At 46.7% G+C, this 63575-nt stretch overlaps 5 protein-coding genes and 1 long non-coding RNA gene across 13 annotated transcripts in view; 4 read left to right on the forward strand and 2 right to left on the reverse strand.

Annotated features, from left to right (window-relative positions):
* The window catches only part of Spata24 (spermatogenesis associated 24), a 6956-nt gene extending 597 nt beyond the window's left edge, over nt 1–6359 (forward strand). The window contains exons 2-6 of the mRNA XM_034518222.2: nt 743–808; nt 1032–1162; nt 1251–1321; nt 6004–6106; nt 6211–6359. Coding sequence (XP_034374113.1) covers nt 743–808; nt 1032–1162; nt 1251–1321; nt 6004–6106; nt 6211–6340 — 501 coding nt within the window. The 3' untranslated portion in view covers nt 6341–6359. The remainder of the gene's footprint in view (nt 1–742; nt 809–1031; nt 1163–1250; nt 1322–6003; nt 6107–6210) is intronic.
* Nucleotides 6360–6518: 159 nt separating this feature from the next.
* Nucleotides 6519–12925, forward strand: Prob1 (proline rich basic protein 1). The gene has a single exon (XM_034518689.2). It carries the CDS (start codon nt 8081–8083, stop codon nt 11135–11137), a length of 3057 nt encoding a protein of 1018 aa, XP_034374580.1. The 5' UTR covers nt 6519–8080; the 3' UTR covers nt 11138–12925.
* Nucleotides 12926–13256: 331 nt separating this feature from the next.
* Nucleotides 13257–16020, forward strand: Mzb1 (marginal zone B and B1 cell specific protein). The gene is made up of 4 exons (XM_034518490.2): nt 13257–14120; nt 14910–15034; nt 15352–15462; nt 15560–16020. The coding sequence occupies exons 1-4, from the start codon at nt 13947–13949 to the stop codon at nt 15714–15716; spliced, it is 567 nt and encodes a 188-aa protein (XP_034374381.1). The 5' UTR covers nt 13257–13946; the 3' UTR covers nt 15717–16020.
* An 11515-nt stretch (nt 16021–27535) lies between these two features.
* LOC143434348 (uncharacterized) lies at nt 27536–29279 on the reverse strand. The gene is made up of 2 exons (XR_013103790.1): nt 28732–29279; nt 27536–28258 (listed from the first exon to the last, which is right to left on the reverse strand). It is a non-coding gene; the product is annotated as an uncharacterized LOC143434348 (long non-coding RNA).
* Nucleotides 29280–29301: 22 nt separating this feature from the next.
* On the forward strand, nt 29302–44125 carry Slc23a1 (solute carrier family 23 member 1). Of its 3 annotated transcripts, none has more exons than XR_013103789.1 (17): nt 29302–29631; nt 31067–31126; nt 31542–31603; nt 32165–32299; nt 32703–32860; nt 33400–33488; nt 33606–33673; nt 33818–33999; nt 34128–34248; nt 34420–34576; nt 35318–35465; nt 35944–36049; nt 36252–36381; nt 36463–36606; nt 37196–37291; nt 39420–39554; nt 43595–44125. XR_013103789.1 is itself a non-coding variant. In XM_076912815.1 (17 exons), the coding sequence occupies exons 1-16, from the start codon at nt 29532–29534 to the stop codon at nt 39535–39537; spliced, it is 2004 nt and encodes a 667-aa protein (XP_076768930.1). In that variant the 5' UTR covers nt 29311–29531; the 3' UTR covers nt 39538–39554; nt 43595–44125. The 3 variants fall into 3 exon arrangements, 2 of the variants coding, with proteins under 2 accessions (XP_076768930.1, XP_076768931.1); XM_076912815.1 differs by having other exon boundaries at nt 29311–29631; nt 39290–39554; XM_076912816.1 differs by having other exon boundaries at nt 29311–29631; nt 31070–31126; nt 39290–39554.
* Paip2 (poly(A) binding protein interacting protein 2) lies at nt 41829–59072 on the reverse strand. 6 transcript variants are annotated; one of them, XM_076912817.1, is made up of 6 exons: nt 58921–59039; nt 57544–57616; nt 53309–53434; nt 47417–47580; nt 45751–45930; nt 41829–42851 (listed from the first exon to the last, which is right to left on the reverse strand). In XM_076912817.1, the coding sequence occupies exons 4-6, from the start codon at nt 47552–47554 to the stop codon at nt 42795–42797; spliced, it is 375 nt and encodes a 124-aa protein (XP_076768932.1). In that variant the 5' UTR covers nt 47555–47580; nt 53309–53434; nt 57544–57616; nt 58921–59039; the 3' UTR covers nt 41829–42794. The 6 variants fall into 6 exon arrangements, with proteins under 6 accessions (XP_076768932.1, XP_076768934.1, XP_076768935.1 ...); XM_076912819.1 differs by lacking the exon at nt 58921–59039 and adding an exon at nt 58381–58441; XM_076912820.1 differs by lacking the exon at nt 53309–53434 and having other exon boundaries at nt 58921–59052.
* Nucleotides 59073–63575: the final 4503 nt, after the last annotated feature.

The following is a 63575-nucleotide window of genomic DNA, read 5'->3' on the forward strand; positions in this document are numbered from 1 at the left end:
GCTTCCAACCTCAGTTAGTGGGTGCCACGCACTGGCGTCATAGGTTACCTCAGGTGCTGGTCAGCTTGGAGCTCATAGGGTTTTGTTTGTTTGTTTGTTTGTTTGCTGTTGTTTCTCTTTTGGTAAATGTTGAGAGGTGTATCTGTCTCAAAACAAACAAACAAACAAAACCCAAAAAACAGGCTTCACATCTGTTTTTCACTCTAATGATTTTTAGACAGTCTTCCCTTCTGAGAAGTTAGATTCAAGGGGGATTATGAGGGGCATACTCTTATTTCAACGAAGTGTATGCCAACATGGGCACTGAATTACCTTCAATCCCAGAGGGTCCCTAGATCTTTCTCTTGGCAGCTCACTCCTCCGTCTGAAACATTTTTTTTTCTCTACTCATCCTATTTAGCAGTCAGATCTCAGGATTAATGTCATTTTTTTCTGAGATCAGTCCTGATCCTTACTAAAGCTGGGCCCAGGGGTCCCTCTGTGTATCAGAGCCCCTTGTACGTTTGCCTAGGACATACAGTGCAGAGTGCTGGCTTTGAGCGATCTCCATGAGGCTAGATGCTCTTTGTAGCCAGCACTTAGGGCCAGGCCTCAGTAAATCTGTGGGACTAAATTCTCCTGTCCTGAGGCCTGTCAAGACCTGTGTGCCTTGGACATAGTTCCATTATCCATCCTTTGGTCCTTAGAGGCCACCCTCTCCCACCTCAGCCCCAGTCCCTTCCTGAGCCAGGCTCTGTTACAGATGGTTCTCCAGGATGAAAATTTTGTCAGTAAAGAAGAGTTCCAGGAAGTAGAGAAGAAACTGGTGGTGAGTAGATGCCTCTGCAGACCCCTTCCTCCCACTTCCTGAGATCCCTATGGCTGGGTAGAGTCCTTGAGTCTTGGCCTTTCAGAACTTGTAGCCCTCCCAGTGAGGCTGAATCTTCCTGCACCCTGACTTCAGCATGTTCCTCTGAAAAGGGGGTTAGTTAAAAGGATCCTAAGAGACCCAAGGTGGCATAGGAAAGAGAGAGTGGTCATCTCCCTTTCAGGATGAGAAAGCTGCTCATGCCAAAACCAAAGCCCTCCTGGCCAAGGAAGAAGAGAAGTTGCAGTTTGCCCTAGGGGAGGTGGAGGTGCTGTCTAAGCAGCTGGAGAAAGAGAAAATGGCCTTTGAAAAAGCGTGAGTGAGTGGGCCTCAGGAAGGGCTCAGAGCTTGGGGGTTCATTTGCCTTCTGCCCGCCCACCCTTTCATCTTAATGTTCCCCCAGGCTCTCCAGTGTCAAGAGCAGAGTCCTGCAGGAGTCTAGCAAGAAGGACCAGCTCATCACCAAGTGCAATGGTAGGCGGGAGGCCCGTGCTGCCCCCCAAGTTAACATACACGGGCTCTTTTCCACCAGCCCAGTGACGCTGCCAAAAGCAGGGCTCTACCCCAGCTTCTGCCCCCGGCTGAGGATACAGGCAAGTCCAGGCGGGTCACACCTTCGAAAGTGCCTTCAGGGACCAGGCAGGCCCCGGAAATGATGGACGCGGTCAGTGTGCGGTATTCTTCACAGCCATAAAGGAACGGGCTCGCTCCCATTTTTCTCGAAACATGCAACCTTCTTAGTCCACCTTTTGTTTTGCCCTTTTTGATAAGTGTTAGAAGTAGTATACTCTATGTATAACCTTGCTTCAAGGGGAGTTGTAGAGCAAGCACAATCCTACTTGCGATCTTAAAACTCAGGATCAAGGGACTCCATAGGACTGGAGACTGGGGTGACCAGAGCCATGCCCTTCTCCTGGGAATAGAGCCTAGGATTACCTTTTCTTGAAAAGAAAAAAAAGGTGGCGCAGCGGCTTAGGTGGCTGCTTGCAGAGGGCGAGCCTGTGCCCTCTGCTCTCTCTCTCTCCCGGTTCGAATCCCGCTTTCCCCGTGTGACTCTGCCCGAGTCTCATGGGGAAAAAAAAAAAAAAAAAAAAAAAAAGAAAGAAAAGAAAAAAAAAAAAAGAATCTAGAAGGCAGATGTTGTGGCACATGCTTCTAATTCCAGCATTCAGGAGGTGGAGGCAGGAGGATTGGGAGCTGTGTAAGACCTTGTCTCAAAAACAAAACAAAACAAAAACCGTCATGCAGTGGGCTCACTCCTTCCTGGTCCCCAGCCTTCACCAATGTCTCCTTCTTCTTCTCTACATTATGCCAGATTTCACCTGAACTGCTAAATGCACCAACATGCCTGTGTGGCTGGGGCTTGTGTTGTAGCTACCTCTTCTCCACCTCTCTCCTCCCCTGTGTGTGCCCAGTCTGTCTGTGCAGGCAAGGTCCACAGGTCAGAGTTAGGGGCTATCCTCAACCACAGTCTGTTCATGGAAGGTCCACAGGTCAGAGTTAGGGGCTGTCCTCAACCACCATCTGTGCAGGCAAGGTCCACAAGTCAGAGATAGGGGTCCTCACCCACTTCTACGTTATTTTATGTGTGTGCATGATTGATGCCGACAGGTCCCAGAAGAAGCATCTGACAGCCTGGTACTGGATTTGTGAGCTGCCCTGTGGGTGATGGGCCTTGACCCAGAGTCCTCTGCAAAAGCTACAAGTGCTTCTAAACATTAAGCCAAATCTTCAACTACCTGGCATTTTTTGTTGTTGTTGCTTTGGTTTTTCGAGACAGGGTTTCTCTGTGTAGCCCTGGCTATCCTGAAACTCATTCTGTAGACCAGGCTGGCCTCGAACTCAGAAATCCACCTGCCTCTGCCTCCCAAGTGCTGGGATTAAAGGCATGCGCCACCACTGTCCTGGCTGGCTTTTTTTTTTTTTTTAAAGCAGTGGTTTTGTATTATAGTTGTGTGTGTGTGTGTGTGTGTGTGTGTGTGTGTGTGTGTGTGTGTATGCATCCCACAGTATATGTGTGAAGGTGAAAGGAAAATTTAGCCTTTACTTTCTCCATCCATTGTGCGGGTCCTGGAGATCATACTCAGGTCCTCTGACTCAGCCATAAGTACTATGCTGAACCATCTCACCGGCCCGCTGCCTTATTTCTTGTGACAAAGTCTCACACCAAACCTGGACCTTACCAGTTTTGACTAGGCTGACTGGCCAGCAAGCCCCAAGGGTCCACTGTCTTGACTTTCTCAACATTAAGATTACAGGGGCTTTCTTTTTTCTTTTTTTCTTTTTCAAGACAGGATTTCTCTGTATAGCCCTGGCTGTCCTAGAACTCACTCTGTAGACCAGGCTGGCCTCGAACTCAGAAATCCTCCTGCCTCTGCCTCTCAAGTGCTGGGATTAAAATCGTGCACCACCACTGCCCGGCTACACGGGCATTTTATGTGGGTGCTGGGTATCCAAATTGTGGCCTTCATGTCTGTTGCTCAAGCATTTTACCAACCAAACCACCTCCGTAGCCCCATCCCATTTAAATTGTACGTATTTGTGTGTGTGTGTGTGTGTGTGTGTGTGTGTGTGTGTGTGTCTAGTGTTCACTTACAAGGCACGTGTTTCACAGAACAAGCCCTTCCCCATTCTCCCCCCCCCTTTTTTTTATATCTCTCTAACTTTAATCATTTTGAATTTTTTTAGGTTTGTTTATCTTATTATATGTATGGGTGTATTGTCTACAAGTTCACAGGGAGTTACAGGAGGTTGTTAACTATTGTGGGTCCTGGAGATGGAACCAGGTGTTCTTGAAGAGCAGCCAGTGCTCTTAACCACTGAGCTCACTCCCCAACCCCCACCCCTTTTTCAAGATGGGTTCCCATGAATCCCAGGCTGGCCTCAAGCTTGCTAAGAAATGACTCTGAACCACTGGGATTACGCCATGTGCCACCACACCTAACATTCTTCTTTTTCTCTCTAATGGTGCTAGGAATTGAACCCAGGGCTTTGCCAGCTAAACATTGGTGTGCACACGACCAGTGAACTGCCTTCCCAGTCCTGTGCAGCCATCCTTTTAATCAGAGGGACTTTTTTTTTTCTCCCTGTGTGATGAAAATTTTCCAGGGCTCCATAAAGGACAGTTATGTAAGTGCTCCCGGATCTTTACAGCCACCTTGGATTTAGACCTAAGACACAAAAATCCTTGTCTCTAATGTGTGCTTGGTTAGGAGGGAGGCTTTTCCATCACTGTCCTACTAGGTCCTCTCCATGCTACTGTGGAATAGAGGCTATTTATGTCTGAGGAGCCTGGTCTGAAGAAGCAGCTAGCCCAGCTCTCGCTAATACTACCTCATCAACATGAGCTTTCCCCCAGTGCAGCCGCCGTCCTCTGATCATTTCCTCTTCTGTCTTTTGTTTTTATTCTCCTCTCTCCTTGCTTCAGAGCAGGAAATCAAACCCAAGAGCATCACACATGCTAGGCAAGTGTTCTAGTAATGAGTCACAGCACAGCCTTCAACGCCTCATCATTTATTTATTTATTCATTCATTCATTCATTCTGTTGAGATGGGCATCTCAGGAAGCCCAGACTGTCCTTAAACTTAGTAAGATGACCTTGGACTTCCCACAGTCTTACCTCTGCCTTCCCAGTGCTGGGATTAGTAGCATGTGCCTCCACTCTTAGTTTTCAGGTTTATGTGTGTGACTGTTTTGCCTACATACATGTATATGTACCAAGTGTGTGCCTAGAGCCCATGGAGACCAGAAGGGGGCACCAGATCCCCAGGAAGTAGAGTTAATGTTTAGGAACTATCATAGGGTGCTAGAAACCAATCCAGGGTCGGGTGGAAGAGCAGTCAGTGCTCTTAACTGCCGAGCATCTGTCCAGCATCTAGTTCCTGAGTCCTGACTCCTTCTTTTGAGAAGTTAAGCACATGTCTGGAGTCGTCAAAGACTTCATCTCCTACCAGAGGCCCTGTATAGCACAAGGCTTGACTTCAGTCTGCCCTTGATAGGTCTGCTTTAACTGAGATGGCCAAACTTAGTATTTCAAAGCCCAAAGCCTTTAGGGACATCTTGTTCATTCCACAGTACACAGATCTACGAGCCAGGCTCTGTTTTAGGTCTTAAGGTTAACAGTGGCAAAGGCAATAGTCCCTGTCCCTGTGGACCTGATGTCCTAGTTGTAGAAAAGGCCAACAGTTGATGGATGAGACACTTTAGACATGGATACAAGAGGAAGAAAAAAGGGAAGGGATGGGAATAGGAAGTACTGGGAGGGGCTGCAATTTATAGAGCAAGGGTCTAATCATGGAAGTATAAAGACCTAAGGGCCAGCCAGGGCTGTGGCAGGACCCTCTGCTTCTCTCCAAGGATTTTTGCCCATCCTCACCTAGGTGAGATTCATAATACAGTGGTAAAGTTACTGACAGAATCATTGTCCCTACTCAGGAGACCCCAAAAATTTGCTGATGTGGCAGAGTCTTGTGGTGAACACCCATAAGCCTAGCTATTCAGGAAACTGAGGTATCAGGACCCAAAGCTTAAGGCCTGCCAGGATTACAGGGTGAGTTTAAGGCTAGCCTGGTCAGCTTAATGAGCCTCTGCTTCAAAACCACGTAGATAGTGGAGATGGGTGTGGCGGTGCAGTTGGGAGGAGGCTGAGGCAGGGGGATCTCTTAAAGTTGAGGCCAGCCTGGTCTACATGGCAAGTTCCAGAACAGCCAGAGAAATTATAATAGACCCTGTCTCAAAATAAATAAATTAAATTAAAAAATAAGAAAGAAAAAGAGGCTGGGTATGTGGTTGGGGGAGTGTGACATGGTAACATGCCTTTAATCCTAGCACTTGGGAGGCAAAGACGAGTTATTTCTGAGCTCAAGGCCAGCGTGGTCTGCATAGTAAGTTCGAGAACAGCCAGGGCTATGTAGAAAAATTCTGCCCCTCCCCCCAAAAAATTGAGACTAGAGCTCAGTGAGACCTGTCACGTGTGAGGCCTTGGGTTCAGTCTCCAATACAGAAAAGCAAACGCATCCATACGAAGGTACAGGCAGCTGTTCAAGAAGATCTCCTGGGCAGGGAGAGCCAAGTTTGAAGAGCCACACAAAGGAAGACCTCAACTCAGAAGCCTGAGAGTGGGAACCACCCCTCCCCCTGCCTCTCTCCCCCACAGAAATTGAATCCCACATTATAAAGCAAGAAGATATACTTAATGGCAAAGAGAATGAGATTAAAGAGTTGCAGCAAGTTATCAGCCAGCAGAAACAGATTTTCAGGTGAGGGGCTGGGCCAGGCTGGGGGTTGTTGATGGAAGTGGGGAGCTTGACTTCTGGCCCCTACCCAGGGCTATCCAGCCTACGACCAGCTGGCTCCATTGCAGGAATCACATGTCTGACTTCCGGATCCAGAAGCAGCAGGAGACCTACATGGCCCAGGTGCTGGACCAGAAGCATAAGAAAGCCTCAGGAACACGTCGGGCCCGTAGCCGTCAGTGTTCCAGGGAAAAATAAACTGCTGGTTACCTTCCTATTCTCTAGCTGTAATGCCCAACCTCTCCTCTATCTTCTCCATCCTGGGGAGACCAGCTCTTCCCTTATATCCCTGGGTTCCCTCGCTCCTCCAAGAGCAATTGCTCTGCTTGTCTCCTATAGAAAATCAGGGGTCCAAGGGCTTCATGGGAGTCAGGTCTAGGGACCACCACCATTGCAGCCGCCTCTTCTGAGCTTAGGAGGACACTGCTCACATGCTCAAGCCCTGCTACTGCCCTTGTTTGGGATGGGGTAGAGCCAATGGGAGTGAGTGGGAACAGGGTCTTTGTGGGTCTTGCTGGAACTGTGGGCCAGTAGGCACTGCTGCTTGCTTTTGGTGATTAGTTTTTTTCCTGCATACACAGCCCCAGTTAGCCCAATTACACCCTACCTGGACTCTAACAAAATGTGATTCTTTGGGTTAGCTATAGCGTTAGGGCAGAATGAAACGTGGGAGTGTGTATCTGTACTTGTGCTTATGGATATATGTGTGCTTGTATGTGTATGTGTGTGTGCGTGTGTGTACTTGTGTTAGACCTGACCAGAGAATTCAAAGACTGGATTCCAGGACCACAATGAAGCTGAGAAACCAGAAGGTATCAGGTAATGAGAATATGGGTATCCATACAGATCACATCTGCACCTTCTTACACTGCTGAACAAAAACCTTCAAAAGAAAGCCTTCAAAGGAAGTGAGAAAACTTTTTAAAGCAGGGAAACAGGGAAAAGGCAGCCTGCTCAAGCTGCTCAGGCAGATCTGAGAGGATGAAAGGTCAGCTCCGTTCAGAAGCCATCACTGAGTGTGTCCCTAGGTAATCGTGGGGAGCACAAGAGCCACAAGACTAAGGTTGGTTAAGTCTATCCTTGCTGTGTCACTGTGAGGCTGGGTGCAAAGGAGGGGCAGTGTGCATCAGGGCCAGCTGGGCCTGAGTCACAGCAGGATGGTCAAGCCAGAAGTTAAGGACAGTCCTGTCCTATTGTCTGTCATAAGACAAAGACAGCTGGTGACTGCTTCCCTATGAGGGAAGGAATGAATGTTTTGGGGAACTGGAATAAGGGCTTTGTGGGCCTAGGACTTTAGAGGGAACCCTACAAAGACTGGTTTGTCTCCCAGGTTTGTTCTGGGTGCTAAGCTGCTTGTGAAAGCTATCTAGGGTTCATCCTCCAGCCCTCTCTTCCCTATAGGCTTAAGAGCCATGAGTCTAGTCAGCACCTACCTGAGTTAGAGGAGAGCCCTCTGATAATCCTTAACCCTATCAAAGGTGGTGTGGGGGTGTGAGAGAAGTCAAAGAAGCACAAGGAAGGCATGGAGGAGAGTTTCTTTGGAATGTAAAAGTTGGGGGGTGAGGATATGGAATTTCAAGATCTCACACCCCAACCTCATCTCGGGGAAGCCCCTTGCAAGGCCAGAATTTTCTAGAATTGGGCCTAGCTGCTGCCTCCTAACTAAAGCTGGGCCTGCCTTCCTCTCACATGCCTGTCAGCCGGAGTTTGGATCCCCACCCCCATGCTGCACCTGTGTTGGAGAAAGTTCGGCATGGGGGGCTTCACCCCGAAGGGCCCACAGCTTAGGTCTCTCGGCTGCCAACGCCGCTAGCTCAGGCATTGACGCTGGCGCTTTAAGACGCTTTGACCCTGCGGCCTCCAGGCGGGGGCGGGGACAGTGCAAGAGCCACCAGCGGAGGCACTGCGCGGGAGGTAGTGCTAGGTGTCCTGCCCACCATGCTGACTGCGCTGGCCCCGCTAGCCCTTCCTGGGCTCTCAAGGCGGTTGCCTGCCCCTGCGGGGCGTCAGGACTCGTCCGGTTCGTCCGGCTCCTACCACACAGCTCCGGGTTCTCCGGAGCCCCCGGACATTGGGCCGGACACAGAAGGCCGGGGGACTTGGCTCTGGGTGGCTCCTGGGCGGGGGGCGGGCGCGCAGCCTGTCCTGTCCGTCAGCGCCCAGAATAGCCGCCAGCAGCACTGCTCCGGCTCGGGTTTCCCGCGAGGCCCGGGCTCCGGCCCGTCGCCGCCCCGGCCCCAGCTGCGCATGCTGCCGTCGGGGGAGATGGAAGTCATCTTCGGCGCGGGGCCTCTGTTCAGCCGCTCGGACGCGGAGAATCTGGAGGAGCAACAGCTCATGGCGCCTACCTTCAGCAGTCCCCTGCTGCCCGGTCCAGCGTCTCCTGCCTCTGTCTCGTCTCAGCCGCAGGTCCCCGACGGGGGTTCTCGCTGGGCCACCTACCTGGAGCTGCCGCCCCGCGAGCCGAGTCCTGCAGTCTCAGGCCAGTACGAGTGTGTGGAGGTGGCCCTGGAGGAGCGCACCGCGCCCGTTAGAGCCCGCACGGTGCCGAAACGTCAGATCGAGCTGCGTCCGCGGCCTCGGAGTCCCTCGCAGGACAGTCACGCGCCGCGTCCCCGACTGCTCCTGCGCACCGGCTCCCTGGACGAGTCTCTGAGCCGGTTGCAGGCCGCCGCGGGCATCGTGCAGACGGCGCTGGCCAGAAAGCTGGGCTCTGCGGTCCCAGCCGCCAGCAACGTCACTTTTAAGTCTACCGGCAAGTCAGAATCCACGACGAACTCTCAGGAGACGACAGCCAGCACTCGTGCGGTCCCGGAAGAGGCTAAGTCTCGGCCACCCCGCGCGCACAATAATTCTGTCTCCGCCAGAGCCCCGCGCCCTTGGCCTAGCCTCCGAGAGCGAGCGATTCGGCGGGACAAGCCGGCTCCCGGCACCGAGCCTCTGGGTCCAGTTAGTTCCAGCATCTTTCTGCAGTCAGAGGAGAAAATTCATCAGGCTCACAAACAGGAATCCAAGACCCAGTTCCCCCGCGAGAATCCCGATCGAACCGTGCCCAGGGCACGGAGTTCTCCTTTCCATTCTAGAGATTCCCGAGTGGTTCCCAGTAGAGTCGTGAGGCCAAGGAGCCCATCTCCTCCGCAGCAGGCTCCAAACGGGGCCGTCCGGGGTCTTCGCTGCCCGTCTCCCCAGAACCTCCCACAACCTCATAAGATTGTTTGGAGAACGAGTAGCCCGGCCTTCCCTGGCGCATCCTCTGCGTGGGAAAATCGGAATGCCTCCGTCGAGGAAGTCGGCAGCAGAAGGACCCCTTCCCCTCCTCCACTTTCCCAATGGACTCAGGGTGTCGCTAGAGCTGGGAACTCATGTCCCGAAGCTCCTCTTGTGTGGAAGGTTCCGAACTCGAGAGGCGGAGATGTAGTGGGGCTGAGTAGGGACTCGTCCCTGCCGGCCCTGCTCCCACGGGACTCACCTCATCCTATTGAAACGCGTAGCCCATCGCCCGGAGAGATGAGTCCTGTTGTGCAGGGTTCATCGACGGCATTGGGTCAGGAAGCTATGAATGGCCTAACTCAGGAGCTGGAGCCACCTACACCGTCAGCACCCGGGACTCCAGAGCTCACAGAGGCGCAGTGTCTGCTCTCACTGGAAAATGCGGATATTGCCTTCAGAGTTGGTCAGCGGTCTCCAGATGTAGACACACCGGAACAGCCCCGAAGTCATCTCACAAGCACTCTAGATGACGATGTAGGCCCAGAAGCCCTGGGCTCCGGAGAAGCAGCATCTGGGCGTCCGCGCGTGACCATTCCGCGGCCGAGAGACGTGCGCAAGATGGTTAAGACTACTTACGCGCCAAGCTTCGCTGCAGGGACCCCAGGCTCCGGGCTTCCCGCGCCTCCTGCAGACACCTGCGGGGAGGACAGTGATGCATCCAAAACGCACAAGCTTCCGGCACTCGAGTCGCCCGCCCCGGCGCATTACACTTCCATTTTTCTCAAGGACTTTCTGCCTGTGGTACCTCATCCGTACGAGTCACCAGAGCCTTCACTCCATGCAACCCCTAAGGATGCCTCCCAGTCCAGCGGAGTCCCGAGGCGGAGAGCAGAGAACAGTACCGCGAAGCCTTTCGCTCGCAGTGAGATCCGCTTGCCTGGCTCTCTAGCCTTCGGCCAACGGCGGGAGAAAACCGCGTGTGTCCAAAGACGCGGTCCTGGAGGAGAAAACCCAGATGCTGAGACCCAGCGCCTGGTCCCGGACCGCGAGGGTCGGACCAGCCCTTTAGGGGGCGCTCGCACTTCAACACAGTGTTCCCCTTTAGAGTCCACAGGGACCCGACCACCTCGCCCCAGCTCCCCGCCGGCGTGTCCAAACTCGAGCCATAGGGCAGCACCCGAATTGGAGACGACACCGCTTGTGGCTCCTGCAACTGCGGTCCAGGCGCCCCTCCTTCCAGACCCTCTGGCGACGGCGACCCGGGCCGCCGCACCCTTCCCGCGAGCTGCCTCCGCTCCTCCCACCGACCGGCTCCCTCCTGCATCCTCCCTGGGGACGCGGAGGCCTCCGGGAGCCGCGCCCGCGGGGAAGATCCTCGTAGACCCGGAGAGCGGCCGGTACTACTTTGTGGAGGCGCCCAGGCAGCCGAGGCTGCGGCTACTTTTCGATCCCGAAAGCGGGCAGTACGTGGAAGTACTGCTGCCACCCTCGCCCTCTCCCTCCCGGCAGCCACGCCAGCCCTGTGGCCCGCTGGCCCTAGGGCCCGGCCTCTACCCGCCCGCCTATGGGCCTATCTCTGGCCCATCACTGTCGCCTCTGCCCCCCAACCTGCCGGCCCTTGGTAGTCTCCAGCTACCCTGGGCTCCTGAGGCTGGACCCCTGGAGGGGATGTACTACATGCCCTTGAGCGGGACCCCTAGTCCTGTACCACCGATGCTTCTCTGTGCCCCACCCTCCAGTTCTGGTCCCATCCAGCCCAGAAAGGGCTCTGTGTTTCCTTTGTGAAGCCTCGGCCCTTTCCCCATGGAGTTGGGTTCCCTAGAAGGCTTTGGAAGTTCCAGATCTCAGTCTCTTTAACTTTTGTCTCCCATCAATTCTTTGGCCAGTTCCAGCCGGTCACCAGACCAGAAGTGACCTTAAGAGAATATATCTGCTACCTGGGCTGATAGTGCGGGAGCATCGTTAGCAAATGGCCGGCTGCCTACCCCCCACTCCCAGCAAAAATATGTATCCCTTTCCCAAACCTTCCCAGGGTGTGGTGTATTTGTGTATGTGTTTATGTAGGCAAGCAAATCTGTCAAAGTGAGAAGCCAGTCTAAGAGGTGTTGTGCTTTCCCAGAATAGCAGGTGTGGAGCAGCAGGACCCGGGCTGCCTTGGTGAACTGTTTGTATCTCTCTAACACCGACCCAGTTGAGTGGAGCAGGACAGTGCTGCTGAGATGAAAGGGATGGGTGACAGCCATCAAATCTGGATGTGTGCTTTGTCCTGAGTGGCTATGGGAGAACCCAATATGGCCCCAGGGCAGCTTGGGGCAGCGAATGAGAGCGATGAGGATAGCAGCTGGAGATGAAATATGGATGTTGTATAAGGAGATGTGGAGGGTCAGCCCGGATTGGAAGAGAGAGAGCCGGTGAAATGGCCCAGGATTGCTATAGTCCCTGTAAAGACAGCCAATGGGACAAGCAGCTCCTCAACAGACAGGCCTGCAGGAGGGACTAGGAGATGAGGAAGGGAAGAGTACCCTTCTGTGGCGAGGGGTGACTAGGGACAAGTAGTGAATTAAAGGATCTTAAGTGGTCAGCAAACGTTTCTCTTGTTTGCCCATTTCTGGAGTTGAGAGGGCAGGGAGAGCAAGAACCTAGAAAAACAAGTTACTTTAGTTTTGGGAATTGTTGTTTAACCAAGATGGAGGAGCTTCATACAATGGTGTGGCGGCTGGACCGTGCTTTGATCCCAGCACTCTGGAGGCAGAGACTGGTGGATCTTTGTCAGTTCAGGGCCAGCCTACAGAGCGAGTTCCAGGACAGTCAGTGCTGCACAGAGAAATCCAGTCTCAAAAACAACAAACAAACAGAAATAGGATTACAACTAACAGCCCAGAGCAGGGAACCTAACTCCTCCCTCAAGCCCCAGGGCCTGTCTTCTGTAGACCCTGGGAGCCATCTTGAAGCCATCCCCACTTACTAGCAAGTAAAATTGGATCACCAGGATGACAAGAGGGAAGAAGGCCGGGCTGTAATCACAATGGGTGAGTTAGAGCTGGCGAGAGGATGGGTGTTCCTATGTGGAGTAGGCCCAGGGGCCCTGACTGTTAGCTGATTCCATGTTCCTCCAGGAGCAGAGGCAACAGTGCCCACACAAGGACTGGCCCTTCCAGCTGCTCAGAGCACAGGAAAGACCCCAAACCTGTGCTCTAGCTGCTCTGAGTCTGGGGTAAACTGAGGGCCAGAGAACAATCTCTGTGAGGTTGGAGGTGATCTCTGTGTCATTTTGAGCCTTGCTGGAGGGGTGTTTTGACATGAGGTGTTTAGGAAAGGATGAAGCAATGCCGGATAGGCATTTGATAGCTTTCTGGTTCCGAGCCTGTGTAGCTAAGATCTGTTGGAGCTTCTGTCAACCTTGCCCTAGATTGGAAATTGGCTAAAATACACCGTCAAAATAACCTCAACATCTCTACCAGAGACACTGGTCCCTATGACATGGAGGGACCCGGCCACCCCTAGAATGTATCATCTCGACCTGGTGTGCAATAAATGGCTGACCATGGAGAGCCACGGTGACGGAAATGACAACCATGTGTATGGTCCTAATTTCCTGCTGCCACCTTTTTAAAACAAAACAAAACAAAAAAATCACTTTTGCCTGGCACGATAGTATACACCCTTAATCCCAGGACTTGAGAGGCAGAGGCAGGTGGATCTCTTTGAGTTCAAGATAGCTAGGGCTGTCTCGAAAAATCAAATAAATAACACTTAAAATATTTATTTTTATTTTATGAGTATTTACCTGCATGTGTGTATGTATACCACGTGTATGCTTGAGGCCCATGAAGGCCAGAAAAGGGCATTGAATCCTCTGGAATTGGAGTTACAGATGGTTGTGTACCATTGTGTATGTGTGTGATACAAACTGAACCCACGTCCTTAGCAAGACAAGCTCTTAACCACTGAGCGTTCTTCTGCTTGCTGCCTCTTAAACACCTTCCACAAAGCCCTTCATGGATGGCTCTGGCCTAGGTAAAGGGCACCCTAGGATTAGAGACAAAGACCATGTATACTCTTATATACTGTGGTCTCCCAGACTCAGTAACTGTTTCACTACAGTTAGAGCCCTAACCTAGCAACCACAGCCATGGCCACATTCCTCCTGGACGCTGTGACCAGTGGGCATTGGGGACCACTCTCAACATGGCTTCTCAAGCTGGAGGATTTGTCTCTTCTCTCTGAGATTTCACATCCTCTGTAGTAGAATAAAGATGATTGTAGCCAGCCACCTCGCCTCACAGGATGTTCGGTACAGTTCCTACCACTTGCTGAGGTCACAGTATGTGCTCTCCATCAGCCGCCAAGTCTCCTTGGCCAGCCTCAGCCTCTGTCCTTGCATCTTCATCCTCTACTTGTGAAACAGAGGAGCTGTGTCATCGGGAGCCAGGGCCCAGCCACAGAACCTGCATGCGTGGCGTCTCCAGAGCCTCACGGGAAGGGAAGAGGGTCAGTGAGGTGTCAGTTCCCTATTGGCCTAAACCACAGATAATTCGAATGCACATCTGCACCCCGACTGCAGCCTGTGCTCCAAGAAGTAAGTTCAGAGGCCATGAGACTGCCTCTACCATTGTTGCTACTGTTCGGGTGCAGGGCTATCCTGGGGAGCTTCGGGGATAGGGTTTCCCTCTCAGCTACAGCTCCCACACTGGATGATGAAGAGAAGTATTCGTCTCATATGCCGACTCACCTGCGCTGTGATGCCTGCCGGGCTGTAGCCTACCAAGTAAGTTCTGCCTGTCCCCCAGCAGCTCTGGCCACTCCATCTATCTTAGAGCTCACCATCGAGCCTTTAATCCCAAGCCCTCAGCCCTAATCAGCCATCTTTCCAAGACATTACCAGCCCCCTTCTCTTGAATTGTCATGCCTCAGTTTACTCTTTTATTTGGTCACCAAAAAGCAGACAATCTGAGATGGCCCCATCACCTTGTCACCCCAGGGAATCATTCATCCTCTTATTATTCTCCCTGTCTGTATCCTTTTTTATCTGGACATCCTCCTCAGGTCCCTGAGGTACCTTACTTTACACATGTTGAACACATATGTATCTATGTGAACCCACCATGCTTGTTCAACTCAGGCATGCCTGTGTGACCACGTTTCTGTATGTAAGCAGGGTGAGTGAGTACATGTATAATTAAAAACTGGCTAATTTATTATCATCATCATCATTATTATTATCATCATCATTATCATTATTGGCTTTCCTTGTTCTCATAGTTTAAAAATAGCATGTGCTATTCAGGGCTACATGTGCCCTGAAGGAGGGGCCAGGTCTTTCACTCAGCATTTTCTCCCCTATCCCCAAGAGAATAGGTCCTGCCTGAGCTGGCCCAGCCCAGCCTAGCTGTGGGGCCTAGAGAGGGGCCCCTGCAGCCTGCTTCGCAGGTGCTTCCGGCTCAACAGCTTCTCTGCCACCTCATTCTCCCCAGAGACTTGGGTATCTGTTCTTCTCTCCTTCCCCCAATTGACCAGCAGTCCCAAAGTCCAGGCTCTTAGCACCTCCTCATTCCAGATGGGGCAACATCTGGCAAAAGCAGAGGCTAAATCTCACACTCCAGACTCCGGTGGATTGCAGGAACTGAGTGAATCCACATACACAGATGTCCTGGACCGGACCTGCTCTCAGAACTGGCAGTCGTGAGTTGCTGATCCAGTCCCTGCCACCTTCTTAAGGGGAAGGGCTGGTGGGTACAGCCCTCCATCCTCCCATTGGTGCCTCATGCTCATTCCATGAAGGCTCTGTCCTGAGGGAGGAGGTTGGCTGGGCTGAAATCTGGGCTACGGTTGCTGCTGGGAACATCTGGGAGAGCAGAGGGCTGCAGAAAGATCACTGTGAGAGCTTGAGCCTTGGACTTAAAGCCGTCTGAGCTCAGTATACTTAGCCTAGACTAGGAGCGAGTCCTCCCTGAGCTGATCTGCGCTGATCCTCCTCCCTTGCTTGTCATTACCATCAGCTATGGAGTCCAAGAAGTGAACCAGATGAAGCGTCTCATGGGCCCAGGACTTAGCAAGGGGCCAGAGCCAAGCATCAGCGTGATGATTACTGGGGGTCCCTGGCCCAATAGGTAATAGCATGTGGGGGAAGGAGCCCCTGGAGTCCGGCTTTGCTCCTCGACTTCTCCATGGGCAGGTTATAGCTCAGGTTGCCTCTTGTTCCCCTAGGCTCTCCATGACATGTTTTCACTACCTGGGAGAGTTTGGAGAGGACCAGATCTACGAAGCCTACCGCCAAGGCCCTGAGAATCTGGAGGCGCTTCTCTGTGAGGGCACCCATGGGTCCTGCTCACAGGAGATCCTGGCCCAGAGAGAAGAGCTTTAGTCCAAGCTGTGACACCTCTGGATCTTCTCTATTTTTTTATTATTATTAATGGCTGTTTAGAGACAGGCTCTCATCATGTAGCCCAGGCTGGCCTTGAACTTGTCCTCCTGCTTAGCCTCGAAAGCACTGCAATTAAGTCCTGAACCTTTGTGCTTGACCCTCCTATATCTTTCTTTCAGCAGTAGTGATGGGGAGGGGGCAGGGAAGCCTGGCTCTTGCTGTCAATCTTCTCCCTCCACCCATCCCTGGGGTACTGAGGCTGAGGCCACCTTTCTACTTTTAAATAAAACTCACTGACCTTGAATTCTCTCTGTGAAGGCATTTGGGGATGGGGCAGAAAATGGTGTTTCTGTTGAAGTCCTTCCCATGGGGGCCAAATACACATCACTCCACCTAACCAGAAGAGAGTTGGCCTGGTTGGAAACGTGAGCAGGTTAGGAAAGGATTCGGTCATAAGCTCAGGGCCAAACAATCCGGATCTCCAGCCCCATCAGCAGGGAAAGTACAGACAGCCACCTGTGGCCACCTAGGCATGGACTGCTTTCTCTCTGTACCCACTTAGACAATAGAGGCTCCATCTAAGTAACAATTAAAAATGAGAACATGGCTGCTACTAGGTGTGGTTGAGGAGAAGGATTTTATTGTAGATATGAGGGAGAGAACAGCCAGTGTCTAGAAGAGTCCAGACTGAACCAGGCCAGGGGAGGAGGTGGTGGGTGGTAGTGGGAGAGGGGACCAAGAGACAAAAACAGAAGACCAAGGGAGGAGCTGAGGACCAAGAGAATGCACAGCTGAAGTGGCGGGTTTAGATAGGACTGAGGAGCTGGGGAGACGTTTAGGATAGCAAGTGGGCTGAGAGGAGCCACAGGCACTTGGTGAGCCTCACCTGACAAGTGCCAGACCATGTAAAGGCTGGGGTGGGCGGGGCTTCAGACTTTGAAGGTCTGCATAGTGTTGGCTGCTGGAGGAATCGGGCTGTCACAAGCAAAGCCTGAGCTACTAGGCACTGAGAACTGCTCTGGAACCTTAGTACCCGGCAGAGGGAATTAGTTCATGAAAGAATTGTTAGGATCTGAAAATTCAAAACAACCCAAGCAGACACAAGAGTCCACACAAAGCAAGATCTTTATTTGAATGAGGCAGCAAAAACTGACCAGTCAGGACAACAGCATCACAGACTCAAGAGCTGACTGTGTCTTTGAATGTTCATCTTGGTAACTATTTAAGCAGATGACAAAAATTTACTGTACTAGGGATGAAACTGATTGATTAGGGTCATAGAACCAGAATACAGAGCTGAACCCCAAGCCAGATTGTTAGAGTTGTCAAGCTCCAAATCCACAAATATCTGTCCCAAGTTACAGTCACAACTTTCCATCAATCAAAATTGTTCTTTCAAAGTTAGGAACTCTCCCAGAGCCTAGAGACTTGAACTTATTTTCAACTTATGATCAAAATGGAGTCTGAAAACAAAATGGCAGCACTTAGGATAAGTCTCATTTGTTTGATCCCAACAGAATAAAGACACAGCAGCTTCCTCTTGGATTAATTTGACCAAGATCAAAACCAAGTGTGAAATCTTCACTTCTTCCTCTGTACCTTCCAAATGTCCATAGTCTGATTTCTGGCCTGCTTGTAGTCTTTCTGTTATGTTTGTGCTTAAACCATGTTTGTCCCTAACAAAGGGCTTCTGTATTTATTGTTTGTTTCGAGACAGGGTCTCACCATGTAGCCCTGGCTGTGCTGGAACTCTGTGTAGATCAGCCTGGCCTGGAACTCACAGAGATCTGACTGCCTCTGTTTCCCTAGTGTTGGGTTTGAAGGCATATGCCACTAAACTGAGCCAGGAATGAGGAGTCCTTTATAAAAATCTTTAACAGAGTTTTACAAGGGGAAAGGTCACTCACTGTTTCACTGCCTCCAACTGACCCAGGCTAGTAAATAAAACTGCAAACATGCTCTCAGCCTTTCTCCATGCATTCTTTGCAATGTGTATTGTGGGTATTTGTTTTGGGGTTTCTTCTAGCCTGTTGTCTGTTTTCAGTAAAAATGTACCACCATGGCTGGGCAGTGGTGGTACACGCCTTTAATTCCAGCACTTGGGAGGCAGAGGCAGGCAGATTTCTGAGTTTGAGGCCAGCTTGGTCTACAGAGTGAGTTCCAGAACAGCCAGGGCTACACAGAGAAACCCTGTCTCGAAAAACAAAACAAAACAAAACAAAACAAAACAAAAAAAAAAAAAAAAAAAAAAAAAGAAAGAAAGGTTTTCATTGGGGATAGGGAAACACACACATGCAATAGACACATAGAGAAAATACGCTCCAAAAAGCAGAAGGGCCCTTGGAAATCTGAAAATCCAGTCTCTTCTCAAGGCTGGGGCTTTTAAAATCTCTGAAGAGTTTCCCTGCCTTAATTTAGGGTTAGTTAGTATAAAGAGAAAGACAGGATGATGGAGTGGCCCGTAGCTGTTTGTTCTGATCCAGCCTTAACTTGTTCAGCCAGTCTGTCACCAGGAGGCCTGTTGGCAGGAGGACGAGCCCACAAGACTTTTGTTTTAAAGTAGCCAGGTCAGGAGGGTGAGGACAAAGTCGGCCATCTTGGAAGTTCCATCTTTATTACCTAACCATGTCCCCTCCCTATCTGTTTGCCTACCATAGAATATGTCTGTTAGGAATATATAAGTGAAACCATTTTGTCTGACTTGAAATAATGTAGTGCCTGCAAGAGAGGAGCCAATCACAAGGTTGGCAGCTGGGATATGAGCCAAGCCCTGGTAGGCTCTGATATGCTAATAAACTGTAAGGGTCCATGATTCGACGGAGAGTGATACCAGGACTCAAATAGTATGTAAAGGCAAAGAGTGTTTTATTCTGCAGAAGTCCAGCATGCTGGGGTCTCCCATTACCAGAAAAGACACCCAAGTGAGCTTGCAGGTCTGATTTAAAGCATATTAGGGGATTCTGGGATAGGTGACCTCTATGTAAATCTGTTGGGTCCATCTCTATGGACATCCCATTACTGGGGTGTGGGGGCTGGAACCTTGCTAAGGAAATTTGGAAACTGCTGTTCTTGTTTCAGGCCAGATGGCTGGGATATTCCATTACCTGGGCATGAAGGCTGGAGCCTGGTTTTTTTTTTTTTTTTTTTTTCTACTAGTAATCGACTTGCCTAGGCTTGCTTGGACTTGCCCAGTTTTTAGGCCTTGACTCCTTAACTGCCAATGTGAAGCCTGTCATGGAACCAGCCTAGCCTTCTCATTCCTCCCTTTCAGTTATGGGCCATCTTGAATCCTTGAGATGTTTCTGAGGCCCCGACACTAGCAGCTCTGGCCAGCCCTATGTCAAAGAGAGAACCTAGTAACACAGTGGAAATGGCCACCTTTTTTAATCGATTGTTTGGATTAGCTGGTTGAAGACATAAAAATCCTCAGTCATATTAACAACCAGGCCATCAGTGCATGGAGTAAGTCCCAAGGTAGAAGTCCACCAAGCATTCTCTGGGGTTACAGTGCAGTTGCTGTGAAATAGGCTGGCGGTGCCTTATTTCCAATGCAGAGGCCCTGTCCAGTAACCCACAGTTCTGTGTTAAATCCAGGGGAGAGGAGTTAAGAACCGGCAGTCCGTTCGGCCTTCCTGCCAGCCACTGTGAACAGGATGACAAGGTTGTTGCATGCGTTCCCTGGGATGCCCAGATAGTAAGGGGTCTACTGGCTGCTGCAGCAAAGCATAACCAGCAAGCAGGATCGGGAGGGCTGGAGTGGAAGTTTCATTGAATCGACAAGGTGTGGGGTGACCTTCTTGTGGTGGTTTGCTTAGAAGTCACCTCCGCTGGGACCTTACCTGCTGGATCGTCTCTCTCCTGGCAGGCTTAACATGGGAATGGTGTATCCATGTCTGGATCCTGTCCACCTTAACAACCATAGATGTGGTTAGGATCACGGTGTGAGGTACTTTCCAGTGAGATTCCAGAGTCTTATGATTATGTCTCTTAATCCAGACCTTGTCACTTGGCTCAAAGCAATGGGGGTTAGGGGGAGGAACGGACTCATAAACCTGGCAGATGGCAGGCCAGAGTTGCTTCTGGACCCTATGGTGGGCTTTTAAGGATTTAAAAACCTTATATTGGTCATATTTAGCTAAGATATCAGACTGATGTTTAGGCAGCTTGGGAGAAGGCCTCTTATGTAAGATCTCAAAACAGAGGGGGGGGGCCTAAAGTATAGGGGGTGTTCCTAGCCCTATATAAGGCATACGGTAGGAGAGACACCCTGTCACGGCCAGTTTCAGGGGTTAATATGGTCAAGACCTCCTTCATGGTCTGATTCATCCTCTCTATTTGCCCTGCAATTTTTACAAAAAAAAAAAAAAAAAAAAAGATTTATTTATTGTATGTATGTGAGTACACCTCTTCAGAGATACCAGAAGAGGGCATCAGATCCCATTACAGATGGTTATGAGCCACCATGTGGTTGCTGGGAACTGAACTCAGGACTTCTGAAAAAAGCAGTCAGTGCTCTTAGCTGCTAAGCCATCTCTTCAGCACTGCCCTGCAATCTTGGGTCTGTATGCGCAATGTAATTTCCAATTGGTCCCCAGAACCTGTGCTAGAGATTGAGTTACCTGAGAGATGAGTGCTGCTCCATTGTAAGACACAAGCAGGGCAGGCAAACCATACCTGAGTTTGATGTCTTCCAGAAGCTTCTTTGCCACTATGTTCACAGTCTCCTTCTTAGTAGGCTAGGGTTCTGCCCATCCTGAAAGGTATCTATTAAAACTAGCAAACACTTATATCCATATGTTCCTGGTTTTATTTCTGTATAATTTATTTCCCAATTAACCTCTGGTCATTGACCTCTGATTCTGGCTCTTGGATTGGGGCCTGAGGGGCTCACAGCCTGACAGGTGGCATAGTCTAAGATTACCTGATGGAATCTTCTAAGTGTTTTAAGTCAATATTTTGGACTTTGTCCCTCACGGCAACTCCTTCAGTTTTCGGTGACCAGGTATTGATGAATCTGATGGAGGAATGGCTTAGCAAACTCCTTAGGTGGAATGTGCAGCCTTCAGAGGTCAGCAATCATCCGTCTCTTCTGTAAACTTATTGGCATTTCACCTGATGTCATTTGTCTTCACCAGTATATTTAGTATATGGCTGGGAGTATAGAAGTGGCCAGGGGTGGGGGTGGGGGAGCAGCAAAGCTACCAGGATGTTGGCAGTGGAAGCTTGGGCGGCCTCCCTTTTGGCTTTATCAGCTAGCTGTTACCTCGGGCTATTTCTGATGTCCCTTTCTGATGCACAGGGTAGTAAACTATGGCCATTTTGAGAGGAAGTCATGATGTCTCCCATAAAGCAAGTATTCCTTCCTTATTTTTGATGTTTTTCCTTCAGCAGTCAATAATTTTATGTACTGTCAGTGTAAATGTTAGCTATGGCTCTTTTTGCCAGGTTTAAAGCCTGGGTTAGAGCCTTTAGTTCAGCTTTCTGGGCTAAGTTCCCGGCAGCAAAGCAGCTGCCCAAATAACAGAGTCCAAGTCCATTCATTACTGCTGCCCCTGAACACCTGACTCCATTCTGGACGAAGCTGCTCCCATCCGAGAAGCAGATACGTTCTGCATCTGGCTAGGGTATGTCAGTCAAATCCGGTCTGATGTTCTGGATGTGTCCCCAGAACTACAGAGCAATCATTATGAATATCTGAGGACAGGTCAGGTAGCAGGGTGGCTAGGTTAGGGCAGATGATGGGTTGTCTCTTATGTGAGGTGAATTTAAAAGTAGAGCCTGAAAGGGCACCAGTCTGGCATTGGAGAGCCACTGGCTGGGTAGATCCTTGGGGGTCTCCTCAATAGAATGGGGGATGGTTATTTTGTCAGCATCCTTGACTAGCAGGGCAGTGGTAACTGTGATCCAGAGGCTGGCTGGCCATCCTTGGGCCACGTGGTCCAGCATCTTAGATAAATAAGCCACAGGTCTTTTCCATGGTCCCAAAATTTGGACAAGCACCCCCTTTGCAATCTCTTTTCTCTCATCCACATACAGGTAGAAAGGTTTGTGAATGTCCAGCAGGCCCATAGCCAGTGCCTCCAATAAGGCTCTTCTTAGAAGCTTAAAAGCCATGTCCCTCTCAGGGGTCCATTCTATTTTGTCTTCTTGGCCCCTGGTGGCTTCATATAAGAGTTTGCCTATCTCAGTGAACCCTGGCACCAAAGTCTACGAAACCCAGCAGATCCCAGGAATATTTACCTTTGGGTTGATGAAACTGGAATGCTAAGGACGGTTTGCTTCCGGGTGCCTGACAGCATTCCTTGGCTGCCCCCTTGAAGCTTGAATCCTTGAGGCAGGCATGTCCAAGTCCCAAGTCAGGTGTCTCTTAAAGCCTTTCTCCAAGTTTTGCCATTGAAAGGCAAAGAGAGGTTGGCCAGAGGTAGGCTGAAGCATCAGGGACAGCTTGGTTAACAAAAACAATGTTCACAGCTGACTGACTGACTCTGGCTTTTGTGTCAAAAGCAGTGTAGGTCCTATAGGTTTCAAAACGTCTTTCTAGATATTCCCTGGGGCTCTCATTCTTTCCCTGCACCACCTAGCTCACCTTAGATAAATTTGTGGACCTTCTAGTAGCCTCTTGGAGGCCCCCCATCAGAATCTAGGGGTAGACCTGGAACCTCTCCTTACCTTCATCAATGAAAAATTCCAATCAGGTCAAGTCAAAGGACAGGCTGCATCAATATCAGCCTGAAGTTGAGTGGGCAGCTCATTTGCTCCCAGAATCAATTTCTGGGCAGCTCCCATGATCCTCTCTCTCTCCTCTGACATATAGAGAACCTGGAGCGGTTGCTGACAGTCATCCCAGGTGGGCAGCTGAATCAGCATGATCGAATCTAGAAGACCTGTGAGAGCTGATGGTCTTTCTAAAAATGAGTTCTGCAACTTCAAATTGTAAAGATCATTACTGGCAAATGACACATATGCCATGAACTGGCTCCCCTGAGTATCTGGGGGTCTCCTAGCACAGAGGGCTAAGGCCATAGTTGAGTCGTCCCTCTGGGCAGTACAGGCCAGAGGTGGACTCCAGGTGGAGTCAGGAGAGTCAGGGGCTTTTCCTCCCTCCACCTGTGCTGGTTGGGCAGGAGCCAAGAGCAAGAATGATAGGCCGGGGACAGACGTCCTTCTCAGGAGCAGAAAGGGAGAGCGAGGCAGGGGGCCGAGGCTGGTCCTCCTTTAGAGGAAGAAGGGTGGGGAGCAACAAGGCCTGTAGCTTTTGGTCCAGGTGGCCCCAGGCCTCATTATTACAGCCTCCCTGTAAATGATGGGAGGATGGGAAGCCCCTCCTTGGGCCATACTGCTTCATAGGTGGGTCATTTATTCCTGCCAAATGTTCCTGTTAGTTTTCGGGGACGAACAACCAGACTGGAGTCTTGTGTGACTTGGCGAAAGTCCTTAAAATGGTTCAAGACCAAGCCCAGTGACGTCTGTCATGGAATCAGCTTAGCCTTCTCAAAACCAACCCCAACATGTCACTGACAGCCTAATGAACCAGTGCTAAGAGGTGAACGCTGATGCACAAAACTAATGCTCACTGGACAATACAAAAAACTGGAGATGTGGGTGTGACCCGGGACTGCACTGCCATGCTCCAGCCCGGCAGTTTGAGCCTCTGTGCAGATACACATTGGCAAGGGGACTTTGGGACTGGCCACTGTGTGGCTCTGCACACATGCTCTCCTGTCAGCCTTAGTCACTGGCTGAAGCTCTCAGGGACCTCCTGGGGCCTCCCGGCCTGCCACAAATGAAGTACCTCCTGGAGATGCCAGTGTGGAGGCTGCTGAAAAGTTCTAACTGAGAATTCTCTAGTGGAACATTAGCTGCCTGACGGACCATGGCAGCTAGATGAGATCTCTGTTTACATAAGATTGCTATTTGTAACCTTTACAATAGCAGAGTTCTCAAAGGCAAAGCTGGTGTGGACATTCGACTACTGAGTGCCTCCTTTTTCTCCTGGCCCTCACCCTAGTGAGAAACCTGAGAGATCAGAAAGCCAGAGCCCAGGCTAGACCCTTAGGAGTGTGAACTGTGTAGGTCTGGGAAGGCGCTTGTGATGAGGGCCTGAATGATCCTGTCTGACGTCTTCAGGGAAAGGCGTGTTCCTGCTTGGTTCTTAGTGAGTTCCTGCCCTGGAACTCACAGAAATCTTAGCCTGGGGCCATTGGAGGCCCCAGGAGGTCCCTGAGAGCTTCAGCCAGTGACTAATGCTGACAGGAGAGCATGTGTACAGAGCCACACAGTGGCCAGTCCCAAAGTCCCCTTGCCAATGTGTATCTGCACAGAGGCTCAAACTGCCCGGCTGAGGAGCATGGCAGTGCAGTCCCGGGTCACACCCACATCTCCAGTTTTTTGTTAATAAAAGTATTTTAAAAGGCTACTTATAGGTTGGAGAGATGGTTCAGATGTTAAAAATACTTGGTTTAATCCCCAGTGCCCATATAGTGGCTCACAACCATCTGTAAGTCTAGTCCCAGGGGATCCAATACTTTCCTCTGATCAACTTGGGCATTAGGCATGCACATACAGGCAAAAAATGTGCACACATAAAATAAAAATAAATCTTCCCTCTTCCTCCTCCTCTTCATTCTTTTTTTTTTCTTTTTTTTTTTTTGACAAGGTCTCACTATGTAGCCTTGGCTTGCCTGGAACTTGCTATATAGACTAGGCTGCCCTTGAACTCACAGAAATCTGTCTCTGTCTCCCAAGGGCTGAGATTAAAGGTGTGTGCCACCATATCCTGCTCAAAAATAAATAAACTTTAAAAAAGTTAAAAATGAATAAGAACAGCCTCCGAGCCAGCCATGGTGATACATGCCTTTAGTCTCAGCACTTAGAAGGCAGAGAGGCAGGTGGATCTTTGTGAATTTGAGGCCAGCTAGGGTTACGTAGTGAGTTTCAGGCTAGCTATGTTGTATGGTGAGACTCTATCTCAATAAATAAAAAATTTTAGAAGTACTCGGAAAGACATGTCAAGACAATTTTTATCAGAATTCGAAAGAAAAAGAAGACAGACAAGCTATATGTCTCAGCCGCTGCTGGAGGAGAGAGATCGAGACGAGGAAGAGCGAGCCACAGGAGGCGTGCAAGCATTTACAAAGGGAAGGAGTGTTCAATGGGCAGTGCAAGCATATACAAAGGGAAGGAGTGTTCGATGAGGACTGATCGAAGCAACATGGAAATAAAAGCAGAAAGTCATATCCAGAAGCAGAATCGTTCCTTAATAAGAATAACTGAAGTATCTTGGCCTCTCCTCAGAAGACTGTGTCTGATGTGTGGGATCCTGGGCTGGGCTTTACAAGATGGCCAAGGGGCAGCTTTGGGTATGGAGAGCATCTTCAGGCAGCTCCCCTGCAATCTGGTGGTGGGAGATGCCAAGGAGTTTGGTGTGTGGGTCACCTTACCAGAGGCTTCCACAGGCGTTATCAGAGAGGTCAACTTCCCTGCCCAGAGAGTCAGCCCACCTGAGGCTTTTAGGTAATTAACTGTTCCCTGGGAAACTGTCAGGGAAAGCATTCTTAGGCCTTGGCTAGTATCCAAAAAAAGGGAGCGAGGCTTGTAATTTTCTGAGTTAGGACTCAGAAAAGTAGGCAGGTTCTATGTGGTGGCACAAGAAATTTGACTTCTGGGAAGGACATTGTCTCTGGAAGGGGTGAGTACTCCTCTACGGCCTTACGTGAATCCGCCTTCTTGACTGGTGTGCTCTTGGCCAGGTGACTGACAGCCCTGCTGGATTAACTGGCTCCTATTCAGTGTGTGTTTGCATGTGCGCTCATGTGGAAGTTGGAGGAAGACTTACTGGAATCAGCCTTCCCCTTCTACCCTGTGGCTCCAAAGGATCAAACCCAGCAGCAAATCCACCAAATACCCTTTTTTCTTTTCATTTTTTCTTTTTGAGACAGGGTGTCTTAGTGTTCTAATGCTGTGAAGAGATATCATGACTGAGGCAACTCTTTTTTTTTTTTTAATCCAAGACATGACATGCAGTAATCCATATATATATGTATATGTATATATATGTATGTATATGCATATATATATATACACACACATACACACACACACACACACATATATATATATATATATATATATATATATATATATGCAACTCTTATTTTTTTTAAAAAATCATTTAATTGGAGCCTTGCTTACAGTTTCAGAGGGTTAGTTCACAATCATAGCAGGAAGCAGATAAGGCATGGTGTGGAGCGGTAGCTGATCCACAGGCAGTGGGCAGAGAGGGACACTGGATGTGCTATGGGCTTATGAAAAACTCACCCCCACCCCCACTGACAGCCCTCCTCCAACAAGGCCTGTTGGGGTAGATCTGGGTCTGCTATGCATTCAAATGCTGTATGTTATATCCCAAGACCTGGTTGCCCCCAAACGGGTGAATTCTCCCATACACCAGCTTTTGTTGTGCAAACCTTGCCCCCGCCCCTCAACTAATCGCTGATTGATTAATAAAGATGCCTACATCCTGGACTGGGCAGAAGAGTGGGGGGAGCAAAGATTGCAGGGCTTGGTGGCTGAGGTGGGGACCAGGAAGAGAGGAAGAAGAAGGAAGCCCCTATGGGGTATCAGATCGTGGGCACACAGCCATGAGGACAAACCTGAGGGAGTAGGAGTGGCCCAGGTAGAACACGGGAGGTGGCATCTCGGGGATCCCCACAAGGAAATAGACAAGGCAGCACAGGGGGTTGATATCTGCCCAGCTCTAATGCTTTTAAGCTTATTATAAATCTAAAGGTTTCTGTGTCTTTTATTTGACAACTAAATGATCTGAAGTGGGGTAGGAATCCCTAATAGATAAAGGCAACGAGGGAGTATAATAACCTCCATGATAATAATAACCACAAGGTCACACCTCTTTAGTCTAGTGACTAAGCACTTAAAATATGAGCCTATGAGAGGTCTCACATTCACATTCCAACCACCAATTACCAGAGAGAGGGGGGAAGGAGGAGGAGAGGGGGAGGGAGAAGGAGAGGGAGAGACTGGAAATAGTTTGGGAAACCTCAAAGCCCAGCCCCAGTGACATTCCGCCCCTAAGAAGGCCATACTTTCTAATCCTTCCCAAACAGTTCCATTTCCTGGTAACTAAACATTCAAATGTATTTGCCTATGGGGGCCATTCTCCTTCAAACCACCACACAGGGTGTGTTAGTCAGGGTTTTCTAGAAGAGTGGCACTTATACACTGAGTATCTATCTAGCTATGTATCTGTGTATCTATCATCTATCTTCTATTATTTATCATCTATTATCTGTCATCTATCTTCTATCTATCTATCTATCTATCTATCATCTATCTATCTATCTATCTATCCATCCATCTATGGCAAATTAGTAATAGGATAAAAATTGTGAGCAAGGGGTAATAGCTTATGTCAAGATGGACCACTGAGAAACTATGCCACACAACACCTCTGATGTAAGAAGTTTACTGGGGGGAGGGGAGAGTGAAAGGTGGCTTAGAGTGGTGAGAGAGAGAGAGAGAGAGAGAGAGAGAGAGAGAGAGAGAGAGACAGGCTGACAGGCATGGAGACGGAGAGGAGAAATGGGAAAGAGGGCTCTAGAGACAGGAATGAGAGAGGGCAGAGAGAGAGGGACACAAGCACATAGAGAGAGATCTGGGGTGGCTGGGGGCCCTTTTACCTTTTATCAACAGCACATGCCTGGCTCACCTGGTGGTGGCAGGTGGTGATAAGCAGCCCAGGGGAATGCCTGTGTGCTAATGTGAGGGTCCTAAGATTGCTGAAGGAAGACCCCAGACTCAGATAGTATTAAGACAAAGAGTGTTTATTCTCAGAAACATCCAGCGTGTGGGGGTCAACCATTCTTTAAAATGGCCACCCCAGACAAAGGCACACAGGCCTTCCTATAGGAAAACAGGGAAAGCTCTCCAGAGGGACTGGATAATCTAGCATTTCATTGGTGGGTGCTGGGGAGGGGGTCACAGGTAGTCAGTCATCTGCATTCCTATGTCTTGAATGTTTAACCATAGGATGAACTAGGGCTGCCCAGCGCAGGTGGCCCATTCGGAGATAATTTCCTCATTGCTTGGTTACCTCTAGGCTGTTCTTTGGGAGGGGGTTTTATGACCTTGTTTATGGCCTGTTCCTGGAGCTGGTACCTATGGCCTTCTTTTCAAAATCAGGCTTGGTCCTTAAATGGAGACAAATGGGGCTTACTTGTCCTTTTGCTAACAATTAGAATGGCTTACAGGCTGTGGTCCTGCCAGACCAACAATGTCTGTCTACCAAGGTCCAAGAAGACAGTGGTTGTTCAGTCCCTAAGGCTCAAGTCTGCAAGGTGGTCTTCAGTAGCTGCCAGAATCCCAAAGTAGGCTCCAATGCCAGTGAAGAAGTGGACTTGTAAGCAAGAGCAAAAAGCAAGTAGGCAAAGACAGCAATGTCCTCTATGTCTTTTATATAGGCTGCCAACAGACGGTGTGGCCCAGATTAAAAGTGGATCTTCCCACCTCTGTGTTGGGTTTCAAACCTAGGAACAAGGGACTGAGGTACATATTTTACATACCAAACCAGACCTGGCCTCCAGGTTCTCCCAGCATCCCTCAGTCCTGACCTGACCTCCAGGTTTTCCCAGCATCCCTCAGTCCTGACCTGACCTCCAGGTTTTCCCAGCATCCCTCAGTCCTGACCTGACCTCCAGGTTCTCCCAGCATCCCTCAGTCCTGACCTCCAGGTTCTCCCAGCATCCCTCAGTCCTGACCTGGCATACCCTGCTTCCAACCCTGAACTTTCCAGCCCAGGGGCTGGGCTGCCCTTCCCCCAGAGGCTCCTCCCTAGATAATCCAGACATATTGAACTCTCCTGTCTCTCCTTCTCTCCCTCTCTCTGCCCACACACTCTTTCTCTCTTTCTCTTTCTCTTCCCACTTCTCCCTCTCTCCCTCCTCAGGCCAATAAACCTGCCTCTGTATATGTTAATCTGGCTTTAATTGGCTCATTTTACCTGCGGAGAAATAATGTGTCACTCAGAGGATCCAGAATAAAAGTGCGTCTTCCCACTTCAAACGACGTAATTAAGAAAAAAAATCTCTCACAGACCACTTGAGTTTTAGTTAAGTCCAAGTGTTTGTCAAGTTGATCACCAAGAATAGCCATCACACAAGCTAGCCTGAAGCTTACAATGTAAACCAGGCTGTCCTTGAACTCACTATCCCCTACTTGCCTCAAGAGAGCTGGGGTTAAGGGTGTGTGCCACCATGCTAGCTAGGCCTGAAGTAACTCTTAGGAGAAGAAACAATAGGTAATGTTCTAATCTTTGGAGCAGATCAGAATGTTGTCTCCACCCCAAGCCCTTTACTCTTTTGAGCAATAGGCTTAAGGAACAGTGACATAGTGGGTGTTTATCTTCCTACTGTTGCCTAAGAAACAGGAGGTGGGGTCCAAAGCTGACCAGAAGGGAGGGGTCCATCCTCAGCGGCCTCTAAGGTTACCCTACCCCGACAGTGTCTTAAAGGCATCACTGTGGGGAGGCTAGTGTCACGGCCCACGCACGCATGTGCGCAGGGACACTTTTTCCAAGCCTTGTAATTCACACGTCCTGGTAAGGTTTGGGTTGAATTGAGCTGTAACTGAAGAAGAGGGGGTAGGGGCTCCCTTTCTGCCACCCGCGGAGAGCTGGGAGGAGCTGCAGAGGCCCAACAGGTCAGACCACTTTGAGAACTGCAGGGCAGGAACCAGGAGAGGAGTGGACCAAAAGGCAGCGCAAAGGCTGGATCTGGAAAGGGAACGGCGATCAAGACGATCATGAAGCTGCTGCCCAGCTGGAGAGCGGTGCTACCTGTGGGCCCTTGGCCTGGCCTGTGCCCCTGTATCCCAGCGCGGCCATGGGCACAGCAGCTCAGAAGTAGGTAGCCTCTGGGGTGGTTGGGGACTACACTAACCAGAGGGGAGCAGGTGCGGATCCCAGGCCCAGCTCTTGCTAGGGCCCCTTGATCCTCATGACTGCCTCTGCTAATAGTCAGGCTGTAGCCCAGGCTAGATAGGAAAAGAGATGCAAGCACAGACTGAACACGAGTGAAGTGTTCAGAAGGGTCCAATGTCCAACTTAATGTCCTGATTTATTGATTTATTTATTATTTTTTACCCCTTTGAAATAGGTGTGCATGTGTGTGTTTGTGTGTGTGTTTCTATTTTATTATCTGAGGGTCTTACTATATAGCTTTGACCTGGAACTCATTCTGTAGACCAGGCTGGCCTCACCTCAAAATCACAGAAATTTGCCTGTCTCTGCCTCCTTGGGTGCTGGATTTTAAAGGCATGAGCTACCAAGATAGGGTCTTATGCAGCCAAGAATTTTGGAGGCTGGTCTTGAATACCCTATCCTCTTGCCTGCACCTTCCTTTGTGGGATTGCAGGCATGTGTCATCATACCTAGCTTTTGTTAGTTTAAAAAATTAATAAATTATATTTAGTGTGTGTGTTCCAGTATGCGTGATGAAGTAAGTGTTCGTGTGGGGGGGGTTGGCGACTTGTGAGAGTCAATTCTCTTTGAGCATGTGGATCTTGGGGAGAAGACGGAACTTAGGTCATTGGCTTGGCAGCAAGTCCTTTTTCCTGCTCAGCCATCTTGCCAGCCCCCAATTTTATTTATTTATTATTAGTTTATGTGTGTACATACATGTATGCGCAAACATATGTGCGCGTGTGTCTGTCTGTTTGTCTGTCTGTCTGTCTGCCTGTGTTTGTGTCTGTGTTGTTTGAGTTTGGGTGTTTTGCCAAAGGGGTACATTCGGGAGTCAGAAGACAACCTATGGAAGTCAGCTCTCTCCCTCAGGTCCCAGAGGTCAATCACAGGTCACTGGCTTGGTGGTCTATGCCTTTACCCAAGGAGCCATCCAGCTGGCCCTTCCTGTTACTTTTCAGACAGAGTGTGCTATGTTGGATATTCTTTTTAAGTGCATAGTCCAGGCTTGCCTAGATGGAAATCATTATGTAGGCCAGGCTGGGCTTGAACTCACTGGGATCTGCCTGCCTCAGCCTCCTGAGGACAAGAACAACAGGCATTAGCCACTAGATACAACAAAATTCTTAATGCTTTTGCAACAAGGGGCCCCTTTCATTTTCACAGGGTCCCCAAACTGAGTAGTTCATCCTGGCTAATATCCTCACCCTGACACAGCACTGGGGGGCAGAGGCCTATTTGTGGATGCCTCAGGAATCCTCTGTGGCGAAAGATGGCAGGGAGGGGTGCCAATACCAACGTGAATTTTGCCTTGGTTTTCTGAACCTCACTTCCTGTCTGGCCTTGGTCATATCACTACTAAGTCTTTTTCTTTCAGCAGTGAAAGAGTTAACACATGCCCCAGAAGTTACATGTGACAGTGCGTATACAAATACAGGTAATGGCATTTGATCCTATCCCCGAAGAACAGTGATGGTGATAAGATAAACTTCCATTAATAAATGTAGAGGGTTTTGAGAGCGGGCAATGATGAGTCACGTCCTCTCCCTCTCCTCGCATGTCATCCCAGACTGTCCCCTCTTCACCCTGTAGACTCTGGCCCTCCCTAGGGAAACAAGAACAGGCCTCGTGCCAGGCTCGGATGCGGGTAGGATAGAGAATCTTTAGCAGGTAAATGTGCCCCTTGCTTGGGTGGCCTTTACCACTGGAGGCAGAGTTAATACCTCACCTCTGCCCGGTCCCCTTTCGCAATCTGGAGCTATGGACCTGGTTACAGATTGACTTTGAACAATGCCTGGTGAGTGGAGTAAAGTCCTCCTTGGCCTTGGTGAAGCCTCTTCTTTTCTCCTCAGAGATTTCTCAAAGCTGTGCCTCAGAGATGAAAGCTCAGGAAGACCCCGGGAGCCCAAAGCAGGTACTGGGGGAATAGCAGAGCTGGGAGCTGGGAGCTGGGCCTGTGCTGGCCTTTCTGGGAGGGCAAAGACAACATGGCTAATGAACCTAACAAAAAGTGACAATCCTGAGCTGCAAGTGACACTCAGGGAATGGGGTGGAGGGAGTGGGTGAAGGAGCCTTAGGTTTAGGGGCTGGCTGACTTGGGCTTAGAAGTCAGTAGGGGCTGGGCCTCCTCTCCCTGGGGCACCTTCAAGGACCTCTAGGAGGTAGCGGTGGGACAGGAGGGTGTAGACCTGCCCAGTCTGATCCCATTGTGGTCTGATACCTTCCCAGTCTTTGACTTAGGGGCCTCACTAGAAAGCCTGCGGTCTAAGGGCTCTGGAAGCCAGGACACAGCAGCTTTCATCCCTGCAGCAGGGTGTGGGAAGAAGGAAGGACCACTGAGAACCAGCTAGAGAGGGTGTCTGCCGCAGCTCGCCCTCACTAAGTTTCTGGGAGGCCACTGGTCCCTTAGTCCAGGCAGTGCAGGCTTTGCCAGTTCATCGCTCTGCCCTGAGCTGCTCCCTCTTGTCCCGAGCAGCATGAGGTCCTGGACTCAGCAGAGACTTCCAGCAGGGACCAGCAGGCATGTTTGCCCACAGAGCCCAAGTTTGACATGCTGTACAAGATTGAGGACGTGCCACCATGGTACCTGTGCATCCTGCTGGGCTTCCAGGTGTGTTTCTTCAAGGCCTCCCCCTGTGAAGTACCTATAAGATGAAGTAATCCCCTGGTATCCCAAACCGCCTCTGGTCAGCAAGGTCATTTCAGGCTAGAGAAAGAGATAAGGTCAGCACAATGACTGTCACCAAACAGCTGTGCCAAAGAAGGTTAAGTGGCTTGGGAGGATTGTGGGTAACATGACAGACGGGAAGGGCCCATCTACAGAACCGTAGGAATAATCTGGGGGGCGGGGGGAGGAATGGAGCCCCTGAGTGGTGAGCTCTCTTGTCGGGTGTGGTGGGTAATGTTCTTGCAAGTAAGAACCCTGTCAGTATGGTCCAGGTTCAGGACACAGACCCTAGGTGCCCATTCCCATGAGTGTTGTGGGGCCACCTCGCCACCGTCTCTCACTCCAGCATTACCTGACATGCTTCAGTGGCACCATCGCCGTGCCCTTCCTCCTGGCCGAGGCGCTGTGTGTTGGCCGTGACCAGCACATGGTCAGTCAGCTCATTGGTACTATCTTCACCTGCGTGGGTATCACCACTCTCATCCAGACTACAGTGGGCATCCGGTGAGCGGCCCCTCCCTCCCCGGCTCATAAGCACACACACTTGCCACACTTGCATGCATGCACGCGGCAGGACAGGTGGTCTGAGACAGGTTGGTTTCCACCCCTTCTGCTGCCCTGTCTGCCTGGTTAGCCTTAGCGCTAGGTAGCTGGGCTCCTAGGAGTTCTGAGGTCCCTTCCTCTCACTCCAAAAGCTTAGGAATACTGTTTCCCTGCCCCACTGCCGGACCTGGGGGATCCCTAGTCTCGGATGAACAAGTCAAGTCTGGTTGGCTCAGTGGTGGTGGATGGGAACGGTCGCAAGCAGCCCTCAGATTCAGAGATGGAGCAGTCCGCTTTTGAGCACATGGCTCTTCTGGGAGTTGAGACGAAGGGCTGAAGGCAAAGCGCAGGGTTTGAACTGGAGGGGGGCCCTCAAAATGTGGGGGAGGGAGTCCACCTGGGGGCTCAGGGACTTCCCTTTCTCTGTCCCTTCCTCCAACCCTCGCTTTCTCTACTTTTTCCTCAACTCATCACCGCTGCTACCATGTGCCACCTTCCAGGCTGCCGCTGTTCCAGGCCAGTGCCTTTGCCTTTCTGGTTCCGGCCAAGTCTATCCTGGCCTTGGAGAGGTGGAAGTGTCCTCCAGAAGGTGGGTTCAGTTTTGGCGTCTGCACTGGAGGAGAGGTCTTGGAGGTCTGGGCAGCTTCCCAGAGTCTAGCACCAGGGTGTGTTCATGGCATTGTGTTCTCTCCATCTCGGTCCCCAGAGGAGATCTATGGTAACTGGAGTATGCCCCTGAACACCTCTCATATCTGGCATCCTCGGATTCGGGAGGTGGGTAAAGAGATTGGGTTTGAAGGAAGGGCTAAATGGGCAGGGCAGGCCATTGCTGAGCTGTGTTTAAGGAGGTTGGCTGAGGAACTTACGTTTTGGTAATGGCCAGGTCAAAGTGACTATAGCTCATTTTGCCTTTTTTAGGTCCAGGGTGCAATCATGGTGTCCAGCGTGGTGGAGGTGGTGATTGGACTGATGGGGCTGCCTGGGGCCCTGCTCAGCTACATTGGGCCTCTCACGGTCACCCCTACTGTCTCCCTTATCGGCCTCTCTGTTTTCCAAGCTGCTGGTGACCGAGCTGGCTCCCATTGGGGCATTTCGGCTTGGTAAGCAAGCAACTACTTCTGCCCAATCCTAGGCGCTACCCCACACCCCCTTCATCCCTGCCCCCTCATCTATTTCCAGGTTCCAACCTGGCCCACCAACTATTTCCTTCTTGTGTCTCTGCCTCCAGCTCCATTCTACTGATCGTCCTGTTCTCCCAGTATCTGCGCAACCTCACCTTCCTGCTGCCTGTTTACCGATGGGGCAAGGGTCTCACTCTCTTCCGCATCCAGGTCTTTAAGATGTTTCCGGTAAGAAGCTTGCAGGTGCTGTGAAAAGGGGCAAGACCCGAGCCAGGGAAGGTCGGGGCAAGGGCGGGGGTTCCCGCCAAAGGCTAGGGGCTCTGGGGCTGACACAGAAGCAGGCGAGTCTGCACCAGGGTCTCCAGTGCCTGCAGCACCCCGTCACCCCACATGCTCCAGATCGTGTTGGCCATCATGACCGTGTGGCTGCTCTGCTATGTGCTGACTCTGACAGACGTGCTGCCTGCAGATCCCACAGTCTACGGCTTCCAGGCTCGAACTGATGCCCGAGGGGACATCATGGCTATCTCTCCCTGGATCCGAATCCCCTACCCATGTAAGCAAGCCTGCTTGGTCCCTTCTGCTTCCAACTGAAATTCCTATGAGACAGCCGGTGTCTGGATTCAGCTGACAAAGCAGCATTAGCCCTGTTTGTGATGTCCCTGACTGGTGGTTTACCTCCAAATCTTATTCTGGACAGGTGTATCAGTGAAACTCCTCGCCCCGCCCCCCATCAGCTCCTCTCCTTTTCCTTCCTTCCTTCCTTCCTTCCTTCCTTCCTTCCTTCCTTCCCTCCTTCCTCCCTCCCTCCCTCCCTCCCTCCCTCCCTCCCTCTCTCTCTCTCTCTTTCTTTTCTTTCTGTTTTTCGAGACAGGGTTTCTCTGTGTATCCCTGGCTGTCCTGGAACTCACTCTGTAGACCAGGCTGGCCTCGAACTCAGAAATCCACCTGCCTCTGCCTCCCGAGTGCTGGGATTAAAGGCGTGGGCCACCACCAACCGGCCTTTTCTTTTTAAAGATTTATTTATATAGTATTCTTTTGTTAATGCAGGAGTGCTCTGTCTGCATGTACACCTACATGCCAGAAGAGGGCATCAGATTCCTTTGTAGATGGTCACGAGCCAGCATGTGGGTGCTAGGCATTGAACTCAGGACTATCTGGAAGCTCAGCCAGTGTTCTCAGCTGCTGAGCCATCTCTGCAGCAACCCCCCCCCCCAATATCTCTTTTCAAATAACCCCATCTATTCCCAAGCCACCACAACGTCTTCAAGAACCTATCATGTTTCCTCCAACCCAGGTCAGTGGGGTCTACCCACAGTGACTGTGGCAGCAGTTCTGGGGATGTTCAGCGCCACACTGGCGGGCATCATTGAGTCCATTGGTGATTACTATGCCTGTGCTCGGTTGGCTGGAGCACCACCCCCTCCAGTACATGCGATCAACAGGTATGCCCACCTCAATGTCTGGTCCTGAGGAGGAGCCACTACAGCAAGTTTAGGGACAGGACTGGGTCCCACGCTTAATAGGCTTCGGCATGAAAGTCACCCTCACCGCTAGCCCTCATTTGGAGTATGGAATGGGAATTACACATTCTGTAAATGCTGGGAATCGCTGAGGATGTCAGTCCCAAGGAAACCAGTTATTGACAGCTCTCTGTGTGCCCAGTTCATGTGCATTCTTATTCAATGGCTGACCATGCTGTGAGGTTGGGCTCCTCATCACCTTCACAGTACAGAGGGGGAACCGAAACTCAGAAGTATCCAAGGGAGTAAGCACCGGAGCTCTGAGTGCTGGTACTGACACTTGGCTTCCAGTCTCTAGATGGTAGCAGCCTGTACAGCTTCAGAGGGGCATGTAGTGGACCAAGGTGATGATAGACTGATAAAGGGGGGGGCCAACCCCCCACTCAACATTTCTTTGCAGGGGGATTTTCACTGAAGGCGTCTGCTGCATTATCGCTGGGCTACTGGGCACAGGCAACGGGTCCACTTCATCCAGCCCCAACATTGGGGTCCTAGGGATTACCAAGGTGCCACATGCCACAGTACTATTCGTGTGTTGCAGGCCCTGTTCTAAGCCATCTTGGCTTTGGCCTAGCCCCATCCTGTCTTTGAGAGCATCCCACCTTTATCCTACCCCCTCCTAATGCTGGAGTCCGTTTATATGCCTAATCCCTTGCCCCTTGGAACTAGCCCTGCCTCTGGGCCTACCCAGCCCCTGGCCTTCTGCAGGTGGGCAGCCGAAGAGTGGTGCAGTACGGTGCAGGTATCATGCTAATCCTGGGTGCCATTGGCAAATTCACAGCTCTCTTCGCCTCGCTGCCAGACCCCATCCTGGGAGGAATGTTTTGCACTCTTTTTGGTGAGTGTCTGTTGCTTCCACAGGGGGAGTGACAGGACCTGGTGTAGCCAGGCTGAGCCTCTAGCAGGTGTGCTGTGGTAGGTATGATCACCGCCGTGGGACTGTCCAATCTGCAGTTTGTGGACATGAACTCCTCCCGTAACCTCTTTGTATTGGGATTCTCCATGTTCTTTGGCCTCACACTACCCAACTACCTGGATTCCAATCCTGGTGCTATCAACACAGGTAACTTTTGTTCTCTACTGTCTCCAGAGATGGGGAATGTGGGTTGGAAACCACTTCAGTGACAGCACTTCTCTAGTCCCAGCAGTGAGGCTGGGACTGTAAGCAAGAGCCTAGCTAGTGAGTTTTATTTATTTATTTATTTATTTATTTATTTATTTATTTATTTATTTATTGAGACAGGGTTTCTCTGTGTAGCCCTGGCTGTCCTGGAACTCTGTAGACCAGGCTGGCCTCGAACTCAGAAATCCGCCTGCCTCTGCCTCCCAAGTGCTGGGATTATAGGCGTGCGCCACCACCGCCCAGCTAGCTATTAAGTTTTTAATATACTCATTTAACTTTCCTGAGAGTTCCATGAGATCCTATTATTACCTCTGTTTTCCAGAGGAATGAGGCTAAGTGATTTGTCCTAAGCCAACAACTAGCAACTGTCCGAAGTTTCTCTCCAAAGATGGGAGAAGCAGAGGCACAGACAGGCTTGAAGATCAGGCTTTGGAATATCCCATGGCTATGACAGTTTATAAGAAGTCAGTGGACCACACAGTCAGTGGACCACACAGCTGGGCCCACTTGCCCCCGACTTATTCCACAGGCATTCCTGAAGTGGATCAGATCCTAACTGTGCTGCTGACCACAGAGATGTTTGTTGGTGGGTGCCTTGCTTTCATACTGGACAACACAGTGCCAGGTACTGGGTCAGCTCTGGGAGGGAAGCACAGAGCCATCCAATTATCATGTATACTGATGGTTTGGTTCCTTAGATGGGGCCAGGCCTGGTGCCATGCAGGCCAGTGCACAGAAGAAAAGGGCTGGTGGAATATCCACTGGCTAGAGGGAGAGACTGAGGCACAACCTATCACCTAGGTCTTGAAAAGGGTGAGGTCGAGAGCTCTCTGGTTTTGGGAGTCCTTGACTCACCACCAACTCTTTATCACCACCAGGCTGAGAAAACCATTATCTTCACAGAGCTGCATAAGTAAAAATGGTTTGTGGGAGAAAGCTAACAAGAATGGTAGCAGCCTGTGGCACAAATAGAAGAGGCCCCAAAATGAACCTTGGATGCCCAAGTTTTGTTTTTGTTTTTTGCAAAGATTGTGGAAATGTGACAGTCCAGTATGCATATGCCCAGGAAATACATTTTAAAAACTGATAGCTATCAGATCTGAATCTCACATCATCCTTAAGCCTGACAAGCAAAGTAGTTGCCCGGACTGGAGGTACTAGACTTAATCCCATGTTGAAACAAAGCAACAAAAAATGACTGCAAAGTCATAAAGTAACATTAAACTGCCAATCTGAGACAGCATGTATCCTAGCCATTGGACCAGACTGCCTCTGCAGATGGGTTTGGGGAAACCAGGTGGGCAAAGCTCAACGAAGAAAGCAGTCATTAACCACGTCTGAGACATGGCAGTTCAGACTGGTTTAAACTTCTCACTCGTCTTTATCTGCTCAGTGTTGACATTATACCTGCCTCATACCTCTTAAGAGTCAAATGCAGTTTAGGACAAGCTGGTGGAATTTACCAGTTTGGCCCTGAATCAAACTGAGGAGGATGTGCAGAGCTGTTGGTTATGAGGAATCCTGGCCACAAAATAGGAAGTAAAACTGGGTTTAAATAACACATAAGTTGCAGTGTAGGCTGGGGTCCTTGTAGATAAGCCAGCTCCCTCCTAGGAGCCAGTTAGCAGGAGGGTGCTCTGGGCTAGGCAGGCTTTCATGCTATGGGACACTGGGACCACACGCCAATAGCTCTTCCCTTTCCACTCCCACCATCCGATTCCTGGTCCAGGCAGCTTCTCCTGATGCCTCTTGCCCTTCTTGCTGAGAGCTTATGTCTTATTTAGCTGCAGCACTTTGGACTACTCTTAGCTCTGGCTGCCCTCACTCCTCCTGCTAGGGGAATTATTTCAGTCTTTGTCAGCTCCAGCCCTTCTGAGAACCTGAGATCTCTGGGACTCCTCTACCATAGGTACACCCCTACCCCATCATAGATCTCTTGCTTAGCTTGGCTTTCATTCCTACTATAAAAATGGTTTATGTCCCAAATGTAGAACTGTAATAGTGAATCCTAACACTGGTAAAGTATTTCACAGTCTATGTCCTTGGGCTGGTGGGATGACTCAGCAGGAAAAGGTACTTGCTGAACCTGATCCCAGTTCAATGCCCAGGGCGTACATGATGGACCAAGAGAACCTACTTCTTGTGCTTATCCTAAGACCTCCTCACTCTCATGGTTCCATAAATTCTAGATAAACAGTAAATGTGATAAAAAAATTTAAAAATATGTCCTTACTCCAATGTACAACCTGGACACTATTTGGGTCCCATGCACCAACCACACACATTAGCCACATATTCAGACAGTGTAAAATGACTTAGCTTGTTTCTTCACCTTAAAATTTTGTGTCTATGCACCTCTCAGGGGTGTTCAGAAATAATGAAATTATTCAGCACAGGACCTGATGCTGCAGTTACACAGTATTCACCTTTTAAGGTTTCTGAGCTGTGGCCCGAAAGGTATCCAGAGTGGTAGAGTGCTTATCTATCATGCAAATCTGCCTTGGGCTCCATTCTGACAATGCAAACTCATACTTGATTCTAGAAGCGTGCCTCAGGACTGGTTATGTGTAGGGGAGGTGACAGGGCTGTTACCCTCCTAGATGACCTCACTGTCCTCTTGCAGGGAGCCCAGAGGAAAGGGGCCTGATACAATGGAAAGCTGGAGCCCATGCCAGCAGTGAGACATCAGCCAGTCTCAAGAGCTACGATTTCCCCTTTGGGATGGGCATGGTAAAAAGGACCACCTTTTTCAGATACGTCCCCATCTGCCCAGTCTTCAGAGGATTTTCTAAAAGGACAGAAAGTCAGCCTCCAGTTCTAGAAGACACTCCAGACAATATAGAACCAGGGTCTGTGTGTACCAAGGTCTGAAACTACCTCCATGAAAGGTAGGATGTGTTATGGTTCTTTTGGGAGGCAGAATAATCAAACAGCTGTTTAAACAAAAAGAAAAATCAAAACTACTTTCATTTTTGTAATTTGTTACAAGTTTCTTCAAGAGGAGATAGGCTGGCTAAAAAGTTCCTATGTGGATCTGGGTAGAATTCCTTAGCCATGTTATAATGAGAACAGAAATTTCCAACTGTTATGATGGTCACAAGCAAGCTGAACCATCATCAATCTTCAGAGGGCATCAAGACCAGCTAGAGTCTGAGAGCAGTCGCCGCTAGCCTGTGTCCCTGTATTTCTGTAATTAATATATATATCTCTAGTACTGGCATTAGCACGATCAGCTCACCGTCTGCCGATGCATGATCCTTCTATTCATAGGCTCTCTCTCTCTTTTTTTTATTTTATAAAAAGATTTTATTTATTTTACATATATGAGTACACTGTAGTTGTCTTCAGGCAAGCCAGAAGAGGTCTTAACCACTGAGCCATCTCTCCAGCCCTTCATAGCCTCTCTCAAAGTAAAGGGATTAAAGTATCTATTTTATGTACATTATTGCACATCATGTGCTTGTCTGGTGCCCACAGAGGTCAGAAGAAAGCATAGGATCCCCTGGAACTGAAGTTATGGATGGTTGTAATTACCATGTGGGTGCTCGAAAAATCAAACCTGGGTCCTTTACCAGAGCAACACGTGCTTTTATCTACTGAGCCATCTCTCCAGCCCTTCCAATGCAGGAATTTATAGGTGTGTATTACCATTACCACACCTAAGTAATATCTTTGAGACTGGAAAGGTTGGAAACACCAACAGTACTGTAAACAGGAGAGATCCTTCCACGTTAATTTGTTTCAGTGATAGTAGTCATAAAATTAAAATCACAATTCAGTTACCAAAACCCTGCTAATACAAGCCTATAAGGGCGACCATTTATCTCTAAGCTTCAAAACATGTGGGCAGCTCTAAATCCTAGTTCTGCTGAGAATGCAGACACCTGGCTCTAGTTAATTCAAATATTTTCCCCCTCAAACAAGAAACAGTCCAGTCAGTCAAAGTTGTGAGTGGTGGCTTAACCCTATAATGCCTGCTCTAGGGCGTCAGGCAGAGGAGACTGAAGCTGGCTTGAGTGGTGCTCCATGTACACTTGCTTCTGAGCAGGCAGAAAACAAAAGACTGAATGTGTTATGTCTACCGTCCTCCCAAACAAATGTCAAGCGTGCCTCTCTTTTCCAGAGCTTCTTTTAAAAACTTGCCTGTGGCCAGATGTAGTGGCACAAATTTAATCCCAGGACTTGGGAGGCAGAGGCAGGCAGATTTCTGTGAAGTGAAGCCAGCCTGCCGTATCCTTCATAGCCAGTGCTATGAAGGGAGACCTTGTTTCAAAAACCAAAACCAAACCAAACAAAAACCAACAGAAGGCTACTGTTCCAGGGATCCCTGGTTCAATTCCTGGAAGCTATGTGGCAGCTCATAATTGTCTGTAACTCCAGTCCTAGGGCTCTGATGTCTTGTTCTGGCCTCTCTGGCTACCAGGCTTGAAAGGGATACACAGACATACTTGTAGACAATAGTCACTCATCTAATAAAAAAAGGGAAAAAAAAAAAAAGAAAATTAAAACACTTGCCTCTTTATTAGTTTAAAGGAACTGTTTTTAAAAAGTAAAAAGACTCTCATTAGCTGCTCGTGGTGGCATAATCCCAGCAGAGGTAGACAATCAAGGCCAGTCCGGACTACAGAACAAGTTCCAGGACAGTCAGAAGTACATGTGGCTGACAGTGAACAGTGGTGGTTAGCATGCATAAAATAGCCCCCAAGTTCAGTCTCTAGCACTGTGAGCAAAAACCAGACCAAAACAAAAAACACCTTAAAGTTTTTCAAAAAGAAGGAGCCATACAAAGAGCAAGGTAACCCCAGCACCTAGAGACCCGAGGTGGGAGGACTCTCCATTCAAAGCTGGCCTTGGCTATGTAGGAATACACCATTCTCAAATACACTAAATGGCTACATGGCCTGTTTCAATTATCAGCTCTCTAACATTAAGAAACATCTATGCTCCTACACATTCCAAGCAAGTGCTCTGCCACTAACAGATATCCCCAGCCCAACCACAGTTTATAAAATGGCTGTCAAACACTGGACAGACACCTGCATGGCTACCGTGGACTGGAGCGCATCCTCCTCTGCACACCTCACAACAGGGCTGCCCACTGCCAACACTAGGTGAGCACCATGCTGAAGTCTGGAGTCTGCACCAATAACACAAGCACCAGCTCGGTTCCACTATCATTTATTTTTTTAAATATTTTTGAAAAAATATAATTTTTTTACAATATTTTCAACTTAAACACTATTCACACTGAACACGTATGGCAGCTTAACCTACTCAAATATGAAGTTTAAGAAGCCAAAACTGTTCTAGCTTTGTTAAAAGAAAACTTGTGCTGCAGACTATAGTCATGATGGTTAACAAAGCAAGGAAGAGCACCAAAGTCATGCTACCGTCTTTCGAGTGCTTCAGTTGGATTATGGGCTGCTATAGGTCCTATGTTAGACTTCACACATGATGGCTATGATGCAATCAATCTTCAGAAGATGCAAGCCTCAAATTGCATTTCCTCAGGTTTAACACTAGAACTCAGTATTCCTAACATGATGATAATACACCAGGCAAAAGCCAGACAGACTAGCTCCTATCTGACCCCCACCCGTGAAACCTCAGAGACATGCTTGTGAAATTACTTACTTCAAAAGGTAACAGATTTTTCTTCAGAAAAAGTTATTTTTGATGGACAAATGCAACTAAGAAATCTGTTTAACAATCAGAACTTAATTTAAACTTATTTACTTAACTTACTTTTTTTTTTTTTTGAAACAAAGTGTAGACATTAAAGTGTCAACTAACCCTAAGGGACCAGTTTAGCCTCAAAGACAGACAATTCAATGAGATTTGGAGGTGATTTAATTTGGTTCTTTGTCACAATTGACTGGTGCTTCTTCCGTTGCTGTCTTTACATTAAGCCATGCGGCCAATTCTACTTTCAGTAACTGTGTGACAGCTTCTTACTTAGTAACAGTCTCAGCACTTTTATTAAGCATGCAAGACTAACAAAAACTTTGGCAATGCGTAAGTGTAACACAGTGACGAGAGAGAGCTTTTACAATGGAGTCTTCTAACACTGCCTTCCCAGTGTGGAAACTGTGCTACATCCACCAAAAGCGGCCGGCTGCTCAGACATGTCAGTACTTCACCCCAGGAACAAACTCCTTTGCATTGGGATTCAGATTGCTCTTGACCTGGAAAATAATACATTTAAAAAAAAAAAAAAAAAGAAGAAGAAGAAGCAAGTTCATTACAGATGACTGTGACTGTGAATTCTCAGAAGTATTCAGCCTAGACCTTTATGTAAAAATCTTCCAGAAAAATACAAAAGATTGGACTCTAAGGTTCTTCCTACCCCCCAAACTCATGGCAGAGAAAGAATGTCATCTGGCTGGCCACAAACTCATGGAGATCCACCCGCCTGTGTACCTCCCAAATGCAGGACTGAAGGTGTGCACCACCGCTTGCTCTCTATATCCTATTATATCAACTTCTAAAGTAGGAAGTGACATTAAGTATAACAAGAAACCCACTAACTGCCGGGCGGTGGTGGCGCACGCCTTTAATCCCAGCACTTGGGAGGCAGAGGCAGGCGGTTTTCTGAGTTCAAGGCCAGCCTGGTCTACCGAGTGAGTTCCAGGACAGCCAGGGCTACACAGAGAAACCCTGTCTCGAAAAACCAAAAAAAAAAAAAAAAAAAAAAAAAAAAAAAAAAAGAAACCCACTAACTTCACTTAAACTGTAAGAAATAGCGTGAAATAAGGTTTTGGTTTTCTTTTCAAGCATGCCTGATGCATGAAAATACTTCCAAACATGTTAAATACATGTTCTCAGTCTGATTAATGGGCACTGTTGGCTATTAGGGAATTTTACTTACTCTATTCACTGAAAACTTGGGGGTTATCTTTCTACAGCTGTTGTTTTCTAATTCCCATAGGAGGCAGTGTGCGTAACAGGAAAAGAAAACTACATGGGAGACAGAAGACCTGAGTTGGAGATCTCAGCTCTGCCTACTCCAAATTCCTGTGACTCCATCCTTCAGTCAGCCCAAGTCTCTAAGCCTGCACTACATTCCTGTCTCCTCATTCCTCTTTCCTAAGCATGGAGTCAATGGAGAGGAAGAGTTGGAGGCTGAGAATTGAGAAAAAAGAAACCAGACAGAGTCCAGGGGTAGATGTAGACATGAAGACAGAAAAACAAAACAAAACCCAGAATTCCAATGCCATGTATTTTTAAGACTAAAACATAATATTAAATAACATACTGGACCAATAATTTAGATAATGTTAGATAAGTACTCTCCCTTCACACAGGGGAAATAAATCTGTAATAAATCTAGACAGTAAATAAAAATGTAATAAATCTAGCCCAGTAATAAAAATGTTTATTTAGAATGTTCTAGGCCTGGGCTTGACTTTCAACATTAAATATACAGAAATTAAAAACCCTTAAGAGGAAGAAAAGCAAACATGGTTTAATTGTTTTTTTTTTTTTTTTTTTTTAAAAAGCAGAATTATTGAATATATAATTTTTTTGGAAGCTAGAGAAGTCTAAAAATGAATTAAAGCAATCTTGAATAGATTGAGTCAAATAATTCAGTTTCTATGTTATGGATTTATGCAAATCCAGGCTCTACATTAAGCCTTTATTCATCAGAGCATCAGTAGTATGTGAAATGACTCAAGTAGCAATAGGCAAATATGTCCTGACAGACCAGCTCATACACCAGTTCAGTTCCTGTCATTTACTGAAAAGGGCATGCCACAATGAAGATTTTGGTATTTTCTGTATTGTTCTTTAGCAGCAGAATGTTTTCCAAAAGCTTGTTGGGGAGAACTGCAAAGCATCCTTTGGGATGCTGAAAGTCTGAGTATTCAAGTTTAGGTGATTAATATGAACAGCTTAGTAAACTAATCCATAATAAATAGAAAGCAACTGAGAAATTCCAGAGCCTAGGAGTTCAGATAATTTTCTTGGTCAAAAAAGTGAACATCCGCCGGGCAGTGGTGGCACGCACCTTTAATCCCAGCACTTGGGAGGCAGAGGCAGGCAGATTTCTGAGTTCGAGGCCAGCCTGGACTACAGAGTGAGTTCCAGGACAGCCAGGGCTACACAGAGAAACCCTGTCTCGAAAAACAAAAACAAAAACAAACAAACAAAAAACGAAACAAAACAAAACAAAAAAGTGAACATCCAAAACCAGAAAAAAATTGTAATTTCAAATTCTTGTGGAGCATGGTGGCATGCTTCTAATTCTAGGTCTTGGCAGTCTGGGGCATGAAGATTGCTCATGTTTGAGGCTAGTCAGGGCTATGCATTGAGTTCCACCTTGGAACTAGAGTGAAACTCTGTTTCAACTACCCACCCACTTCATGAAACAAATTTATTTAAAAGACTCCTCAGGTTCTACATTAGTGATAATGTAAAACTTTATTGCAAGCACATTACCAGGGACAAGACTGAGAAATAAGAATTTGAACCTAGGTTTGTATTCTTTTACTGCCAAGAGCTTGTAAATGTATCTCGAAGAAACTCAATCAGGAGATCTAAGAAATTTTGTCAGGTAAAAATTCCAAATTTTACCAAACATTTAGGTTAAAATTAAAAAAAGAAATTTTCATCAAGCTACTTTTCTATCTAGATTTACAACAAAAGAAGTTAATTATGGCATATGGCTTAAAATATCTTAAACTATGCCATCCAAAATCTTAATGTAAGAGCCAAGTATGGTAGTGCATGCCTTTTACAGTATTTTAGTTCTGCCTCTAGAACTCAGGAGGCAGGCGAGCAGGTATTGAAGTTTGAGGCCAGCCAAGGCTACACTATACAAAGATACAAAGCTTCCAGTCCTGTCTAGGACACTTAAATATTCCAAGGGCAACATTGAGTTTAATGCAACATCAAGGCTGAAAGCAGCAACAAGAAGTTAGCTCCCTATCACAAATGAGACAGGAGACCTCTGCTGCCATCTAAAGTGGAAGCTTTTTCAAAGGACAAGAGATTCAGAACTCTTCCTTATTCAGAGAGCAGCTGATTTTTCACTTATGGGAGATGAGGTAGGGCCTAATAAAAAGATAAGAAATGACTTTTTACCACAAGATCTTCCAGAGAAGAGCCATCACTGATAACAAGGTCATTAAACTGGTCTTGGATTTGGTCCATAGTTTGCGGGAGATCTCGTGCTGGAATAAACCATTCGTGTTCTTCTTCCTCTTCCAGCATTTCTTGGAAACAGCGTTCAATAAATTCTTCTTCCCACAACTCCTCTTCTATCTAGATTTACAACAAAAGGGGTTAATTATAGCATGTAGCTTAAAATATCTTAAACTATGCAATCTGAAATCTTAATGTAAGGGCCAAGTATGCCTTTAATCCCAGAACTCAGGAGGCAGGCGAGCAGGTATCGAAAAGTTTGAGGCCAGCTGAGGCACACAGTGAGACTTTGTCTCAGGAGAACAGAACCAAATCAAACCATAATGTGCCTGGCTGTGTGGTTTACAACTATCATCTTCACACTTGAAGAATAAGATAAAATGACTACTACAAGTTCTAGGCCAGCTTGTGACACAGTTTGATGAGTTTCTCAAATGTTCTCTTAACAGCCAGGCTCAGCTGTAATCCCAGTACTCTGAAGGCTGAGATATGTGGAGTTCACATCCACACAAATCCCACATGTCAGAGCTGGGAGTGTAATTCATTGATACAGTGCGTTATTATGCAGAAAGCGGTGGCGGTGGGTCTGACCTCCTAATACCAAAAGGTAAAGGCTAAAAACTTTCCTCCCTGCTTTTGTACTACGGGGGGGGGGGGGGGGGGGGGGGAAGAAATGCCCAAAACTACCATAAAGACCTAGCAACATCTGTTTAGGGCTATTCTTGTCTCTACAGAAAAAAATCCCATTGAGAATAGCAAAGTAAAAAGTAATGGAATGATCTCTTAAAGGAATTTTTGAGAATTACCCAGGAAGCCTTAAAATATCCAGGCATTAATCCAACCTCCATAAAGACTAGAGAAAATCTCAAAGGTAAAGATTCAAAACCCCTCAACTGATTTCAGTATGATGGAGAAGACACGGTCAACTCTCAAAGCAAAACAAAGAAACACATACCCTTAAAGGGGTTGAGAGGGCTCAATGGTAAAGAGTCCTTGCTGTTCATGCAGAGGACCTAAGTCTGGTTCCCATACCCACATGGACAGCTCATGATTGCCTCCATTCCAGCTCTAGGTGATCCAATGCCCTCTACTGGCTCTGAAGGTACTTGTACACACATGCATAAATAGTAAAAATAATCTAAAACCCAGGCCTAATGGCTCATGTGTTTTTAATTCTAGCACTTGGGAGGTAAAGGCAGAGACTGACAGGTGGCTCTTCATGTGAAGAGCAGATAATTTTGAACCAGGATATCTGTGGTCTGTCTGTTCCAGTTTTCTAAATATTTTTTGGATTTGCATTGTAATAGAGATGTGACTTCTTTAAGACAGTGGCTTCCAAACTGAAACTATCTGGGAGCTCTTTTCAGTTTCCCAGGCTCCACCCTATTCTTCTGAATCAATCTTTAGGGTGGGACCCTGAAACCAGCTGCCCAAGTAATTTCAATGAGCAGTTTAGTCTGACAGTAATTGGCAGCCAAATAAAATAGGAGTGGTAGCACATAAATCCCTAGTGCACATAAAGGACTAGACACACAAGAGTTCAGTGCCAAGCACATATCTGAGATATGAAGCTATGAAAAGAAACATGTCTGTATACAGAACTAACTTGTCTGTTGAATTCCTCTTCATTTTCCATCCACATGTACTCTGCAAATGGATTATCCTCTTCATGAGAATGACCGTTAATAATCACATCGTCATTGATGATGCTTGGGCTAGTACTGCTGCGACTTGGATCTTTCATGGTTGGTGTTCGTTGTCGTTTTTAACCTTTAAAGTGGAATACAAACTTAATGAGCACACTGTTCTCACCCATCATGGTATCAGAGGCACATGCTACATTAGTTGGAAAGCTTCTCTCTTTTTCCACAATGACTTTAAGAGCTGAGGGCTAGGTTTGAGGTATAGATGTACAACAATTTTAGTGTTTGTGTGGGGACACGGACATATAAGAGAGCCAGAGGTCTGGCGCCATCTCCTTGTTTAAAAAGGTTTTTTTTTTTTGTGTTAGTACTCAGAAGCAGAGGCAGGTGGATGGATGTCTGTGAGTTCTGGGCCAGCCTGGCCTACATATGGAGTTCAAGCATAGCTAATGCAACACAGTGTGACCCGGTCTCAACAAAAAGTATGACATATGCTGTGTCTGAGATATAGACATATGCACATGTCATCGGATGTGTGTGGAAACTAGTAAGACTATCTAAGTTGGTGCTTTCTTTGCACTATGAGTCAAGCTCAGTAAGGTTTGCAGGCAGACGCCCTAATCTACTGAGTCATCTTCTTGGCTCCCACATTAAAAATAATTTTTTTTTGTTTTTTTTGAGACACAATATCACTATATAGTTCTGGCTGCCCTGGAACTATGTTAGTCAAGGCTATCCTCAAACATAAGAGATTCACCTGCTTCTGCCTCCAAGCGTTGGGATTAAAGGTGTGTGCTGCCATGACCAGCCCGAAAATTCTTTAAAACTTGATTTCAGTTATGTTCCAGAACTAAAACTAAAAAAAATAATTCTTGAAAATTTATGTTTGAAAGTCTAGTGGTGGTGGTGCATGCTTCTAATCCCAGCACTTGGGAGGCAGAATCAGGCAGATCTCTGAATTCGAAGCTAGCATGGTCTACAGAGTAAGTTTCAGGACAGTCAAGGCTACACAGAGAAACCCTGTCTGAGAAAAAAAAGTTTTGTTTCGTTTGAGTGCAGGCACGTGTATGTGGAGATCAGAGGCTGATTTTCCAGAGTGGGTTGTTTTCCATTCAATTGAGGAAGCATCACTGCACAACACAGTTCAGGCCAGAAAGGCTTATGGAATCTTGATGATTATGTCACCGAAAGATGGTGAAAAGAGATGCTGGGGATTTACAGCAACCTTATGAAATATACTGTTCACTGAGTACACAGTACAAAGACATCTACATTTGACAAAGGATACAAGAAAGATGCTTGGATTAGAAAAAGCACACAGACTTTCACAAGAATATCCCAAGAATGAAAACAAAATTAAAAAGAATCAAGATTCCGAAGCTGCAACAAAGACGTCCAAGATGAGAACATGTCACATAGACACGGATGTCACACACTTATGATCAATCCCATCACTGGAGAGGGTGAGGTAGATCAAAATGTCAAAACCTCCCTCATCATAGGGAATTTGAGGCCTGGCTATGTGGGATACTGTCTTAAACCCGTTGGGGCTGTTTTTGGATACTCAGTGGTAGAGCACGAAGAAGAGGTAGCATTAGGTGGCAGCCCACACCTATAACCCCAGCATTTGGGAGGCAGAGGCTGGTGGATTTCTATGAGTTCAAGGTCACCCTGGTCTACAGAGTGAGTTCTAAGACAGCCAGGGCCACACAGAGAAGCCCTGTCTTGGCAGGAGTGGGTGGGTGGGTGGTGGTATGAGGCTCTGTGTTCACTCTCTAGTACCATGGTGTGGTGGGGGAAAGGGGGAGAGACAGATGGACATTTCACCAAAAAATATTTTAACTCCCATCAAATACAAACAGGGAAAGGATTTCAACAAAGATAAGACAGATATATAAGACACACAGATGGCTTATAAAAACAAAGCTCACACCTTAAGTCCAGTACTCAGGAAACAAAGGAAGAGATTTCCTCTGCTGAGTTTAGGCCTACCAGAGCTACACAGTTCTTGTAGTTTAAAAAAAAAAAAAAAAGTCTATAAGCAGCGTTTAAAGTAAACATCCATTAGAGAAATACAATCCAAAGTCACAATAAGACAGCAGACCACACCCCCTAGGAGAGCTATAGTAAGTCTAAGAAAGAATGTAGAGAAACCAGAACCCTCACTCACTGAGGGCAGGAAAGTAACATGCCACCAACTGCTTTATAAAATATTATGCCAGGCCCTTAATAGTTTAAACAAAGACTATCATTTGGAACAGCAATTCTATCTCCTAGGTATATACTTAAGAAAAGTGTATGCCTACATATGCTGGAACATGGCCCAGGTATGGAATCATATGAGAATTCTGAGTGCTTGTGAGCACACTTCAAGAAAATAAGAGCCCGTGACCTCAGTTTCTTTAAAACTTGGAATTGTTCTTGGAAAATATTTTCATGCTCTGCCCAGGTGTAGGATAGTGAATTTACATCAGATTATTCATTATTGTTTGCTGCTGTTACTCAATTAAATGTTTAAACTATCCTTTATATGCTCTGGAAAGCCACTTATGCAATGTGTGGCTTGTTCTTGTGATTGTATATAGCTAGACTAACTCAAGAGAACTTTATTCAGGTGAGCTTTATTAATCCCCAGGGGTTTTAAGCCTGAGGCTCCAAATAAAGTTGGCTATTGCACGAGAGTTTGGTTGGCCTCTTCTATTGGCTCCACTCTCCCAGGCCCCACCACTTCTAGAGCAGTGACATATACACAGGGCAGGTACAACACTGCATGCCTGAGATCCTGGAGGGAAAGAGTCCAAGTGAAGCAGCAGTCTGAGGTCAGCCTGGGCTACTGAGGGAGACATTGACTGCAAACTAATGAAAAAATAACTGGGAAGCTTAGTCAAAGGGCTAGCTACTATAAGTTTAAAGCCAGCCTGGGCTATATAGCAAGGGCCAGACCAGCCACAGTTATATAGCAAGAGCCTGACTCAAACAAAATCCAAACCAAACCAAAAAACTAGCCAGGTACTTGTCACAAGAGCATGAGGACCTGAGTTCCATTCCCAGCACCCAAATAAAAAGTGGAGCGTGGTGGTGTATGCTGTCATGGTAGCACTGAGGTGGTGAATCCCTGGGGCTTGTCAGCCAGTCTAGGCTAGTCAGAAAGCCCTCATCCTGGTGAGATCTCATTTTAAACCAAAACCAAAAAACCAGGGTGGCTCAATGGCTAAGAGCACTGGAAGAGTGAGTCTTTTTAGTTTTACAATTACAGCTCCAGTCCCAGGGGATCAGATGCCCTCTTCCTCAGTGACTTCCTGAGCACTGCACACATACAGTGCCACAGGCATACTTACAGGCAGAATACCCACCTACACACAAGACATACAAATTTAAAAAATAAAAACAAAAGATGGGGTCTGGGGTGGCCCACACCTTTAATCCCAGAACCCAGGAAGCAGTCCAGCCTCTGTGAGCTCCAGCTCAGGCTGGTTTAGAGTGAATTCCAGGACATCAAGAACTACAAAGGAAAATTCTGTCTTGAATCCCCACAAACAAAACAAAACACAACACAAAGCAAGTTCTAGAACAGCCAGAGCTACACAGAGAAAACCAGTGGAAACAAACAAAATTTAAGGGGGAAAAAGAAAAGAGCATTTAACTGTCTGGTGATAGTACTTTCTAAGGGACAGACATATAAGCCTATATAGATCTGTTTCTAAATCGTTTACAAAACAATTTCATTATCTGCCTAGTCTTTCAATTTTGTCTTACAGGGTGCTAGCATCTCCCCCCCCCCCCCCAGGCAAGAGTTTCATTATGTGGTTCTAGCTGTCCTGGAACTTCATACATTGACTAGGCTGGCCTCAAGGTCTCAGAGATTCACCTGCCTCTGCCTCAAGTGGTAGGGATTAAAGGAGTTTGCAACCACCACCCAGTTGTTGTTTTATTCTTTTTTTCTTTTTCTTTCTTTTTTTTTTTTTTTGGTTTTTCGAGACAGGGTTTCTCTGCGTAGCCCTGGCTGTCCTGGAACTCACTCTGTAGATCAGGCTGGCCTCGAACTCAGAAATCTGCCTGCCTCTGCCTCCCAAGCGCTGGGATTAAAGGCGTGTGCCACCACCGCCCGGCCATGTATAATTTTCTTACCTTTTTAGATTTGATTAAATATTTCCCTCATGATGTTTATTTTCTTAGTTATTTTCCTATGGGTTAAACTGTTTTTCTTTTGTGTTGGGGATTACACCCAGGGCATCAGAACACAAGCCAGGTAAATCCTGTACTACCAAGCATATACTCAGTTCTTTGGTTGAGAGTGGAGAAAATTAGATAGGGTCTTTATATAACCTAGGCTATCCTTGATCTCATGATACTCCTGCCTCAGCCTTCCGAACACTGAGGTTATAGGCCTTTGTTACCACAATCAGCTAGCATACATTATTTTTTCTTGTATTTTCACTAGGGTATGTGTAAGTGCAGGTGCCTACAGAGGCTAGAAGAGTGCACTGCATCACCTGGATTTGGAGTTTATAGGCACTGTGAGTCACCTGATGAGTGCTGAGGACTCAATTCTTGTGGCCTGCAAGAGGTCTACATCCTCTTAACTGGAGCCATCTCTCTAGCCCCGTTTTTAACTTTTTATTCATTCTTTGTGAATTTCACATCATGTACCCCAATGCCACACATCTCCCCATCACTCTGTATCGGTCCTCTGCTTCTGCAACCTCCCTCTCAAAAGAAGCACAGAGAAAACAAATCATCTTGTAGAAGCTGTAATGTGTCACATAGTATATATACCCTTTTGTCTACTTGCAAATGTTCACAGTAAGCAGTCAGTGGTCTGGTTTGAGGCCTCAGGCTTCTACCTCACTATCAATAATACTGAAATCCTCACAGGGACTCCTCTCCTATAATCTGTTGTTACTCTGGAAATCCTGCAGCTTTGGATCTGCAGGACCAGCTCCAACAGTTCATAGAGGGGGGTAGATGAAAGCCCCTAACTCAAAGTCCTTGATTTGGGCCTGGATGTTAGTTGAGTTGGTCAGCCCAGCAGCTCTCCAGCACTGGCCCAGCTAGCTCATCCAATGCTGCAGTTGGCAAGAGGCAGGACTACCTTTCTCACCTGCCCAAGGTGGAGAAGGGTTTGGGGTGCAGGTACAGACTGCACCTCAGGGCAGACCAGTGGCAGGGCCAGCTCTCCTGAGTGCCCTAGTATGTATCTTTGAAACAAACTTTTGACTACTTAACAATTCATATTATCATCTTTATTTTACTTGGTTCATTGTTCACCATTTTTTATTTTCTTTATAGTACTGGGGAATGAAATTGAAGGCCTCATTTATGCCAGGTAAGCACTCTTCTCCACTGGCCTACAGCCCTTGCTAGGTCTTTTAGAGCCTGTGGAGGTCAGAAAAGGGCATCAGATGCCTTGGAATTGGTTTCCAATAGGATAGTTGGGAGCCATCATGTGGCTGCTGGGAACCAAACTCAGGTCCTCTGTGAGAGCAATGAGTGCTCAAGTTATCTATTTCCAGGCCTTTAAAAGTCTTTGTAAATTAGGCTGCCTGTGAACTAGAGACCCTCCCCTCTGAGCTTCACAGTAACTGACATTACAAGTCTCACCACTCTTGACATTCATCCTTGTTTCTTATATTATCTTCTCTTAATTTGATACATTTGAATTTTACGATTAATTTAATGTACATGAGTTTCCTGTCATTCACATCTCACAGAAAATGGAATGGGTCACAGATGCAGACACACAAAAACCTCTGACGTTTGTGTATGTTGTTCTATTTATCTGTAGGCTCAGAAAACCACAACAAACTACACTTGCTGTATGCCTCTTTGGAGACATAATCCTGGCAACAACTCACATAGCCCTTGGAGGAAGAGAAGAGCAGCACTTTCTACAGAAGATGCCAGGATCATTACTGCCATCAGCAATCAGGATCCATTCCTAGTCCACTGGAAACTGGACTTCTAAAGATGATGCAGGGCTCCTGAAAGGTAGATTGTTTTATATTTTCGTCTCATTTTATATGTGTGTTTTGTTCTAGTGTATGTCTGTGCATCATACACATACCTGGTGCCTGCAGAAGAGGGCATGGATCTCCTGAAACTACAGCTGTGAGCCATGATATGGTTCTAGGAATCACATCTGGGTATTCTGAAGCCAGTGCTCCTATCAGAGTTCTCCCTCCAGCTCCCTGTTCTAACTTCAAGAGCCCCCCACCCCCCGCGCCCCCAAGGCTTCCTGGGCTTACACATTCCCAAACAACTGTATGTTTAAAAATGTCTGTTGCCATTCATATTTGAGTAGAAACTTTAGTCTGAACCAAACTTTCAGACTTTTGTGTTTCTAGTCAACAACCTATACTGAATTATTTCAGGCTTCACTGTTGTAGGGAATTAATTTTTATCTCTTGTGAATACTGACAGATAGCCAGGCATAGTAAGTACCTAATTCCTATAATCTCAGCTACTCAAGAGGCAAGAGGCAGGAAAGCTAGTCTTCGTAAGATTAAAAAGCTATCAAGATAAGTTTTGAAATTTTATTATTTAAAAAAAGAAAGAAAAAAGATAAAACTGAGGCCTATTGGGTTGGGAGTATAGCCCAGTGTTAGAATGTTTGTTATTTTCGGGGCTCTAAATCCCCAGCACCACAAAAACAAGTAACCAACCCCATCAATAGGGGTAGGAGCTGACTAGGGATTTAGAGAACTTATTCCCATCTTACATGAGGTAGGGGAAGAGAAGATGGCTAGGTTTTAAAACTTAAGATTTATAAATTTTTTAATGAATATTTTAATTTATTTTATGTATGTGAGTACACTGTCATTTTCTTGAGACACACCAGAAAAGGGCATTCGATTCCATTACAGATGGTTGTGAACCACCATAAGGTTGCTGGGAATTGAACTCAGGACCTCTGGAAGAGCAGACAATGCTCTTAACAACTGAACTATCTCTCCCCAGCCTTGAATTTATAAATTTTATTAGACTTTTGTTACATTAATCTTTTTCAATTAATACTGCTTAGAAATCAGGCAGCCACTTCAATTTAGGAGCTTATTGGAACTTGATTATGATCTCTGTTCCTACCTGAAATTCTTCACATATTGTTTTCCAGCAGTGTCCTTTTATAGTGCTATTAAAACTTAAAATATAGTTTTATTGTCTTTTTCCACATTTCATCTCTTAATAATTGTCATTAAAATTCAAATAGAATTATCTTCTGTTTCTTTCATTAATTTGCCTTGAAAGGCATTAATTTTTCTTCTGTGGCTCCTTATCTTTTAAGTGCACTCTATGTTACCCCTACCACATGCTCTCTAAAGTCTACCAGTCTCTTCATGTGTTAAATAAAAATAAATATTCTAACAGGCGCAGACAGTGATGCCGATCTCTAATTCTAGCACTCAAAGAGTTTAGGTAGAAAAAGCCCTGAGTTTGAGGCCATCCCAGACCACACATTAAGTTCTAGGCCAGGCTGAGATATGCAATAAGAAAGATCTTGTCTCAAAAACAAAACAAAATTCACAAGAGAAAAATATCTTCATTAGTCCTTTTGGGGAAGCATTAAATTTCTGTCATAGGGCTGGAGAGAAGGCTCAGTGGTTAAGAGTATTGACTGCTCTTCCAGAAGTTCTGAGTTCAATTCTCAGCAACTACATGATGGCTCACAACCATCTGTAATGGGATCTGATGCCCTCTTCTGGTGTGTCTGAAGAGAGTGACAGTGTATACATAAAGTAAATAAATCTTAAAAAAAAAAAAAAAAAAATCCTGTCATGTTTGACACCACAAGGTAATAATTACAAGAGCATCCTAAGAGCACAACTGTAACTTTAGCACTTTGGGGAGACTGAAATGAGAAAATATGGAGTTTAAAAGGTTAGGTGGGGTGTGGAGGCTAGAGAAATAGCTCATATGTTAAGAGCACTGGATGCTTTTCCAGGTCTTGAGCTCAATTCCCAGCAACCACAACCATCTGTACTGGGATCTGACGAAGACAGTGTAGTCATACACATAAGATAAATATACACAAAATATAATCTTTAAGAAGTCATGTATACATAATACATACTATATATATAGCCAAGACTTATTTTCAAAAGGCAAGGGAGGGGGGAAAGCAAGGAAGTAGACAGTGCTAGATGGAGCATGCCTTTGATCTCAACACTCAAAAGGCAGATCCAGGCTAGCCAGAGTTATACAGTGTGCCTGACTCAAAAGATTAAAACAACAACAACATTATTTCATCATTATTAGTTTGCTTTATTCTTATTAGCTGTGCAATAAGTTATTTAATCTGAGCCTCACCTTCCTCACATGTAAAATGGGTAATAATTTTAAGTACCTAGGGCTTAAGAGGTGGTTCAGCAGCTGAGAGCACTTGTAGTGTTTCAGTTCCTAGCACCCACAAGGGAGCTCACAACCATCATTAGCTCTGGTTCCAGGATCCTATTCCATCCTCTGATCTTTGTAGCAGGCATATGACACACACACACATACACTTACTCACAGGCATAATCTAAAAAGTCTATTTAAAAAAAAAGATTATTTAATTTTGTATGTGTGTTTTGCCTACAGGTATATATATATACATATCACAGGTTGCTCAGTGCCTGAGGAAGTTAGAAGACAGCAACAGATACTTTGGAACTGAAGTTACAGATGAGCCATTATAATGATGCTGGGAACAGAACATGGGTCCTCAGTAAGAGCAATGTACTCTTAACACCTGAGCCACATCTTCAGCTCCCCCCTCCCCAACAGAATCTTGTAAACCAAGAGCAGCCTTGAACTCCTTGAACCTCTGCCTCAATTTCCCAAGTGCCTCCTGTACCTACTTTTTTTTTTTTTTTTTTTTTTTTTTTTTTTTTTTTTTGAGACAGTCTCACACTGTAACCCAGGATGGTCTCAAATTTGGGGTAATTCTCTTGCCTCAACCTCCTAAATGCTAGGATTATAAATATGATCTAATCAAACTTAGCAAATCATTTAGAACAACTAAGCCTCAAAAGGAAGGTACAAGTTAAAAATCACAGGTCTTATACCTGTAGGAATGAAACAAAAAATCCTATTCAAAGTGTTACAGAAAAATGGTAATCAAAGGCTAGAACCTACCAGTGTGGTGGCAGACCCTAAAAGTCCTACCTACTAAGGAAGCAGAGAGGGTAGGCAGTCTAGTCACTTTATCAAGACTCTGCCTCAAAGGGCTGGAGATGTTAGCTGTTGCACTACAACAACAAAACAAAATTAAAAACCCTAATGTTTATAACACTCATCTCTAATGTTATAAAGGCGATTTGGTAAAGGTAAGGATGGCTCACCATTCTCCATCATTTTAATCAAAAGCTCAACTACATCAGAAACACTAATTTATGCTAACAGGTATCAAAATTAAGACTTATTTCAAGCCCTTCAGGCAGCTGACCATTTTATAATGGTACCAATTAAGTCATTTTAATTATTAATTAGAATTTACTTTTTTAGTCCTTTAGTTCAACTTGCCATATTTCAAGTATCCATGCTCCCCCCAACCCCCCCCCCCCCCCCCCCCCCCCCGCATCCCCCTTATCTCACTATATAGCTATTGAACTCAGAGATCTGCCTCCGCCTCCTGAGTACTGGGATCAAATCGTTAGCCACCACATTAGGCCCTATATTTCATGTTTTCAACAGCCAAACAGCCACAGGAGTGCTGAGTTTCACAGAATCCAGCCACCACATAGTTTAATTAATATCTATAAAAGTACTTAGAACGATGCCTAGCGTTATTATTAAATGACATATACTTGCCAAATCTGTTAAGCTGTTTTATCAACTTTAAAATAGGTAAGAAAAAACCCGTTCCACTTCACACGATGTTATATGAAAATGCCTTTGAATTATACAAAGATGTGAAAGTCCAAAAGGTTATTATACTCCCTTCAATCTTCCACAATACCCATTAAAATGGTGAACAGTAGACATTGTGTAATTTCCATTAAAATGAAGCAACACTATCTAGAGTTATAAAGTGATAAACCTAAGATTCATTGTTTACTGGAGGTAAAACCTGGTATAAACTTACTCTGTCCCAAAGAGGATAGAAATCACCTACCTCAGTTTGAGTTCTCAAGGACCAATATGCACAGCCTTTAACCATTACAGTGAATCGCCATTCCCCCCATCCCCTAAAGAAACAGATAAATAGGATATAATTTTTTTTTGAAAGTTACCTATCTTTGCAATACATATTTGTGAGAATGGTTTTGTTCAAGGTCATTAACTAACACAGAGACTATTCTCAATATCCAGTCATTCACAAACCAGAGCCACAGAACAACAATTACTGGATCTCATTAAAGTCCTTGCATAGAACCTTTTTCTAGTTGAAACCTACAGCTGAAACTTCAGACGCTACCTAATGAACCAACACCTATCAACTGCTAAAAGCAACGTGTGAAAAACGTGCTACCTCGATACAAGGAATGCTCACCCAACACACGCAAAATGAACGTTCACTGACATAGGAGTCAAAGGCTGTCAGAAAACTGAAAACCAAATTCGTTCTAGGGTTTGGGGCTGCAAAATCAGGGAAAGTAAAATAACAAATCAAATCTTTTAGCACATATTAGAAAATTACCTCAGGCTGCTGCAACACGTTTTTAAAAATTAACCTCACCAGAAGCCCTACTATCCTACCCTCTTTCCTTTCCCTGAAGTAGTAGTGGCGGTAAATAATCATATATTAACGAAAAGTTAAAAAAAAAAAAAAAACAGTATCAAATCGTAAGAATTGAATGGGTCTTTTAAGTTTATCTAGGTAAAGCCTTGCTTGTGTGTTCCCATCGCCCCCAAACAACGGCCCTATCTGGAGGACCCGATAAAGCTTAAAATAAAGGGGTAGGAATGGTGAAGAAACGGAAAAGGTTGAAAAAGATACAAGCCGTTCGACCGTTACAGAGTGCTCCCCTGGGACACCGCCAGCCTGCCAGTCCCTTTTCTCCCCAACCCCAGCATTAGCAGAAACGCGCAGGCGCAGCAGTAGGGACAGCGCGTGGCGACGCGCAGGCGCAGAGTGAGTAGAAACAATGAGCTTTGTTGCCCAAGTGGCAAAGGGGGAGGGGGGGAGCGGGGCGCAGGGGAAAAGACACTGAACAGGAGGGGGCGGGGGAACCTGATTGAAGAATGCAAGAAAGTGCTATCCCAGCAACACTCGCGCGTCACAAAAGACCCGGATAGAGTCTGACTGTGCAATCGAAATCATAATGAAATGAGAAAAATGAGCGACGGCCATTTCGTGGATAGATGGAGCCAGCCCCAGCTCATCCCTCAAACTCGGCGGAAATGAGCCAGGAACAACCGAGGTCAAACTCAGCTCGAAGGCCCACAGCCTAGGCGGCCCTTTTACCCCCTTCAGCCTTCTCCGAGTGCGACCTCTCGACCGCCGGGGTCGCCATGCCCTCACAACGGTCCGTCTGACGGGACCCCTCACCCAGTGCACGGCAGCGGGGACGGTAGCCAACGAATCCTGTCGGCCTCCGCGGATCTCCACAGGCAGCGCCGCTCCCCCGCTCGACGTGCGCTTTGCCCGCCGCCTCCCTTCTCCAGTCCAAACAAACACCCCTGCCCGGAAGTGACTTCACTTCCGTCACCACCGGCCCCGCCCACCCATTCTGTCTTTGCTTCCCGGCAGAACCACTAGAGGGCGCAAGAGAGAACGCAACTCCAAAGATCTGGTCTCTGTGTTGTACTCTTGTTGAGGAGCAAAGGCTTTCCAGGTGCTCTGCAAAGACCTACCTCGGGTTTTTCTAGTCCTGTTGACTTCTCTGAGGCACGTGTGGCTCCTCATTCGCCAGCACCACCAGACTGATGTGATTCTGTGGATATGGGAGCTGGGAACTAAGGTATGCATATGTGGCTTTAAGTATATACAACAAAAGAAATATCCAAATAATGACTACACACACACACACACACACACACACACACACTAAAAGTAAGAACTATGTACTAATGTCATGTTGAGATCCTGACATAAACAAAAGAGTAAAATTAGAGGCATATAGCAGATCCACAAGAACTCGATTAACACACTGGCAAAATACCAGCACATAGTTGTTAATGCATCCTGCAGAGCCTCTTTAAAACCAAGACAGGAAACTTGTGAAGACAAAAGAATTTCCACACCAGTAATTTCAGCACTAAGTGGAAGTAGAAGCAGGAATACAAGATTATCTTTTGTGACCAGAGATCTTCTCCAAAGGAAAAGACTGGCAAGATCTCTTAGTGGGTAAAACCACTTACAGTGGGAGCTTTGTGACCCTATCCAGTTCCACTCTCAGGACATTAACATAGGAAAGAACACAGACTTTTTTCTAATATCCATACATGCCATAGCAAACCGACCAACCAACCCAACCCCAAACCCTTTAAGCTTATAACCACCCTTCAGCGTAGTGGTCCATATGTTCTTAGCCACATTTCCATGCTATCACCACTGGTTAGTTCTAAGATCTATATCTAAGAACACTAAGCAAGGTAAAGATGTGTGAAAAATTACCTGGGTCTATTTTTAAGAGGTCATATGAACCATATTAAATGTCTTTCCTCTGATAAAGGAAATATGAACTCGGGAATAAAATTTTAATCCTTAGAAAACCACATTTGGGGCTGGTGAGATGTCTCAGCAGTTAGAAGCAGACTCTTCCAGAGGTCCTGAATTCAATTCTCAGAAGCCACATGTGGCTCACTACCATCTGTAATGAGATCTGATGCCCATCCTCTTCTGGTATGTCTGTGTACTCACATAAAACTTAAAAAAATCTTTGAAAAAAAAATCACATTTGTATTCACGGAAACAACCAAATTCTTCTGTGGCCTTTGTTTCTGTAAACAGTTGCAACCAGCTCCATGCTTGCAAGGTCTTAGCACCAGTGACATTCTCTTTGTAGTAAAAATGTAGTATGCCTGTTGTCTTTACTACCCTTCAGATAGCATTTTTACCTTGGGCCAATCTTGGTGATAAGGTGTGTTTGTGTTACTCTTCCCCATTTATTTCTAGCCAGTTTAAATTTCCACAGTAATCAACACGGGTCATCTATCATAGTTCAACTACTTCACCTACATTTACAGAACCACATACTAAACTGTTTTTAAATTCCCATTTGCAAGCACAAACCACTAAGCTTAAGTCCCACAATTATAACCGACCGTAGAAAATTTGACTTTGTTGCTGCTGAGCAGGCATATCGTTTTAAGAGGAAAGAGACTGTTATGATTGATTTATCCAAAGGATGCTCACAGACTATAGTAATGGTGTGCAACTGTAACCTTGGCCCTCAAAAAACAAGCCAGACTGTTGTTGGTTTGAGCCACAAAACCAAAGAGTATTGGTGAGGAACCTGGAAAATAAGTCCAAGGTAGAAACAACAGAAACCAAGGCATTTTTACATATTCTGCAATTGAGCTACTTACCACAGTATTTAAATTAAATTAGGTGGTTATAAGCCTCCGTGTGGGTCTTGGGAAGTGACCCTGAGTCATCTCTACAGTCTCATTTTCCCCCCTTGAAAACAGGTTAAAAACCTTAAAACCGAGGTTCATTCTAAGCTCATGGCAATCCTCTGTCTTGGTTTCTTGAGTGTAAGATTATAGGCAATAAGCACTACACATTTGGCTAACCCCAACACTCCTAAAACTTAGAAGGCAAACCTAGTGGCACATGTCTAGTAGAATCCCAGCTATTCTGGAGGCAAAAGAACACAAAACTCAGGCCTACTTAGGCTACACTGCCAACTCTGAAACTTAAGTAGACCAATAAATAAGACCAAAATAAAGTTATCCCAAAACAAAATGCAAAAAAGTTATTTTAAAAGTGTTTGCTTAGCATGCACCCTCTATTAGAGCTCAATCTCTCAAACTGGCTGCAGAAGACCATGAGTTACTAAGGAGTATTTGGCAATTTAGTGAGACCTGTCTTAAAACAAAAACCAGGACCTACTACTTTAGTAGTTCAATGTGTGCCTAAAATGTGTAAGGGCCTGGGTTAAATCTCCAGTATCTCTCACAAAGACACCCAACTAAAGCATGCTAATTTAAAATCCAAGCACTCAGAAGTAGAGGTACATGACAGATTCTGTTTTAAAATTAAAAGGGGGGCAGCACATGTAGCTTAGTAGATTATCTGTCTAACATTCTAAACCCTGAGTTTGATACCGAGCATTAAATAAAATCGGGCATGGTGGCACACACGAACACTTGGGAGGGTAGAAGCAGAAAGATCAGTTTAGTATCCTCAGCTACATATGGATGGCCTGAGGCACACAATCCCCACCCAAAACCCTGGCAGGGAGAGTGTCAACATATACTTAAACCCCGTACTCAGAGAAACAGGAAGGTTTCTGTGAGTTGAAGCCAGAGTAGTTTACACAGTGAGCTCCAGACAAGGACCCTGTCTCAAAACAAAACACCCCAAACAAAAGCCTTGTTTCAAAAAGGGTAAAAGAGCATACGTGTTCTTATTTTTATCCTTATTTTTATCCTAGAACCCACAACTGAAGTCAGTAAACTCATCTCTGAGTAACTTAAGATTACATTATTCAGTGCATCTTTTGGAAACAAGGTCTTGGTAGGTGGCTTACTAAATTTCAAGTAATGGTCCCCATGCTTCAGCCTTCCAAGTAACCCATGTCCAGCTAAGTGATGCTTTTTGAATGCATGCATCAGCATCTGAGTCAGTGAAGTGGGTAATTCTGTGGCATTTTTTTTCTAAAAGAGCTTTACACGTGGATATTTGCATATATAAATTACAGATTTAAATAATAGCATAGATAGGTAATGATTAATGAAGCATGCAATATTGTAAAGATGAAACAGTTGACTTCTCCAGTTTGGCTTTGCTTTCTACAGCTCAGCTGCTGCTGAAAAATGGGTCAGATACCTATGAGCACCAGAACATTTGGAGTTATATTTAATCTCATAGGTAAATATTCACATTAATAAGTATCTGAATTGCAATCTCTTCCAGGGGTTCTCACGGCATTACAATTTAGGTGGCTTTCAAAGACATGAACACATTTCCTATTACTGAGGACTGAACATGCCAAGCAGTAATTTTAAGACATCTTTTTACCTCCAGCCTGGGACACACATCTAAAATAGAGGTCAATTCATAACTTAGTAGGTAGCAGCTGGGAACTTGTATTTATATTCTGATCTAATTTAGGGTGCAAAAAAAAAAAAATCTTCCATTTGAATGTCTGATAGGTGATAGTGTCGCAGGCATTCCTTTAATCCCAGCATTCCAGAGGCAGAGGAGGCCACACAGAGGGTCTACAGAGCAAGTTCCAGGACACCCAGAGCCACACAGAGAAACTGTCTTGAAAAACAAACAATGTTTTCTCTTTCCCACTATGCTGTTTAAATTGCTCTTCTGTTACTTGAGATATCTGAGTAGTTTGGACTACGAAGTGGTATCTCATTTCTGATTTAATCCTGGCAAAGTTGAGCAAACTGGCCTTTACTGTTCATAGGCGGTGGCACTGAAACTCAATAGCATTTTAGTCAAATCTACCTCTTACTTGAAGGAGTGGGCTCAATCCCCAACACCACAACAAACAAAATAATCCCACCAAACCCCCCAAACCAAACCAACCAAGTAAATACCCTCACATAGTAGGAATCTCTCTGCTTTTGGACGATCTTTAGTCTTGTAAAGGATTAGTTAAGTAGCTCAGTGGTATTGTACTTACCTACCCAGAGTGTACAAGTCCTGGGTTAGATCTCCCACACTACAGTGATTAAACTCAGCTAGACATCTTTAAGAGAAAGGTACAGCTATGATACATTCTAAATGCAGGGCAGCATGTTTCTCGAGCCAGACACCAGCCTAGAAACCCTTATCCTCCTCCAAATTTGAAGTTTCTGTTTAGCTGACTGTCCTGCAGCTGGCTCTGTAGTCCAGATTGGCTTCAGGCTTAAGGATTCCTTCCCACTGCCTCCCAGCACTGGATTGAAGGCATGTACCACCACATCCATCTTGCCTGCACATTTTTTTAACTCCCAAAAACTTTACTGTGAAAAATGCTTAACATTAAATGTCTCAATTCTCTCACTTGTCACATCACCATAAAAAGTACATTCAAAGAG

This window comes from Arvicanthis niloticus, chromosome 14, assembly GCF_011762505.2.
Source record: "Arvicanthis niloticus isolate mArvNil1 chromosome 14, mArvNil1.pat.X, whole genome shotgun sequence".
In the NCBI taxonomy this organism is placed as follows: domain Eukaryota; kingdom Metazoa; phylum Chordata; class Mammalia; order Rodentia; family Muridae; genus Arvicanthis; species Arvicanthis niloticus.

What these genes read in the sequence shown, in the direction of transcription:
- Mzb1 (XM_034518490.2), top strand. Translation starts at nt 13,947, where the DNA reads ATGAGACTGCCTCTACCATTGTTGCTACTGTTCGGGTGCAGGGCTATC. An exon ending in TGCTCTCAGAACTGGCAGTC is followed by an intron (nt 15,035 to 15,351) that starts GTGAGTTGCTGA and finishes CATTACCATCAG; the next exon opens with CTATGGAGTCCAAGAAGTGA. An exon ending in GGGGGTCCCTGGCCCAATAG is followed by an intron (nt 15,463 to 15,559) that starts GTAATAGCATGT and finishes TTGTTCCCCTAG; the next exon opens with GCTCTCCATGACATGTTTTC.
- Prob1 (XM_034518689.2), top strand. Translation starts at nt 8,081, where the DNA reads ATGCTGACTGCGCTGGCCCCGCTAGCCCTTCCTGGGCTCTCAAGGCGG.
- Slc23a1 (XM_076912815.1), top strand. Translation starts at nt 29,532, where the DNA reads ATGAAGCTGCTGCCCAGCTGGAGAGCGGTGCTACCTGTGGGCCCTTGG. An exon ending in GCATCCTGCTGGGCTTCCAG is followed by an intron (nt 32,300 to 32,702) that starts GTGTGTTTCTTC and finishes CTCTCACTCCAG; the next exon opens with CATTACCTGACATGCTTCAG. An exon ending in CAGACTACAGTGGGCATCCG is followed by an intron (nt 32,861 to 33,399) that starts GTGAGCGGCCCC and finishes GCCACCTTCCAG; the next exon opens with GCTGCCGCTGTTCCAGGCCA.
- Paip2 (XM_034517825.2), bottom strand. Translation starts at nt 47,554, where the DNA reads ATGAAAGATCCAAGTCGCAGCAGTACTAGCCCAAGCATCATCAATGAC. An exon ending in AAGAGGAATTCAACAGACAA is followed by an intron (nt 45,931 to 47,416) that starts GTTAGTTCTGTA and finishes TTGTAAATCTAG; the next exon opens with ATAGAAGAGGAGTTGTGGGA. An exon ending in CTTCTCTGGAAGATCTTGTG is followed by an intron (nt 42,852 to 45,750) that starts GTAAAAAGTCAT and finishes ATTATTTTCCAG; the next exon opens with GTCAAGAGCAATCTGAATCC.